The 50,723-nt window shown below is 41.7% G+C and overlaps 2 protein-coding genes across 16 annotated transcripts in view; both read right to left on the reverse strand.

Moving 5' to 3' along the window:
• Positions 1–213: 213 nt before the first annotated feature.
• mtnr1aa (melatonin receptor 1A a) lies at positions 214–29,744 on the reverse strand. The gene is made up of 2 exons (XM_067499191.1): positions 29,194–29,744; positions 214–3,095 (listed from the first exon to the last, which is right to left on the reverse strand). Exons 1-2 carry the CDS (start codon positions 29,375–29,377, stop codon positions 2,227–2,229), a joined length of 1,053 nt encoding a protein of 350 aa, XP_067355292.1. The 5' UTR covers positions 29,378–29,744; the 3' UTR covers positions 214–2,226.
• A 7,246-nt stretch (positions 29,745–36,990) lies between these two features.
• fat1a (FAT atypical cadherin 1a) overlaps positions 36,991–50,723 on the reverse strand; it is a 66,708-nt gene continuing 52,975 nt past the window's right edge. For 4 of the 15 annotated variants that reach the window (XM_067496695.1, XM_067496693.1, XM_067496692.1 and 1 more), the window contains 17 exons: positions 50,498–50,723; positions 49,639–49,853; positions 48,467–48,604; positions 48,127–48,270; positions 46,948–47,145; positions 45,620–46,225; positions 45,047–45,269; positions 44,828–44,959; positions 44,512–44,669; positions 43,275–43,743; positions 42,502–42,655; positions 42,084–42,194; positions 41,295–41,935; positions 40,994–41,131; positions 39,694–39,753; positions 39,262–39,297; positions 36,991–38,362 (listed from right to left, as the gene is read on the reverse strand). The exon at positions 50,498–50,723 is cut by the window's right edge and continues 161 nt beyond it. In XM_067496695.1, the coding sequence (XP_067352796.1) occupies positions 37,683–38,362; positions 39,262–39,297; positions 39,694–39,753; positions 40,994–41,131; positions 41,295–41,935; positions 42,084–42,194; positions 42,502–42,655; positions 43,275–43,743; positions 44,512–44,669; positions 44,828–44,959; positions 45,047–45,269; positions 45,620–46,225; positions 46,948–47,145; positions 48,127–48,270; positions 48,467–48,604; positions 49,639–49,853; positions 50,498–50,723 (4,329 nt within the window). In that variant the 3' untranslated portion in view covers positions 36,991–37,682. The other 11 variants (XM_067496699.1, XM_067496698.1, XM_067496702.1 and 8 more) reach the window with 10 other exon arrangements.

Genomic DNA, 50,723 nt, shown 5'->3' on the forward strand with positions numbered 1-50,723 from the left:
TGTTTAAAATGTTGTTTTTCCTCACAACCACCTCATTCATCTGACTGCTGGTGTTCCCACTTTTTTGGGCAGTTGGTCAGTGTGATCATGTCCCAAGGCCTAAGCAGATGTTCAGCACTGAGACAACAAAGACTTGGGTTATTGACTCGATTCACAGCATGAATTCACAGACGTGTAAAAAACTTGCATTTGTAAATAACTTGAAGACAGATCCTCCATCAATATCAGATTTTATTTTGCATATGAACAATTCCTGATATCCATGCATAAATTACAATGAGCTCACAAGGTGGCAGAAAGAGAGAGAGAGATAGAGAGAGTGTGACTGTTTGCAATATATATTCCACCAAATGAGAGGGACGTTATTGCAGGATATAATAAGACAGCAGCAACATACATTGCTTGCACTCAATTTGTGTCACAAATGAAGATATTATAATCGGTTACTTGCTCTTGTAAACTTCTGGTTAAAACGCCGTTTTGTAGAAATTTTTCATTGGCCTCTTAGAATGTTTTCTTCATTTAACTAGAACCTGATATATCTTACTACTGTATATATCTACATGACATCTCATACAAAATAAATACTTATATAATGCATGATACATTTATATCACTGTAAACATGAAAACAAAACAGAATTCATACTGTACATTTACTGTACTACAGGTACTGCAGAGTCCAACAAAAGTGCCTGATTAAAGACAAAGATAATATCCACCCCTGTTTAACCTGTAATTGTTCAGAGGTCACATAGCACCGTGTGACAGCCTGTGGACACCTCAGAGGACAGAAGCTGTTTGAGATACAGTCATGGCCAAATATAGTGACACCCTTGCAATTCTTTGGGAAAATGCAGCCATTCTCTCAGAACACTGTTGCAGTTGCAAATGTGTTGGTATTCACATTTTTTATTATTTGTTTTGTTTGCATTGGAACAACACAAAAAAAAAAAAAACTGAAAAGAAAAGTCAAATCTAATACCAGAATCCAAAAAAATGCACTGGACAAAATGATTGGCACCCGTAACTTTAGATTTGGTAGCACCCCCTTTGGAAAAAATACCTGATATCAGTCGCCTCCTGTAAGCATCAATGAGTTTCTTACACCGCTCGACTGGAATTTTGCAAACCGCTCCAGGTCATTCAGATCTGAAGGCTGCTTTCTCCCAACTGCTGCTTTGAGGATCTCTCCACAGGTGTTCTATGGGATTCAGATCTGGACTCATTGCTGGCCATTTCAGAACTCTCCAGCCTTTTGTAACCATTTCTGAGGGCTTGTTGAAGTGTGTTTCGGGTCATTGTCCTGCTGGAAGACCCACGACCTCTGGTGGAGACGCAGCTTTCTGACACTGGCCACTAGATTGGCCAAAATTCTTTGTTGATCATCAGATTTCATGACATCGTTCACACAGTCAAGGCATCCAGTGCCAGAAGCAGCAAAGCAACGCCACAACATCTTTGAACCTCCACCATGTTTGACTGTAAGGTCGGTGTTTCTTTGTTTTGAAGGCCTCATTTCTTTTTCTGTAAACAGAGCCATGATGTCCTTCACCAAAAAGCCATGGGCTGTAAAGCTCTTGATGATATTGCGCACAGTGGACACAGGAACAGGATCTTTGGAGATGGACTTGTAGCCTTGAGAAAGTCCATGTTTTTTTCTTCAATCCACAGACACCTCTTTACACTTCTTTCTTTTCTTCTTGCTCAGTGTGACACACAACACAAAGGCTGAGCCACCTTTTCTCCATTTTAACTGGTTGCAAGTGTGATTACCTCACACACCTGTTACTTGCCACAGGTGTGTCTAAATACAAATTACAGGAGCATCACATGCTTGAAAAGCAATTATTTCTTACAATTTTGACAAGGTGCCAATCATTTTGTTCAGTCCATTTTTGAATTCTGTGAGAATTTGATCAAGTTTGACTTTTCTTCTCAGTTTCTTGTGTTGTTCCAGTGCAAACAAAAACAAAAAGCAGATGAATACCGAAACATTTGCAACTGCAACAATTTAAAAATACCTATGTATATCTATATATAGGTATACATATCTAAATCTCTCTCTCTATCTCTCTCTAGAGAGACAGATAGATAGATAGATTTATATCTTAAGATATAGATATAGATATAGATATAGATATAAGGTATCTTTCCTAACTCTGCTTTTTTTAAAATCTCACAGCACATCCATTCAGGTCCACTCAGGATTTCTCTGAGTCCTGCATCAGACAGAGTCGACCTTGACCTGATTGTTGTTGGTCATGAGAGGTGACGGTTTACTTTTGAGGCGCTCGCCTGCATCATTTGAACTGTCTTGGAAGAAGATGCGTGCTGTGCACACTGAAACTACAATTCGCCTGTACTCACGCCGGAAGTTCTGGTTCAGCACACCATACACAATGGCATTAAGGCAGCTGTTGAAGTAGGCCATGAAGTAGCTGGCCACAAATAACCACTCAGGGATGAGGGGAACCACGACCTCTGGTTTGATTGCTACAGCCAGGCCGATGAAGTTGAGTGGCGCCCAGCAAACAGCAAAGAGCACAAACACCACAAACATGGTGACAAAGTTTCTAACGTCGTGTGGTGTCAGCTTTGGCCGATTGTCCGGTTTGACCCGTCTTCTCACCTGTATGACCAGTATCCAAATGCGTAGGTAGCAGTAGGTGACAATCATGATGGGTAAAATAAAGTGAAAGAAGACCACTGCAATAGTGTATGCTGAGCTGGCTGACTGCTCAAAGGTGCAGGAGTAAACCCGCGGGTCATACTGCAGTGAGCCCACAAACAAGTTGGGCACGATGGCCACTACAGTCAGTGCCCAGATTAACATCACATAGCAGACTGAGTTTTTGTCGCTGTACAATTTATCATACTTGAGGCTGTGGCAGATATAACAATAACGATTAATGGCGATGCCGGTGATGTTGAAGATGGAGCCGATGACGCTGACGCCCATGAGGAAGCCGCTGATCTGACAGTGGACGTAACCCAGGTTCCAACCATTGTGGAAGATGGAGGTGAGGACCAGAGGGTAGGGGTAGATGGCCACCACAAGGTCTGCCACTGCCAGGCTCACCACAAAGATGTTCCCTGGGGACAAAACAGACACGAGTCACTGACAACTGAGGCAGAGCAAAATTAATGTCCTTCAAATTAATGAGCTAAAGAAAGTGCTGGGAGACGGAATTATCTACTGAAAAGCAACTGTTTTAGCATATTTCCGACCTTTCTGAAAGATTTTGGTTTGAGGGCGGGGGAACGTATAGTACAAAAAGCATTTACTGTTTGGCAAATATATAAGGTGTTCTGGTACGTAGATCTTTTTGCACATCATCTTTGCAATCAAGGTTCAAGGCTTTTCATTTTCATAGTGCACTCACAAAATCCAAAATAGCTAAGGGATGTTTTGCTTGGCAGGACTTTAGGCGTACACGACTTGCAAATATGCTTAAACATGTAAATATGCAGCACAATCCATCAGAGACATGCAATTGTTTTTGTAAATTGAGAATTTCACATTGTACTGCACGTGTACTGTATGTGCCTACGTGCATGTTTCTCCTGCGGATTTTGTGCGTGTGCACTTCACATAGGAGCTTTTGATGCTGGTGAGTAATGAATGGGAGGTGTGTGCTGCATGAAAAGTAGTAAACAACACATTATGGGACTTACTGACAGGCCTGGATGGAGCTTGTCAGAGATGACAAGATGCATTTACTCCATGTCAGATGAGAACTAAGCACAGTGTATATCTCTACAATCACTGCAGCACAAGAGAAAATGTCATTTTTGCACTGATGTTTAGCCTGTCAGTATCAGACCCACTGCACTATAGTGTCCAATTGTCAAAGTGTGCTTAAAAAAATTTAATGGTTAGGTTCTAATTAGCTTTAAAAGTGTTGGATTTCAGCCATGGCTGCATTAGCAGTTATGGATATTTTGCCACTTGAAGATGGTAAACCAGGCTGTCAAATATATACACACATAAAAAAGTCTCTGCAACTAATGCATTGCCTTTTCAGCAGACACCGAGACAGAGCAACATCCATTAAACCTAATAATTTAAATCCAACAGTCACTTTCTCGACAACATTGAAGAAGGCAAATATCCGCCTCTTCAGCAGGTTAATGCAATTTAAAGTACTTTAAAAAATGATTGAAAACTGATAGAAACGCAAACAGTACTAAACAAGGGCATTAAAACAACATAATGCACACAGTAAGGAAGAAACTACAATCAATGAAAACCGTTGGCACTAGAGTCAGACCCCAGTCATCTTTTCAGATGATTCAGCAAGTTAAAATGGCAGCAGTTCCATTGGGAAGAGGGATCACTCTGATTGGCTGTTCAGCTTAGCAAATCCGTGCATGAGAAAAGACCGAGAGCTGACCTGCAGTGCAGTTCACAATTTACAATGTCAATGCCTTAACGCACACACAAATATGCAGATAAAAAAAAGTATGTATGTTGTGTGGCAGGCTGCTCTTCTCGCTTGCTGCCAAACGTGAACATTTAACAGTGTGTGAACAACCGTGATTAACGGGGCTCCCTTGGCCTCTGTTGGCTATGGTTCACTGTAATAACCACGTTACAGGATTTTAAACTGACGTCACTCATTTTTACCCGCCTTGACCTGGATGAGGTCATGTCGTAAATGGTCCCCAGGGATTATGGACAGCAGTAGCAACGGAGTAGCAAAGAATGTTGTTACTACAATTTAAAATTTAAATGCTGGCATCACATCCAAATTAATTTTAACCGCCCACCAAATTTTTAAATCGGGCAGTAACGACACCTTGTAGTCTGTATCAGTCTGAAACAGCTAAATTAGGACTTTGTCCCATTTTTCTGGACGCAGTTAATCTGACTCAGTCAAGCTGAAAGTGAAGCGTCTGTGAGCAGCTATGCCGAGGTCTTTCCACAGATTTCTAAAAGGGATTTAAGACCTGGCTTTTACTGGGTCATACAAGGACTGTCACTTTCATGTCCCGAAGCCAATGTGGTGATATGGAAGAACTGTAATTTGATATGGGGCTTAGCATAAGTGCAGTCAGGAAGTCTATGTTATTCGTAAATCTCTTGCTTCTACTTGTTCATCGACTTTATTAACAAATCATTTAAGCTCTGGCCCTCTGCTCCTCTTCATTCATAAATTTTGTCTCTGCTTTTAAGTTTTAAAAAAGATATTCATCAGGCAACTCCTTTTTGGTTTGTATCCTCATATTAAATAAGAACAGAAATTCCCATGCACTTTGTCCACTCAGACATCAGCGTGTGTTTAAATTCCCAAAGACACCAACACAAACACTGGCCAAGCCACAGAACTGACAAACCTTATGATGATTCTCTTTAATTGTGCATTAGCTCCAATTTAAGTCTAAGACAAGCACCGACAAGACATCCGCCTCCTGTCAGTCTTTACAGACAACTGTCTACCAACTACACCATGCCGCTGCAATGATTATTCTGACTTGTTTGCAGATTAGTAGTGGATCTTATGCCGTATATATATTATAAAAGGTTAGCAGCAGATGGAGCCTGAAAACACCAGCATTGACTGTCTGTGGCCTTATGTCCTGGCTGCACTAATGAACCGGGCGTTTAATTACCCGTGGTCAACGGTCGGTTTTAATTGCATGATATGTCAGGGGAAGTTACTGAGGTCACCATGAATGTGCAGCAAAGGCATGTAAGAACATACTGCAGAATGCTTATTTTATTGTATGTTAATGTCTGAAAACCCACCCCATGAATACATTTTAATGAAGTGAGAATATATAAATTTTGATTATGACACTACATGTACAGTCAAATGCATCTCTCTTATCTGTCACACTCTGAATTTTAAAAGCAGCTCTACTTCCAATCGAAGACTAATGAAAGGTGCATTAAATGATGTGGGTATTTTTCTGACCTTGAATTGTACTTTGTTGCTTTCATGTAAAGTGCAAGATAGAATATTCATTAAGGAAAAAGCTCCTCCAAACACACGAGGCAGAACAAGGGTGGGCTTTTTATTGCACATGCTGTAATAAGAGACAAAAAATAAAAAATAAATGCATTTCCACAAGTGCTTATTGGCAACCTGAAATACTACCCCAAAATTGCTCAAATCTCTTCAACCATCAAAAGGCAAAGGCAAGCAGAGGTGTTCTGTCTGTGATCTCTCATTTCAAACTGCCTCAGCACACAGTACACATAGGAATGCGTGGTGTCAAAACAAGTTCCTGGGGTTCAGCGCATACCAAGTGGATCAATGGGATGTGACATAGATATTGACAAAAATGAAGGACAAAGAGTCATGCACCACAGCAGGAGTAGCATTGACAGCAATGGTACGTATTAATGGTATGAGACCAGAATTGTGACTGAATTGTGACCACACCCATCTGACTTTTACAACAAACCTTTTAGAACAAATATAGCTGACACACTTACTGTACTTATTCACTGATGGTTCCACCATGACCTAGTACTTTGTGTTGGTCGGAGCCTTGTCCTATTAAAGTTCTCAACATATTACAAACCCCAGAAAAGTTTCTAAAATGCAACGAGAGATTTGGTCACTTTGTCTGAACCTTTATCTGGCAATAGTAAAAAAAAAAAAAAAGAGGTTTTGAGTGGTTTTACTGACCAGTTTAAGTGTGTTTCGAAAGTTTAAGCAAAATTAGAGTTTGATGTCTGCAAGTTGGTTTGCACAGAAAAAATAAGACTAGACTAAAATAGACAAGTAATTTTGAGGAATGATTCCAAAATGAAGCAGGTTAACTGGTAACAGGTGGGGATGTCATGACTGGGTCTTTTCCAAGCATAAACACAGTTCAAATAGAATATTCCTCAATGTATAATTGCAAAAACTTTGGTTCTTTACCAATCTACGGTACATGACCAATGTACCGTAGATTGGGAAATGTATTGTTAAAATTCAAGGTGTAAAGGTAAAGTGGCAAAACTAATATCAAATGAATGAAAAGCCAAACTGGTCATGACTTAGTTTTCCTTCTGTTTTAATAAAGTATTATATCACCAGCTAGTGCACATAAACAATGTTGGGAAAAGCAAGTTCATAATCGCAAGTTCTGCTTGTAATAGTGTTTATAAAAACTGGCTGGTGATATAAAACTATAAATATAGCAGAATAGCAGGGAAATTATCTGTCGATATAATGCCTGAACTTTCAAGCTTATTCTGGGGTGAAACAAATACATTTTCAGTTTGTTTTGGGGGGAAATGGATGTCGAAATGTCTGTGCCAAAGACAAGAATAGAGCAGCCAGGCGGTTTTCAATGACATGTAATTAGAAGGAAAGGTGATAGAACACAGTGTGTTCTATCACACTGTGTCTGTGCATTCTAGTGACTTTACTGGACTTTATATTTCTGCATTTTTTTACCCTCTAAAAACATTCTTCTCTTGAATTTTCTTTATTTGCACACATGCAATTCAATGATCAGCAACTGCCAAGAAATTTGAAAGTCTTGACCAAATATGAGTCTTTGATGAATGGGAGTATATAATAAGTTATAAGTTTTTGTTTGTTTGTGTTTCTGTGTTGGGCACATGTAAGAATGAAAACAGCCATCTAAAGAAGCAGAGTGATTATGTCCCCAGGTCACTATTGGATTTGTGGATATTGTGTTTATGAATGAAGACATTGACAGGAGTGGACGATGAGATTCTCAACAGATATAATCTCATTTCTTCTCACAGAGGCTCTTTCAACAGTCTGGATGAGTGCAGAAAGACAAATACTGTAAACAATAAAGCAGAGAGAACTGTTACTGTACAGATCATTTGCTTTCAGCTGCTGAGAGAAGAGTGAAAAAACAAACCACTTCATACATGGATTTAGGCCGAAGTGGTTCATTCTAACCCTGCTCTGGCAAAGGAAAGAAGGGATTTAACAAACTGACCTCAAGTGCCCTCTCTGTGAGGGAAGTGCCAACTTGAAACTGCAGAGCGGGGCGCAGCATTCTGCACTGCCAGCCTGATTTTAGTCTCAATAAGCAGCAGGGCTGAAGCCTTGAGACGATTTAAATGTCATAAGCTAAAATGTTGATTCCCACAGTTAACAAAAACACACACAAACATTAAAACGTCCAGCTCAATGCTTCTTTTTGTGGACTTTGTGTGTGTTTTAATCCGAGGGTATTTCCTGACTCATGATACACGAGAATGTTTAACGCTATTCTCTCCTGCAATTTTCTCATTCAGCAGAGGACGCTTTGCCATTGGCCAGGAGATTCTTTGCAAGATACTGTCAAATTAACACAAAATGCCCTTTGTGCAGCACAATTTCAAAAAACAGTGCTGCACTCTATGTCTCCGGTTCGACAGGAATTTTGCTAACAGCAACATTTCAGATCTTAAGTAAGGATAGAGTCTTTGCTTTTAGCTAAGGAAAGATTAATGAGCTCCTGTTTGACTTAGCACTGTCATAATGTCCTCTGGGCTTTGGTACAGGGATGCCAGCCTCGTCGAAGTCCCATAAATATAATTCTCAATCGGAAAATTGCTGGGATTCTTCTTACAGCCACCGCGGCAATTTTGAAGATCATGTGTTGTGAAAATACCTGTCTGCCACCCTCACTTTCTCTGGTCAGGGAGCAGAGATGACAAAACACCACGGGTGGTGTCACACTGGATGTCACCCAGGCCCCCACAGCTGCTGGCCTGACACAGCCTGACAGGACCAGTCACGTCTTCCAGATAAAGCCCCTTAGACAAGTTGTCCACTGTCATGTTGTCAATCTGATTAACACAGTCCTCACATGTCGTGCGCTGGTGACAAAACAGCATGTAGAAATTAACCTGTTTGTCACAGCAGGCTTGGGAATTATGGATATTCCTGGATCCTCACAACCATACTATCTGAGTTAAGCACCAGGATCATCATCTTTAGTCATAGATGGGCAAATATTGATTTTTCAAATCAAACTGATGAACGGATGAATCTCAGGTCACTGAGTGGGGGGATACTGTACTTTAGATCCCCCGAGGAGCTGTGGGCTGGGTGAACCATGCGGCCACAGCTCTTGTAGCTGCTGGTGCTGCTGAGATTTACAGTACGCCAGCTGCTCCCCAATGAGCCACACTCTGTGGATCAGCTACAGCATCTGTTACAGAGTAGAGAAAAGCCCAAAACCCCTTTTTTTTTTTCAGTTCTGTGGCATAGACTTTGCTTTGCCACCAAAGATTATGAAAGAAAGCAGGACAACAATAGCATCATGCTGATTTGAAGCTAAGTGCTGTTTGAATAAAGGTATTTCTGCAGAGTTTGAGTCCATTAGTCTTTAATGTGGCAGGTGCAGGTTGTTATCCACAGTACCTTTATCTGGGCATCCCCTGACTAATGGCAATGCTTTTTTACATTAATAACAAGATTGTAGAGTATACAAAAATTGGATTGTTGTTCTTCCTATGTAACAACATGATTAACATCACTTTGGAGAGATCATGGTGAATCAATTAGGTAATTAAGTAGTTTTTCAAGTATGAGGATAAATTGTGCAGCTTCTTGACTTGTTGACAAGTGGTTACTTATGACTTAAAAAAATAAAAAGCACATCTCTAGTCAAAGTTGGCTGACCAAACATACAACCAAGAACCAATACTGCTTATTAGTTAAGAAAAGATATTAAAAGTCCAGGGAAAAGTCCATCCTCTCTATTTTGCCCTGCAACTTGGATTTTTGCTGGGTTCAGTGCTATTGTTCATGGCTGTTCCTACTGATGAACTAAGCCACTGCTGGCAGATTTTCTCTTCTTCGCAGATGCAAAAGCGATAATAATAATAATAATAATAGTCATCATCAACATCTAGTGAGCTGCTCCTGAGGGAAACTTTGTGACACCAAAAGATCTGAGTGACAACCTGAAGAAGCATTTAGTTGCTATCAATAAAGGCTGACTTTTTTTTTTTTAAATGCAGCACTATTACAGAAGCCTATTGATAGCCTGTCACTCATGTGACACAGCAGATGAGCAACCTTTTTGTACATTGTAGTTCAGGTTTGGGAGATTGTGCTTAAATTACTTTGAGCTTTAGAAAACATAACAGCGGCAGCACGGTGGTGGAGTGGTTGGTGCTGATAAGCCTGATAACCCTGATAAGCAGTTCAGACAATGGAGGGATGGAAAGCATAACAGCGCTACTACTACTGTTAGTATTATTTTGACTGGTGACATGAAAACACTACATTCTTGTACCATATAAAGACCTTGTGTTTTTCACAAAACCCCAAAGAGCAGCAATTCTCAAAATCAAATCCTAACAATCAAACTAAGAATTTTTCTTTTATAAAATTGAGGCTTCATCCAAATAAACACACACATTTACGCTTTGCCCACAACAATAGCAATCATCCAAAAGGTCTAAGGCTGGCAGTTGTGTATGAATTACTGTGTTTACACACACACACACACACACACACACACACACACACACAGTTAAAATAACTAAATGGAGGCACATTTGGACATAATTTGGACAAATTACCTTCTGTCAACAGATATGTCAGTGTGTTCTTAACACACCTGTCCCAGCCACGAAGGAAAAGACCCTTTAACCCCCTTTTCATTCTGTCTTACTATTCCAGACACAGTTCCAGGCCAAGGGGTAGAGTAGCTGTCTGAAAGGCAGAGCAGAGTGGCAGGGGGCTGATGGGTTGACCCAGATAAGGGAAGACAGACTTAAAGTTCAACCAGGACACATGGGATTGGTTTGAGTACAGTGTTGCAGTGACCACTGCCTTTCTGTCTCTGTGTCCCTCTCAAAAACAAACCCACACACAAACCCCAGACAACTAATTGTGCAACACCTGCTTCCATGACAGTTCAAGCCACACTTCATACATTCATTATCGCAGCTTAGATTATTTTTCCTGCTTGTACTGGTTATTGTTTTAACGATATATGCTTCAACAGACTTAATATTCAACTCAACCGGGAAATGGAAACAAACATCTCTGGATTCATTTCCAGATATTGCTTCATTTCCCAAAGACAAAGTAAATATTGGTGAGAAAGACAACAAAAGTCATGTCAGTTACGCAAGAGCAGACGCATCCAGCTCAGAAGACAGAGGGCTACTGTAGAGCTGAACGGAGGTACTGTCTGCAGACGATCACATGGAGCGAGGCTCCAGCAGGTTAGTGGATGACAAAAAGCTTCAAGGCTCTAGATCATCACATGGAGCCATGTTTAATAACTACTGAGCAGAGCCAGTTCTGCTTGTAACAAGACAACTGGGTACAACTCCGTCACTCACTGGCAGCCCAATGTAAAGTCACGAGAAACCTTAATGCCACACAACACAGACGTAAACTGAATAGACAACACATTTTGCCAATAAGTGCTTGATGAGCAATTTTCACTTAGATAAGAGTGCACTATTTTGGCATAAGGCTTGTTTAGAGGCAGAACTATGTTTAAAACCCACATCACATTAGGGAAAAAAATGTTTATATGCATCCACTCAGGATCATTCAACATTTGATCAAAGATTGGATTGATATCATTTATGTCATTTATATCGCAGAATAGTTAGTATTTAACGAGGAGTTAGTGCCACTCATATAAAGTGAACACAATCATGTTTCAAGTTGAAGTTATCGTACAATAAGAACTAAAGATAAGCTTCAGTTCAGAACGTTATGACTGAGAATATTATTTACACACGTTATATATTTATTTCTATTTGTTTTAACTCATTTTAATTTATATTAGTAGTACAGTAGGCGTTTGATTCAAAAATATAATAAAAATAAAAGCTTTAGGCCAAATCAATAAAAAAACACTAGTTGTAAAAATAACTTATGTGCTTTGGCCTTTTGCCATCTCTGGCTTTAAATATTAGTGAAAGTGAAACTGGTTTTAAACAACAGGATCATTCTTCTGTTGGTTACGCTTTTAAGGCAACTATAAATGAAACATATAAAATCAAAAGAAGCTGTAAAACATGTTAGGGAGTCTCCCCGCGGTGCTTCCTGAACGCGCAAAGATGGTGGTCACAGCCGAATAACCTACTCAAACAGAGGCAGGAAGTGAACCTGTGCTGATATAAAAGGCCAAATATTAGTACAACTTTTGAACATCCATCAGCCTCCCTGACCTTCACACCCTTATTGTTCACTGTGCTTTCTGACATTCACATTACTTCCTGAACTGACAGTGAACTTGGGCACTTAGTGGAAAACACCGACTGTTAACAGAGCTGAAGTGAACCTAAAATTTACGAGCATTTGTACATGAAATCAATGACACACAATATATTTTAACATATATAGCGATTTCCTATCATAAATCTAATGAAATACAGTTCTAGAATAGTCTAGTAGCAGTAGTAGTACCAAATATTTATGCTTAGTTTGAGTTATTTTCAGTAAACAACCAATGTACTTTATAGTGGTTGAGGCAGTTTCACACACGTGTGTGTGTTTGTGTGTGTGTTCTCTTTGCACCCTGTTTCTCATGACAGCTGCTTTGCAACTTTGGGCAGAAAGAAACCAACAAAGCGGTGTTTTCACCAGTACCTCACCTCTATCTGTCTCCACAACTTACTAAGCATCTTGGAGCTGCACTAATCAACAGTTACTGTACGAAGCTTGTTACTGATCGCCCCAATGCTTTCAGCACCACCTTACCTTAGAGTGATAATATGTGATGTGTGTCAGAGCTGGAGTTCACAGGAGTTACTCTCAGTATTTATAGAATGAGCATCTATCCAGCTTCATTTCTTCACCCAGATTTTCTTGGCTTGGAAACCTGCATTTTGTTTCACTAGGAGAACAGACAATGGAGCCAGTTTTCTTACCAGCCTCAGGTTCTACATTAACAGCCGCACTGTTTATTATGCGCTGTGTTAATGTTCACAGTGCAATTTAATTACTACATCCATAGTATATTTTTTTACGTATGCACTGGAGACAGGGTTGTGTTACAGTAATGTCACGAGTTACTGTCCTAAAGTCAACAATCTCTGTATATTTTGATATATTGTTGCTTTTCCCATGGAAAATTGAGGTCAGACTGGAACTTTAGCATCTGTTGAGTTTTATTGTATATGATTAGTTTGTGCAGCAGTTATTTCCATCATCCTATCTGACCCCAATTGACCTGAAAGAGCTCAATATAATCTCCTTATACCATAGTTTGCATTCTTTCTCTACTATGTGAATGTCTTCTTCTCTGTTCCCAGACTTACATATCCCAATTTTGAGCGATTCATACAGATGAGCTGTGTTTTGTTAGTGTAGTTGACAGCTTCTTTTATCATTTTTTACGAGTGTCACCCTCAGCCTAAGCTTTGGACGCACCCTCTAATTTCCTTTTTTACTACGCCTATAAGTTCTGCTTCAAAGTCACAAACAGAGCAGCCAGAATGTCATATTCTCACTAATCCCTATTAACCCCCCCCCCCCTATCTTTTTGTGCATCACTGGTATTTTCCACATCCATGTGTCACATCACATCCTTTGCCGCCATTCCCCTCATAATTATGAAGACGATATCAAAACTCTTGTGTGTGCTGTCACACGTGCACATGCACACAGAAGCTGTATCTGTGTGAGGAAAGAGGCATCACTGACTGGCAGTAAAATGCACAGAATAATAATCATCATGTGTAAACATGTCATACAAACCTTCTTCATCTCTTCCTTTCTACGCCTCAGTGTTCTGCAACAATGACATCAACAAGCTGGTGTGGTAGAAAGAATGACCCAAACAAAACCTACGCTGTCAGGAGACGTAATCACAATATTTGATCTGTTTTTTGGAAGGTACGGAAGAGACCTTGACTTATCTGAGTTTGGCTTGTTGCTTGTAGGGGTTGAACCATATTAGCAGCTTACAAACATAACTAGAGCGTCCACTATAAATAGTTTCAGTTTTTAAAAAAAATTGTTGCGTGGCAAAACAAAATATTTGTCCAAGCAGTTTGACCACCAAGGCATTATTAAAAAATTATCATCAGCTGATTATAATCAGCCGCTTATTTTACTCAAGATTTTGAGCTGGTGACAAAGGACAGACAGGATGTTTCTCTACAGAACCAATGTCCTCATCCGAATTCTCTGTTGTTCTTATTTCCAGTTACACAGAGTCTTTAATGTGTTAGTTGTTGCGACAAAGGGGGTCTATATAAAGTTTGTGCCTGTGTGATGGAAACTATTTGTGCCAATTTGCTGTATATGAAGAAATGTTTTCCTGTTACATATACTTACACTGTGACCTTTGAAGGCTTTAAAGCTGTTGAGTTTAGTGTTAGCAATACATGTGTGAACACACCATAACACTTCATTTAGTCATTTAGCAGACGCTTCTATCCAACGCAACTTACAAGTGAGGTACAAGGCAGCAAAAAATCTAAGTCAAGAAGAAAACATCAAAGCAAAGTCCTATCAGAAAAAGTGTTTACGTTTCATGAGATGCAAGTGCAAGTAAGAGCAGAAACGAAGTTTTAAAAAAAATGATTTAAGCGCATAAGATGGTGCGGAAGAGTTCTGTTTTCAGCAGCTTTGAGAATATTGGGAGTGAGGCTGGTGAGCGTGCACAGTTCGTTCCACCATCGTGGGATTACTGAGCTGAAGAGTTTTGGATGGTGTCTTCTCTGTGGTGCTGGAAAAACCAGACGCCGTGCGTTGACAGAGCGCAACAGACGGGAGGGACTGTAGACCTGAATGAGGGAGTTGAGGTAAGCAGGAGAAACATAACATTCAAGTTCCTCTTTCCACTGCTCACACAAAAATTGTGGTTGAGCCTATGTCTATAAAAGAGGCGCTAATGTGACGATGTCTTCATAGTCTCTTACAAATGATAAATACACTGTGAGTTCATGACTACCATAAGTTAAATATCTGATTAAGGTAATAAGATTATACAGTAAAGAGGAACAATTCCTAAGTTTGTAAGAGGGTCAAAAGAGTCAGACTCAGTACGTGTACATGTATGAGTGCCAGAGTGCACCGTTTTCATACGAATTTTATTCCTTATTGTTTACTTCCAGTTGTGATAAGCCCTTTACAGTTATCTGCAAAGTTGTCTTAATCCGTTAATCTGTGGTCGATTCCTCTTGCCTTAGCACGTACCTGGGGAAATCACGCTGTTTCCCTCATTTGAGTAAAGCTCTGGTGATTATTTCTCCCCATTTGCAGGAATGTTTACAGTGTTTAACACCATGAAAATGATTGTAGTGTTTGTCTAACATCTCCAGAGTTTCAAGAGAACATCTTTGCTGTGCTTCCCTTAATGGTGCAGGGGGTTAGGAAAACCTGATGAAGGAAAACCCCAGGTGGAAAACGCTAATTTCTCTGCCATGTCTACGTGTCACCGGGTTTCAGATAAGCTTCCTACAGCAGCGCATGTGCAAGACAAAAGGCTGCAGATGGGAACAAGCAGCTGAGTGAAAGGCTGAAAGAAGGAGAACTCATTAAGAGAGAGATGCTGCCTCGCCTTTTAACCCAAAGTCTGGAAATGAAACTAACAGGGAGTGTCAGAAGTGGAAATACGTCGCTTTCCACATGTGATCTTTTTTTAGGCATTTTATGCTGTGGATCAGCTGTGTCTCTCGCTTCCACTGACTCTCCGTCACTCTGTAGAGATGCAAACATGCAGCAAAAAAGAAAGACAAATTTGAAAGAAAACAGAAGGTCAGAAAGCACTTAAACAATTCAAATCTGTGAGTCATAACAAATCTGAGGTGGAGGAGAAATCAAGCTACTCATCTGCTGCAGTTTACACAAATTTCCAGTAACCAGGTTTCGTAAGTGCATGTACACCATTTCCCTGATTACCCGAGAATGGTGCTTTCTCAGAGTAACCTGGTTACATAAGTGCGTGTAAACACACTTATTAATTGTTCATTTCCTGGAGACTTTCTGTCACCACAACTTGTCTTAACCTGAAACCAAACAATGACTCTAAAATTTCAAAATGTACACAGCAGTGACCAGGGTTTGGTCCATGTGAGGAATGCGTTCCCACAATGTGAGGAATAATGAGCACACACACACACACACACACACACACACACACACACACACACACACACACACACACACACACACACACACACACACACACACACACACACACACACACACACACACACACACACACACACCAAACCCGACCTGAAATTACAGAACAGAGCAGTAATTTGGACTCTTGACAGGATGATTTAGCTCATGTGGAACTAATGGACACAGATGATGAATGAACGATCAATTACTGTATTTAAGACTATGCACAATAACTGACATCATCTGCTGCCGCCTTTCTGTGGCCTAATTGGATTACAAAAGAAGGGGAGGACAGATTCTCATGTTGTGCTTTCACTACAATGTGAAGCACAGCTCTCTAAACATTTTCTTACCCTCAGTAGGAAAGCTGTTCACATCCTCTGGCAACATTATTACTCGAACCCTGCGGGTTTACCAACCGCTATGTGATTCTCCAAACCAGTTCACGCAGCTTTCCCATCCCAGGAGAACACTGTGGGCTAAAGTCTCTTCTGATGTTACCATGTAATGTAAGCGACGTCTCCACTTTGCTTACATCAAATCTAGTCCGAATATACATTGCGTGAACAAGTCAAGATGCAGCGTTAGTTGAGAGTAAATGCTGCACAGTGATTCTGTACAATAACGTGTATATAGTATATAGTATGAAGGAGCTTCAACATATTACAAATGTGTAATAAACATGCTTTTTCCAGTGCAAATTTGTATCACTCATCTAATATTCATGTGGTTTCCCTGCTTTTTCAGATCCCATTTGCTCCAACGTATGTGTTATTTAACGATAATACCAAATGCTATGTAACATTTTCTTCTCGTTCGGAAAGAAAATATTTTCATCTACACTGTGGTCCTTGTCACTGCTATTGGCCTGAGGAGGTTGTTGATGGTCATATGACCCCCTGATACACTTGAATCACCAGTACGTTCTGTACTTTCATTCAGCCCCCTCCCCACAGTGGCACTGCACATTGGTTGCCTCGAACATAACATTTCACAATTAACTATTAAAAGCACTGCGCTGCTGTCAAGAAATGTCAAAGGACTGCTGTGGTATAGCAACAAATGAAATGACTAGGGAAGGAAACACCGCATTCTACTGTTGCTTTGCAGTTTGTTAAAAGACACCCACGGTAAAGGCTTGACCCTCTCAGCATTAAAGCAGCTTTAAGTGAGACTTTCCATACAAACAATGAATCAAACGTCTACATTATAATGTGAAATTGTTGCAGGTGCTTCTAAACTTACTATGATCACCACAGCATCTTTTAGATTGTTTGTTAGGGTGTCTGTATTTGAGCTGTACGGCTTCTCACAGCAGAGATTTAAAGAGTGGGTAGCACTGCCACCTCACAGGTTCTTGGTTCAAATCCCAAAGCCTTTCTGTGTGGAGTTTGCATGTTCTCTGTGTGAAACTCCAAAAACATGCATGCTTGGTTACTTAAAGACTAGAATCCCTGTAGGTGTGAATGTGAGAGTGAATGGTTGTCTGTCTGTGTACGTCGCTCTGTGTTGGCCTTGGTATAGACTGGTGCTCTTGCCTGGTGACAGCTGGGATGGGCTCCAGCCCCCTGCCACCTGAACTTGATAAGCGGCTACAGATAATAGATGGATTAGCATTATTATTAATATTACTGGGACCAGCTCTTAATAGACACTTTCTTGAATGCCATTCTTAGTTACATCGTTATTAAAGCTAGTTTTTAAGTAGAAATATGCTCCCAAACTATGTGTGGAGAAGTTGAAGCTTTGTTGAAGCGTCCCGTGACCCCGTCTCATAGAACAGCACAGCACATTGACTGACCAGTCAAAGATTTTGAACAGTTGCTGCTGATTTGTAAATTCTGCAGCATTCTTACATGTTTTTGTTTTCATTTCATATAAAGCAGCTATCTGAAGGACCACGCAGAGCAGAGCAAAGCGGTTTCAGTGCAGGAGAGGAAGGGCTTTGCTGAGCTGAGTGGATTGATTTAGGGTTTCATGCTAGCACTGAGTTGCCTGTTATAGCTTTAACATGCTCTCACTGTTCACTGCTGTTAACAAGAACAAGAAGAGTGCTCCGAGCAGATAGAGGGGTCATGCTGGGATGGAACAATGTGTAGTCTGCTAAGTAGGATGGACAACAACAAATCCTATAGTCACACGTACACATAAACGGAGGAAACAGAGCAAAAAGTTCTGTACTGTTATGACAATTATGACCAAGGAACTGTTGCTAAACTTGCCTTTGTGTGTGAACAGCAGCCACAGCAAAATAACACTGTCTAACTGCACTTCTAGTTAAAATTAGGATTTATAAGATATTAAGTTGACTGTTGCAGCAGAGTCAGGAAGGAGTGGTTTAATAAATGTCCCAAAGTAGCGAATGTATCTACTCGCATCTACCATTTTATCACACTGTAATATTTTTCATAAACTTTATCAGATTATTTCTTCATAATAGTACACGCCACACGAGTTCATTCTCATATTCACCGAGAAACTGAGATTTAGACTAGGTCACTAAGCACTGAACAGCGTGAACATCTAACTTCCTACTACATAATTTCCTATTGCTTTTGGACGACACCCAAAGAACGCTGGAATGAACCCAAGCAATGTGTGAATGTGTCTGAAAGTGTGACAAAATGCTCTCATTTAGACAATAATGACAGGGAGCGTGTTTATGGGTCATTAAAGGAAATCATACTGTGATGAGGAAACCTCACCCACTAAGCTCCTGCTCATTAGAGGGACACTAGGACTCAACTAATTATTTTACAATTATGACAGGCCACTAGGAATGTGTCAAAATCTGCCTCTCGAGAACACATTTGCACTACTAACTGGGAAGAAATGCTATCGAAAAGCACATAAAAAAAAAAAAAATCCCTGTGCTCTTATAATTCTACAGGTAGATCAAAGTGCCGCAATTAATGACACTCTCTGCAATTCAAGCTCTTAACAACACAAGTCTCCATAATGGAGTCAGTTAGATAAAGTAGACACTGCATTAAGTGATTTTACATTGTACAAAATAGGCACAAAGAGAAACAACGTTGGACTTTGGCTGCATAACAGGGACCAAATAATGGGAATTCGTTGGTGATTAGACTGAATTAAACGGATGAGTGAGTGTTTTCTTAAAGCAGTTGGTGATAGGACTGGCTGTTGGATAACAGTATATCATTACACAACAATAAGTACTGAATATGTGGATGGTTGAGCACACGCACGCACACACATCTAATTTAGTTGGATATCTATCTCACTTCACTGTTCTTACTGTTCTCCACTGAATCCTTCTGGAAATATTTTCCACTTTGGCTCCTAAATGCACCACAGGTTTGTCATCAATACTGTCAGGTGTTCAGCAGGTAACAAACACATGGATACACTGGAGGCTGTTTCAGTGAAACGTTTAGCGGTTTCAGTTTTGCAGGCCGAAAAAAAAACTTTACATGCACTTACACAATTAAAAGGGACAAAGCAACTTACTGCAAGCAAATTGTGAAAATGTACAGGTATCTGAGGAAATGTAGGGTAAAGCTTCTCTAACGCAGAATAAAGAACAATGCCTCTTTATTAATATCTCAAGAACTACAGATTTTAAATGGTCCGATGTGAACAAAACATTGAATTTTTATTTTTGTCAGTGGTTTCTCTCTCTATAAATGCAAGGCAAAAAAAAGATAAAATAATATATTTATTAAAAATTTAAATCGTTCCCCAGTAACTACAGCCATATGTGCAACATCAATAACAGAAAAACATCAACACACACACACTGAACTGTAGATGTTGCTAACAGGTTGCTCACACTATTGCTTCTGTAGACAAGGTGTTATTTTATTAATAAAAACACAAAGGCAAGTGAGAGGAAGAGGAGGTGTGATGTCTTCTGCACCCCTGAGGTAACATGACTACTTTCCTTTGGAAATATTTTTTGAAATGTCCATTGGTTGCATGATCCATTACTTCCGCTTGTTGAGTAGCAAAGTTCCCACATGCCTTATGCATCTTACAGATCATTGACATTCTCCAAATTCTGACACCTCTACTTGAAAAATGTGTTGATATCATCAAACAAAAGTACATTGTATTATAGTCCTGGCATGTTTTGAACCGTGTTACTAATTTCACATAGACTGCAAGCACGGCACTAACCTCAGGATTATTTTTAGAATGCAATGGCCTCCCTTCTTCGCTTTGTAGTTATTAAAAGCCTTATTTTTTATAATGGTGCATTCATCAAGTGTGGATGTGGAGCAGTGCTGTGTGTGACTGATAAACCACTTCACTAAACCCAGAGACAGGGGTCTGTTAATGCTGAATGGTGCAGTGTTCACAAAGCTACATCAAATGACATTCATGTGGCTGCCATAACAATCTTCATTACACGCTATTCAACTGAATCACCCAGTTGGCTTATAGGGAGTGACGAGGTTTTCTGATTGAGTCGACTGCTTGTTTGCCCATTGGGTGAACTGTGCCCAGTTTCAAGACTCATTACTGATAAAATAACAGAAGATATAGAGATAAGGGAGAGGAAGGCAGAAAATAAGCAGAGCAGTTTGTTCCTTTCTCTGTGTTGCTATTCTATTTGAGGAGGATGGACTGAGCCGGCACATTATTCTGTTGTTCATCAGTGCCCTGCTTTAACAGTCACACAATCTGACACATTCACAGCTGGAAGCTGCTTGAGAAACACAGTCTTCCACTACTGGCCACGGAGTAGCTATGGTGAACCAAGCGCTTCGTTTGCGAGCACCTTGCATTCAGAGGAGAGCATTTCTCATATTCCTGCTCTGATTCTCCCAACTGGGATTGAACGTGGCTAACTTCTCATCGCCAGACAGCGCCGCTAACCTCTCGAGATCCTGCTGCTGCCTCGCGTGTACAGTGTGTGTGCGCGTAATCAAATAGTTCCCACTCCACAGTCAGCATTCTACACGATGCATGTGCATAGTTCCCCATGGATGAGCATTAGGTTTTACTTGATCTCACTGCCCCAAGCTTCCCATGTGCGTCATCCCAAGCTCCTGTCAAGCAGAAAGACGCTTCACTGTATAATATTGTAAATGATTAAAAATAGAACAGGGAAGCATGGAAGAGAGGAAGGGGGGCAACAGGAGTAGGGGTTGGAATCTAAAATGGCGGCAAATATGTCCTCTTGCATGTTTGAGTATATATAGACTCATTATGGTGGCATTTTGTAGTTAAAACACGCTCTTCGAGTGTGTGAGACAAACATCGACAGAGTGAGAGCAAGAAAAAAGGAATGCGGACAGGAAGTTGTGTCAGAGATCCAGATTCCAGATGACCACGTCTGTCTGGCTTATTGTTTAATACTCAACGAAATAACAGGCCTCATTCATTTTTCCTCACTTAGCCATTTTGTACTCTGGTAGTCCCCCCACAGGACTTGTGTGCTAACTGCCTTACTGCCTGACCGGCTTGATGTAAAGCACTATTGGCAGAATTCCTCTACAGGTATGCTGTCTCACAACATAACGTCTTTGGAGAACGATAGGGGTGTTGGATCAGAGTGATGCAAACAGACAGGGTGTCGTGGAATATGAAGCTCGGCAGGTCAAATTTAAGTGAAAAGAAAGAAAAAGTGTATGTGTGTGAGGGCGAGTAAGCTTGGGAGAAGACAGGAGGAGGAGTACAATAAAGGTGGGAGACAGAGATGAGGTGCAACAGGGGGAAAGGAAAATGCAGAATGTAAACCAGCAAAAAGAAAGAAAAAGAGAAAATGTGGAAAAACAGCTATTCATGCAATTCATATGTACACAATCGATTCCTGCAGGCAGGCGTTGTCTGTGCAGATAATCCTTAAAATATTAGGAAATTACAAAATCATCTGGAAGCTGAGGCCTCTGGTAAACAGTGGAGCAAGTCAATGTTTCGAAAAACTTAAACCGAGTCGCCCATGAAAGAACCAACAAACTAACATGACTGAAATGGGGGTTCAGGGTCTATCACAGAATAAAGTCATTATTCTTCATCTCCACCATCATGCAAGGCTCTGAACCTTCCTCTCTCTCTCTCTCTCGCTCTCCCTTGAGAGCAAAACTAGAGCGACAAGGCTGGCAACACCAACAATGATAAGATCATGCACGCACTCCCAGCAGAGCAGCCACGGCCTTGCATACATCTGCTGCCTAATTAGATCTGCGTCTGATCCATTTGAGTTTGAATCTTTGGGAGCTCTCTGAAAGAAAATCTATACAAAGTAGATCCACAAGCTGCTGTAATTAATGAAAATGAATAAAGTGCTTTGCACGTTTCAGGACCCTGAAAGTAGCAAGTTTATAATGACTGTAGATTTTCAGGTGCACAGCAGCCTCAGTGTTTGCCAGCAGGGGCTCCTTTTTTTTCATGTCTTGGCTGACAGGGGGGGCATTAACTAATCTATAGCTGAGGTTTAAGTGCCTCATGAGTAAAAGAAAGAGATCCTCACTCTCTCTCCCACTCAATGTTCATTTATTCAGCATGGGAAAACTATAAATGAATTGCAAAGTCATGACCTGCTGGCTGTTGTAGGTCCCCAATTAGTCCTTGTTTTTCACCCACTGAGCTCATAACTTTCCGTCTCTTTCACTTCTCATACTATTAAGCTGCTCCACCACGCTGTGCCGCTCCGGTGCTTATCCCAAGAATCACCACAGAAGCTGACAAACCCAGTGAGCAGCTACACCTTCGTGGGCAGTTCAAAAACCAAAATGTTCATTTCAGATGTTGCATTACCTTTTTTATTCGCTTTCAAATTATTATGATCTGTGCGATAAATCCTCAAGATGGTATCAAGTTCTAAAGTATTATTTTAGTCCTGATGATCTTCATGAACTATGCGACTGGTCTGTTCCAGTTTCTTTTATGAGGCGTGGAATCTGATCGTATCTAAACATACATTAGACACATTCGGAGTCTTTAACCTGTGGCTTTATCAACTCCTGAGGGACCCTTTAATAACTCTTTAGGATTTGAGGCCTGCTTGAACCCTGGAAGAAAAGCTGCTGCCTCACAAAAAAAATAAAAGATCACGTCTATATTTGCTTTACATGAACTATAGAAAAACTCTTATTCAATTATTACAATGATATTGTGTTTATTCATAAAAGTTAAATTAACTTACACTGGGAGGCGTCAAGTTTAAATTACAGTAATTGTCACATAATCATATTTCTATCTGCAGTTTACATTTAAAAACAAACTAAACCCAAATGTCGACATTATTTAATAGTCTGGATTTTGTTCTGTAATTCAGTATAGCAGTTTTCATAATAGTTTTCGTAATAGTGTTAACCATTGCAACAACAACAACAACAACAAAAACAAATGCACCTCCCTTAGTTGTCAAAACTGTGTAACAAGTGTAACAATGTGTGAATTACTGAGTTCTACCACAACACGGGTGACCAACAAGATGATGCTGCACCTGAAGGCATCATGCCATTTCTTCTCCATAGATGTGGATTGAACCTCCCTGTTTACTGCCCTCTCTTCTTACACAGCTTATAACAGGTTACTCTGAATGCAAACTGTGTCAAACTCTGCACACAGATGTTCGTGGACAGTAATGACTAAACACCTGAGTCAAGGAGCAGGAGGCAATGCAAATTTGGGAATGGAGAGAGCGTTCACGTTGCCCAACAGAACATATTCTACCTACCTATTCTGATAGGGAAAATAAACTGCAATGCCAACAGTACTTTCTCTCCTACGACACAATGTCCTAAAGCCACAGTTAGTGTGCATTCACACCTCCTGTCCCTTAGTGACTGACAGTGAAACTGCAAGATTCACAAAGAGGCAGCCTCATCATCAGGGACAGAAACACATGATACAGCTATTCAATACACATAGCACTGGCTCAAGATACACAGGAGAGCATGACAATGCATGACAGATTTTCAAAAGACAAGTGTCTCTGCAAACACACACATCAGCAAGAAAGTGACACTGTTGGATGTTGGGGATGCCGCATCTTTAAGAACCTGTTGTTACATGTGTTCACCCATTTTCAACACACAAAGCAAACAGAGCACATGTCCAAGAAAAAAACAGTATTTCTCTGTAGGACACATCAGTCAATTCCTTCCTTTAGCTCTGTTCCAGCATAACAAATTAAGTCAAGATATTTGTTGATCTCTGGATTTAACAAAGTTGTGTAATCATGATACAGATACGTGCAGCCCCTAATAAAGCTTGGTCTAAAGGATTACAGTTTCTCACAAAACAAGTCTTTCAAGTGATATTTCCTCATGATGAAAATAAAACAGGATGCTGCGGAATCAACATGTATTGTATAACATCTTCAGTGGAGGATTTGTTTTCCTTTCACTGTCATCTCTTTATTAAGCTCCACAACGCTGAGCCAATTTCCTAACAAAGCCAATGGAAGTTGAGAAACATTCGTTTTAATCATGCTGATGTGCAAATACCAGTTAATTCCGAATTAATGCCTCAAAATATTCATGACACTGCGAGCAATAGTACTATAGCAGACACTCGAGGTGTAATGAATGATTAGAAATAATATCCTGCCGGCACACAGCCAAGTCACGCAACACGGAAAAGGGATGAACTCCGTTACCCTCAAGAGCAGAAAGCCTACAGTAGCTCAATGTGTGTCTGTCACTTCAAACTGTGAGTGCGTTTCTGTGAACGACACAAATAAGGCTTTTCAAATGATTTTTTTTTACAAGCATCTCACCCTCTCGTGTACTCATTTGCTAAGTCAAGCGGATAACCCATGAGTGGAAAAAGCATGATGCAGCCACACTGGACAACACGGGCCGCTGTGATTGTCTCACTAACGTCTTCAACATTGTCTCTTGTGAGTCGGGGTCAAACGTGGAGGACAAGCTCACAGGCTCCTACAACAACCCATGATTAAATATGAAAAGGCTGTTTAGCCACACAACCCACTAAAAAGGAGCTCTGCTGACAAGGTTTTGTTGTTGGGGTGTGAATGTCTGTGTATTTGTATCGAACCAGTTTCGATACTGTCTTTGTTTAACAACAGGCTCGGTCCCGTCACATGATTGACCCGAGCACAGTAAACCCAGGCTGTGGTTCTAATCACTCCCTATTCACTCATCCACTCCTCCCTGTATTTTGTCCACCAAGTAGTCCATCAATACAAAAGCAGTAAATTTCAGACACTTACAGTTCCAACCATCATCACACTGCATCATGAGGAGCAGCTGTTTAAACGACTTGACAGTAATTTTCTCATCTCTAAAACAGCCGATGTATCATACAGTGTACACTACTTCCCTGGTCCGATAATTATCCGACGTTACAAGCCCCTCTTACCAATTATGCTTCTGTTTGGAAAAACTTTGGTTTCAGAGTAAAATACAGAAAAAACATATGAAGGGATATCATGTAAGCTGGTGTGTCTAGAAGGTTTGGCGGCTTGGTTTTGGGCAACATGTTGCGAGTAACTCATTTTAAATGGTGCCACGCTAACATAAATATCGCTGCTGCAAGGGACAGCACCAAGCGTCCTCGAGCTTTCTGACAACATGCCAGTGTTTTTAGTAGCAGCGGATCTACGACCGTGTTCAGTTGCAAAGAACACGGATTTTAAACACATGTTGAAGGAGTTTAATTAATTCTGGTGAAATTGCGGTCAGAAAGACACACCAGCACTTTGCAACAACATTAAAAAGCTGCTCATTTTATGTCCAGCATTTTATCCCTTACTGTAGTGAAAATGAACTGACCTCAGACCCAAAGGACGCACCAAACTGTGATTTCTGTGCAGTGTTACACCCCTGTTTTGTTGGCATGTTGAATTTAAAATGCATCCATCTCCAACAGCTACAGTTAAGATGATTTATTGGGGCCGAGCTGAGCTCAAAGCACTGACTCCGTATCCCGCCATGCACCTCAAACTGCTCTACATGTGTTTGTGCTGACTGACAACTGACCGTGCAGAGACAGCGCTGTTGCTGCTGCTGATTCTGCTGCTGCTGCTGCTGCTGCTGCTGAGTGAAATATGTGACCGCAACGCCTGCCAGGTTCTCCACTGGGAATATTTCATTACTCATTATTTAATTTATGCCCTTGTTGCTGTGATTGCTGGGCAATCTCTCACATCGTTCATGCCATGACAAAGCTCATGCCAAGAAAATTTATGCCCACTTGTTTTTCCATAGAGGAGATTCGATCTGTTCAAAAACAGGAAATTGAAATCTTTATGGACGGAAAAAAAAGGTTTCACTTAAAAATCCACTGGTGCGGGGTCCAACTCAAATCTGTGGCTGTATTTCAAGCAAACAATCACTTGGACAGCGGTATTTAAAGAAACCAGTGATGGATCCAAGTGACTTTAATCATTTTAGACAGATCTCTAAAAGTCCCGTTTAAACTCCTCGAGAAAGTGGTCGCCGGTCAACTTTTGGATTTTATGACCAATCATTTTATATATGAACACTTTCAAACTGGTTTTAGATGTGTGGGACACCTATTTATTTTAGTTTTTCTAGACCTCAGCGTAGCATTTGATACATGCTAAACCGCCTTGAGGTCCTTCAAGTCCCACCTCAATGACAGGAGTTTTTACATTGGCTTTAGCGAATACAGGTCCTCAGTTATAGAGGTGCTTTGTGGGCTTCCACGGTCATTCTTTACACATTGTTCTTTTTTAGCTATTTCTTGGATATTTTCTAAGGCGGCTTAACATGAGCTTACATTTTTATGCAGACGACACACAAATTCACACCTGCCCTAAAGACAGTTTACAGGAGAGGTAATCCGTAAAGAAACTGAAATCCACTCAGTTAGTGCAGTGGGTGTTAACCCCAGAATAATAGAGAAACTCGGTCCTAATGCACATTTTATTACCCGCCATTGCAGAAATCTGGGTGTCCTATTTAATAGCAACCTCGAAAGTGTGCGTCATATAAAGTCAACTGAGAAAGCCTGTTTCTGCAAACCCTTTTTTAAAGATCAAAGTAATCTTCTCAACCACAAATTGTTTGACTGCTGTAATTCACTTTGCATCATGTCTGTAGTAAGAGAACCCTTGTTAAACTGATCAAAATGCAGCTGCCAGGATTTTAACAAGTAATAAAATACAGGAGCGTATTACACCCATGCTGGCCTTTTTGTACTGGCTGCAAGTTTTAGATTTTAAATTTTAAATTTAGATTTTAAATTTTGACTAATTTCTTTTAAAGCAAAGACAGGGCTGGACCTAGACTACATCTCAGACCTCTTAGTCCATGATGTGCCAGCTCATACTTTGAGGTCAATAAATGCAGCTTTTCGGTTGATTCTACTGTCCAGATTGAAAGACAAAGCTGACGGAGCCTTTGCAGCTATGGAACACGCACAAGACGTCTTGAGTCTATTACGTCTTGTTAAAAGTTTCTTAAAACGCACTTACATAGACGGTCTTTTTTATGTGGAGACGGTCTTTCCTAGGATTTAACCTGCCCTTATTCTTGTAGAGACCTTTGTAAAACCTGTTTGGGGAACTTGCTTTATAAATAAAGTTACTATTTTAAGCTTATTATCATCATCTTTGAAATGACATTCCCACAGAGGAGGAGCAGTAAAAACAAGCGGTTGCAGCCTGCCCGTCTTCCAAACATTCCAACAGTGACAAAGTGTCAATGGAAACGTTTTTACACCCATCAATGCGTCTGCCAATTTGCACGCAATTTGCCAGTGGTGTTTCGAGCAGAAAATTGTAACAGTCTTAACTTAGGCACGCACAGCTTCAGAGCTTGAATGGGAAGCAGCTTCAAATGCATGAATTCAAGAAACACGTCACCAGCCTCCGAAAGGCCTCATTAGTATTCACAGATAATAAGGCTGAGATTTTTTTTTTTTTTTTTGCTTTGCTTCCTTGTCATCCTCACACATTTGAGTTTTCTTGAAGATGCTTGGTGGGAGTTCAGTGTGGCAAAAAGGACACTGAATTGCCCACTGAGCTGAATAAACAGCGTACAGTTTCAGCCGCTAATGCTCAATCATAAACACGGAATTAGAGATAATATAAGCCTAAGTGCATTCCTGCTGTCGTTACCTTATTATCTAATTAGCCATAATTAGTGGGACAACTTCAAAGATGCAGTTCCCTACAGTCTCGTCTCATACTTTGCTTCTCAATTCTAAATGCAATAGCATGAAATCCTCACAAACACACGCTTGTCAACAGTTGCGACCTCTGCTAAAATCCAAATCAGCGACTGTTACAGATGCTTACAGATGTTTATGAAATGCTGACTGTCCCAAAGCAATGCTCAGTACCAGGCAATCGTGTCGTTTTACATCCAGAATCATACGTAACTTTTTCCATCCACATGATGGAAATCTATTCTGACCCCTAACATTTGTGCTGTGGGTGAAATGGTAATGTCACTAGTGTATTTAGCCAATCACCCTACTGTGCTCTCCAAACCATGACAGCCCTGGTGCGTCTAGCTGCCAGCCGGCGCTGTGTCCTCTCACTGTTAAATTCTGAGAGTTTTACCACCTTCACTGAGCAGCACAAACACTGCTGTGCAAACTGGGGATGGGGGGATGGGGGGGAAGGGGGGGGGGGGGGGGGTTACAATTTACCCCATAGCCCATGTAATGAATAAATTCAAGTAGTGTGTGTAACAGACACAGTGTGAACAAAGACGTTGTGATCCCTTAAGGATGCTGGTGTCTTCATCAGCATTTCATTAAACATCCTGGTTGGAGCAACACGTCTAAGCACCGCTGGGATGACGGGCTTTCCCCGGGGCTTCTGACGGAGTCAATAATTGCTGTATTGTTTCTCTTCGCCTCGCGCTCCTATGAAGCATCACAGCAGCCCGCGCACTTGGAATTATATTCGCTTCAAATGTAGGCTAAAGCAAGTGGAGGCTGACAACTGTCCATTACGGTGAGGCTCATTGATGAAGAATAAAATCCCATACAAATATATATATATATTAAAAAAAAACACTTTCATGAAACTTTACACATGTGGCAGCAAAAACTACATTTTATAGCAGGGATGGACTTAAACTGAATCAAAACACAGTAATCTCGATGGGATGTGTTGCCATCCTCACTCGGATTTATAACGACGTGCAAACATTACATTTAATAAAAAGTGTGCTTTTAACAAGTTTTGGGGGCTCGGTTTGTGTCGCTTTTAGCACAGCTTAGTTTTTAATCGCGTCGCCACTCACCTGCGTTCCTGAGCTTCTTGTTCCGATACACGGAGAAGATGACCAGGAGGTTCCCCAGGATGTCAACGACGATAGTGAAGATGAGGAAGCAGCCCAAAGTTGTGGTGACCCACGGCGGCCGGTTCAGGACGGAGTCACTGGGTTCTGGTGAGGAGCTGTTCAGGTGAGACCCATTTATAACCATTGTACACAGTCGCTGAACTTTCTCCGCGGAGCCTAATTCAACGTGCCGCGACTTCTCGTGCGCCCCACAGTTTCGTTCTCGCAGATCGTGCAGCCTCGCGCGGACCTCATCTCCATCCTCTCTCCTTGTTGTCGCCCAGCCGCCGCGCCCCCGCCGTGCCACTCTCCCCCGTCTCACCGGTCGCCTCGGTGTCACTTCGGCGCCCGCGTGCCATTTGCTTTGTCGGCAAGCATGTGTGACATGAAGCTGCAACTTCGAGCCTTCCCCGGCATGTGATCCCCGGGTCCAGAGGAGCGGCTTTTATTCCGAGGGAGCAACAGTGTCGCTTGGCGGCGGTGAGGAGAAGAAGCAGCGTCCTACTTCCCTGCGCGTTCATTCATGGCTGTGCGCTCGAGCCCTTCGCCTTGTTTCAGCCCATTCATTATATTTCGGAGGAACCATTCATGATTTATCTGTTTCAGGGGGGGAAACCCCCACACCAACTGGAGATTTAACACAATGGGGAAGCAGTTTGGGTTTTTTTGTAGCAAACATTGAAGGTGGAGCGTGCTGATGATTACAGATGATTTCAAATTAACCAGATTGAAATTGCACAGATTCACGCGTGGTGCTTTAATCGCCTGCATTGTAGCAGCTTGCGCACAAACGGGCCCATTCAGAACGCGTCTTACTCTTAATTGAAGTTAATTTAAGTTATGATCTGTGACACAGTGTAAGGTGACGACACTGGCTTCAGTCAAAACACTGTCACATGTGTTGTATCATCTCTGAAGGTGGAAGCGCAAATAATGGCCATTATGTTCACGTTAGTTAATGATGTGCACAATAAATAGGTCGCCCTCCTCGCGCAGGGCTCCTGCAGCCTGTTCACAAAGTCTCTCCGAAAATGGTAGAATTCAATTGCAACTTTCAGGGATACTGGGGGGAAAATCATATAGTCAAATACTGCAGACATTTCCCAGCCCCACCATCCCGCATCACATGCCTTGTCATTATTATTTGCCTGCATCTGCAACCTGAAAGATAATATGTTTACATCGATGAGCTCAACATCCATCGCTGTTTTTGACATTTTATAATTGAAACAATCAATTATTTCAGGAAATCAAATTATTGCTTCCAGCTTTTTTTTTTTTACTAAGCTTGAGGCTTTGTGAAGTGAAGCGATGTCGAAACTTATGTTTCCAAAAAGTGATGAGTGTAATTTTTTACAAGAATAAATAACAAAACTCAACAAGCAAACAGTGTACCACTAGATAAATCTTTAAACAATTATATATTCTTCACATCGTGTCACCATCATGTCAATTTGTACGATTATGTTTAGATTTCTTTGCATATTTGGGTTTTTGTGTAGCTTAAAGTGACCATCTTTCATGTGCAATCTAACAAATAAGAAATAAGTCCGTGATTGCTGAATGAACGTTGTTGTCACGTTGCGAACAGCCTGCTTGCAGTGGGTCTTTTTGTGTTGTCAGTATCATCAGCTCTCACTGCAAAAGACAAAACTTGGCCTTGTTGCATTGTTTGCTGAGACGCCCACAGCTGAAAACGTAGACTTGCTGAAAGAGAGCACATCCTTTCTGAATAGCACCGACTCTTTGCCCTAATAAATCCAAACCTACGAAAATATAAAGGGCCTGAAGCAGACTATTAGTATTAGGGAATTTGTTTCAGATCTCAGCATTGGCAGCTCATGTTTCAGAATTCCTCTATGGTGCAGCTTTGAAATGAAAAGAAATGTTAATGGTTCTCATGTGTGCACGTTTTGATGATTTTTTTTTCTTTTTTAATACTCATGTTTCTCATCTTGCCTTTTCTATCGCTCATGTTACTACGTTAATGCCCCCAAAATGACCTGCCATAATCATAGAACCATAGAACATAGAATCAAGAACCTGCAACTCTAGGAAACCTACTTGAACCAATACTCACTGAAGCACATCTTAGGAGGGCAACTTACAAATGTTGATTCAGCCTCGTCTACATAGTGTTGGCTGTGCACCACTACCTAGTAACTGACATCTGCATTTTAAAAACTTCCCAAAGTGCTCAGAAAGTAGAGGATAGTTAACTTTAATCCATGTTACTTTACTTCAAAAGCGTCCCGGCCACTGACGGCTCCACAGCTGAACAGAGCTCATTTGAAAGCAGTAGAACTTGTTGCGAAGAAAACATTTACAAGGAGATGATAACTGATCCCAGATGCAAGAGGACCACAGAGGCACTGCATGACTACAGAATAAGAGACCTAAAAGGACCAGTAGGAGACACGACACGCAGGCTACAGAGAGAGTCCCAACAAAGATGAGTACAAAGACATTTAAATGATGCGAAGAGAAACTTAAAACAGCCACAAAGTGACTCAAAATGACACAAACAACCATAAAAGGAAGCACAACTATATTTTTATGTTTAAATGACCGTCTTCTATATAACCTCTATATATGGTGATGTGATGTCATCAGGTCACATGACACCTGAGTGTCCACCATGGATGTGTGGTGGATGTGTCACCAGTTGTCTTTTCCACAGATTATACGGACCATAGAGTGTAAAAGTGAAAAATGCTGCCGTTCAGCTGTTCACGCCACTTTGCAGACAACAGGAGCTGGCACAGGTGTCCTTCCACAAAGAGGACGTTCTCCTGAATGGATGTTCGGGATATTAGGGAGACCTGAGTGAGGGAAGAATAGGCCAGTCCAGGAAGGAAACCTACAGATGATCTGGGTGACATCAATAGATGGCGTAGGAGCCCAATGTCCACTTAACATACTACTGGCAGTTCCCATTCAGAGGCAGAGAGCGGGTGCACGGTGCCGGTTGATTCCATTTGATTTAAGAATTGCTACACAATGGAGCTGACCTATTATCACATGTGCAGTGCTGTCCAGTCAGTGACACAGACACTATGTAGGACGGTTTTTACTTCTGTTGCCTGGGGCCCATTTTATCCTAGTCCATCCGTAGAAGCGTCATCACCCTGTAGGAAAAAGAAAGTGGAAACTAATTAAGCACACAGGCGGCTCCTGCTTACACAGTGCTGGCTCGTGCATTAGCATATTGAAAAAGAGGTGCTTTGATTAGCATCACCCAGCCTGTCTTCCACAAGTCCTGATATGGGACAAAAAATGAGGCCGAAAAGTCGCAGCAACGTGTCACCTGAAACCGCTGCATCCCGGAATTCACAAGTAGCACAGACTCCCAAATTAACTTAAACATCATCACGTTCACATCACGGGTAGGTGGGTCAGACATCCAGCAGCTTTGAGACACAAGGGGAGACCACCCGCAGAACATACAGCCCACATTAGTGTGGAAATTATTAAGTACAATGAAAAAAAGCACATGTGGAGTGTAGCACATGTCTCAGCCACAATGTGCAGGGAGTTATCACAAAACAAATAAAATGAAAATGTCTTAATCATGGTCGCTCAATACGGAGGCTGTGTATTATGTCTTCATCCTGATTAAACAGTCAAACACTTTCTGACCTAAATCAAGCACAGATAAATATTTCCTCAGACACAGAGAGTCTCGGCACCTACACTCTATTCCGTGTTGGAGCCCGTGATTCACCGTTTTCCCTGCTGTGCCTTTACAATCATCCAGAGCAATGAGACGTTTCTCTGACGGGTAATTTAAGTGGGTTATAAATCAGTATTTCAGCAACAATGCAAGTCAGTAATGAACAGCCATCAGAGAGAGAGAGACCTGCAGGGGAAACTTTGTTTGTACTTTGTTTTAACTCAAGGGGTTGCAAGATGTTTTGCACCTACAAACACTTGCTACTGTGCCGTTTTAATTCTGTGATTGCAGTGACTGACAGAACAGTGGACAACAGAAAATGGGGGAATGTTCTCATCATTGGACAGTGAGAGATGGAGGAAAATGTACAGTTCAGAGAAACAGGGATGAAGAGGGGAAGGGGCAAAGGGGGAGAGGGGAGAATAGTCATGTGTGGGAGAGGGACACACATACACCTCAGATGGGAACAGGACAGAGTCAGGAGGACACACACACACACACACACACACACACACACACACACGTGTGCGCTCCTGCCTGCGTCTCTCATTTGAGAGAGCTGTCAGCAAAATGAAGGAGAGGAGACAGAAGTAATGTAATGAGTGCGGTCTCAACACAGCCCCTGCTTGTCTTTGCCGCTTCACTGGTCATCACTACATCCCACAGAGAAACCAGAGTGTTTGCTGTACCCTCCTCCTCCTCCTGCTCCTCCTCCACTCGGCTGGTTGCCGTGACAACAGCAGAGCTCCACCCGGGAAAGCGATGTGTATGCTGGTAGAAAGAGGATTATTGGGGTCAGCTTTCTCTGGGCGCACACACACACACACACACAATTTTAGCACATGATTATGTTCACAAACGCATAACAATACAGTATTATTTAACAAGAATGGGGTCGAGCAATTAGTTTTTGCTTTTATTGTTGTTAATTTAATCCAACAACAGCCTGGAAACGGAGCTGTACATTTTTTAGTTACTGAAAACTTTAGTTTTATTTTTTTTTCTGTCTTTTAAACTATTTGTACACTTCCAGGCTACATCACTTCAGTAAAGTTGGGGAACTTGCAAAAGACACATAATAAAAACTGTAAAAATCGAAGCAGTAGAGTCTTATTGCTCAAAAGTCAAAAACTGGTTCTCATTGAATGCAACATTCAGAGAATTGAATAAAAGAGTGTTGATTTGTTGAATGGGTTAACTGATGTGTACAGTGCAGCTGAACTTCATGTTCTGCACATTTGATTTGTTTTAGTGTTGATTTGTGTTTTCCATGTTTTATATTAGCACTTTTATATTAGCAACGTCTGTGAGGTGTGAACTGTGTAAAATATTAGGGAATTTTCATTTTCATTGCAGTGTACTTTTACTTAAATTTGTCCCTTCAATCGTCCTAAAAATATTATCACTGTTGTTATGACTTTTCTTGTATTAAGGTCTAAATTCATTAACAATGAGTGAAATATAAAACAGATTCACCTTTGACCTATTTTCCCGCCTACTGCTCCAACAGTGCCACAGTTTTAGTTCATGGCTACTCCCTGTCTGAGTCATTTTGGGTCGATGTTAATAACGGCTCTAAATCTCTGCGTATGGATCCTACGTTTCTGGGTCTGAATTGGGCTCTGGGCATATTTTCTGTTGAATGACTGGGCAGATTTCCCTCCCCCAGACATCCAGTACCATGTAGACATGTTTAAACAACACATTAGCCTCTTGTTAATCACCTCCTTCCACTGTCTGTTTGATCTGAGTCGATATTCGAGGTAGGTGGGTGTTCGATATTTGCATATTGGACGTGGACCCACGGCTCGCATTTGTCGTGCACACATCCTGTGCAAACAGCAAATCATAGCTTGAGGTGGGACTGACAGGAAACTAATCTTGTTTTCAAAAACTTTGGATTACATTGGCCGGTTTAGACTTTTTCTAGATAGCACATTTCTAGCATGTATAAGAGAGAAATTGAACTTTTTTATTTCACCACAGGGCCTATGTAGCTTTGAGCAAAAAACAAAAAACATATTACAGCTGCTGTGTGTTGGGACTCGTGCAGGGATTGAATTTTAATCACGTAATCACTTTGCAAATGTTATCAAGTGATCCATGAATTGGCTGATTTGTGTTACTTCATCCAGCCAGAAGCGTCTGCTGCTGAGAGAAACCATCTGATGAGACTGCACGTCTCTGAGAGTTGTCCCCCTGTCTTTGGCTCCGTTAACCATCCCACCCTCCCTCATCTTTCATGCGTTGCCATATGCAGCCATCTGGTGGTTGTTGTGTTGTACTACAGACTCACAGCCCCCAGGTGAACGCTAATAACTGCAGCCTTTGAGGCAGAACACCTCAGTTTCCACAGAGCTGCATTTGTGGTTCCACAGTATGAATAATGCATTAATGAGTATGAAAGTCTTAATTTATTTAATGGAAAAAACACCTGGTGCCATTTTTGCCGTTAATTGGATCCATCAAGCATGAGATTAAGGATCACACGAGTGGCTGCAAAGTGGTTCCATAAGCAACCACTGCTACAGTTTGGTGTGTGCATTTGGAGCTATTTCATTTCACCTGTGAAACCTATGGTTGTTTCTGAAAAGTCTTTTTTATTTAATAAATACATGTCATACATGTTACATGTTACGGTAAGGCAGTTGTCCATGGACCACAGGGTCAGTGGTTCGATCCCTGGTTCGGGCTCCGTGTCGAAGTCTCCTTGGGCAAGAAACCGAACCCCAAGTTGCTCGCGGTGGGTGAGGTGAGAACCTTGCATGGGAGCCACCGCCATCGGTGTTCAAGTGTGTTTGTGAATGGGAATCAACATTGTAAAGCACTTTGGACATAAGCGCTATATAAATGGCCATTTGCCATTTATTATTATAACATACAACATCGTAAAAGCTAGTAATTGATAAAGTCTGCAGGATCTATCATTTTAGTGCAGTAAAAATAAGTCCCATTCTTGTGTCTGCACTTAATCTCAAAACTGTATCCACTGTATCTATCGTAGACAAGCTGTTTAAACCCACAGTAGATACCACTGCCGTGCAGTCAATCGCATTTTTGGCTTGTTATTGTAGTTGACTGTAGTCAGCCTGTCACCGCAGACTGGGAGTGACTCTGTTGTTCTCACTGAAGGGCAAAAGGTCGTCATGTCTCCCACCGCAGAAGTGTGGCTTCTCCGTTGAGCGTGAGCAGTAAAACAGCACAGACTCAATGTAGCGGTTTGCTCAGCCCAGGGGCATCAGGGTCGTGTTAGTTTGTCAGCCTCGTCGGAGACAACCAGGGTTTGTTGATACAAGCAGCCACAGGGAGTCTGAGGAGGGAGATCACACCCCGCTGTCAGACCTCACAGAGGCCTCAGACAAGATGTGAGGAGATCATGATTAACTCCTTTATTCCACACTGTCTGACCAGAAATAAGGCTTAAATACTTTTGTAAATGGGATTTTGGTTTTAGTTGATTCAATAGAGTTGTACAAATGTAGTCATTATGCGTTGCTTAGTGCAGATTGATGAGGAATAACTATACTTATAAATCCACAATTTGTCTGAATACTTTCTGAATCCACTGTATGATTCAATTGAATAAAATACACAGTAATTTATGCTTTAAATGATACTCAAAGGTTTGCGGGAATTTTCTTTACACTACTACTTGCTGTTGTTAAACTTTTGCTGCTTTAATCAATGAAAATGTAATAAAATTATGAAAAAAAAAAAAACATGAAAACTTGCTGATTTGATTGTTTGAGCAGTGAAACTGAAAACCCCACATTAAATGTTTAAGCCTGTAAAGCAACTCAGCAGCTGCAGTGTTGTAGCAAAATGACAGCTTCCTACTCCAACGTGCTTTTATTCAAAGTGCACACATGCTTTGGAAATAAATTCACCCAGAGACCGAATTTTTTAGGAATAATTTATTAACAGTATGAAAGCGTGAGCTTGTGGCAGTATTCAATAAAAACCTTAACAAGACCATAGCATTGCTCACACACACGGAGACACTCGGAAAAAGTCCTGTGTCCGAGGGATTACTGGGCAACTATAAATATATTGGGTCCCGTTTTCTTGGTGGAAAAATAAAATGGTTCCAGAGTCAAAATTTACACACAAATAAAAAAAAACAACAAAAGAATATGCAGTGGTTCATTGAAGACCCTTTTCGAAATGAGCAGGAGACATTAAACATTACGAGTACACTGTGTTTGGAAAAGCCACGCTCTTCTGCTTTTTGTTTTTTAATGGTTCTTTTTTGTGAATGTAAGCACAGTAAGGCTGATAACACCATTTAACTCTTTACTTTTAAAATTAAAGCATAGAATTATCTACAAACCTAGTAAACTTTGAAATCAAAACTGTACATTTAAATTTACATTGAAAATGAAGAATTGCATAAAAAACATTTTTCTTGGTTGTATTTATAGAAACAAAGATACTGTGGTGAAATTCATTTTTTACGATGCGTATACTGTTGTATTGAAATGTTGATCCTTCAGACAATCGTCTTGCTGTTTGTGATGACAGGTACTTAAAGCAATGGCACCGCCAACTCAAGGGGCAGGAGTTGGACTGAGAGGACACAAAGGTGCTAGAGTCTTGTCTATAGCTCCTTCAGCTCTTCTCAGCCGATTTGTCGTCACAATCAGTCTCAACAACCCCTGTTTTGACTCACTTCACTGTGTGCGGGTGTTGTTTTGAGTGTCCACATACTGTGCGTGTTTAGTGTGGGTGTAACATCAGTTGTAGCTGTGGGTTCAGGCACTTTTGTTTGGATCCAGTGTCAGACTTCAGTGTGCTGTTGGGAGTCCAGCGTCGGGATGGCCAGCTGCTCAAAGTGGCCTTCGTCGCCACTCTCATAGTCGCTGATCATGACCTCGGACTCCTCGCAGCACGCTGACATGTCCGAGCAGGAGGCTGTGGATGTGTACAGAGACATGGACATGTTGTCCAGAGCTGAGGAGTCAAAGTCCCGACTACAACCTAAAGGGTAGTCCCCTCTGTAACCACTGGTGCGCATGGTGGAAGCTGGGGTGGTGTTGGCTGAGGTGGAGGAAGCACCTTGACCCTCAGTGTCACCCCCGTCACTTGGGTAGGCGTGCTGCGGCAGGTACTGGTTAAGGCTGTAGAGCTGGGGAAGGGCCGGGCGCTGGCGGACCCCTCCTGAGCCCCCTGCAGCAGCTGCAGTCGGGTCCAGGTCTCTGCTCAGGCCTCGCAGCGTGTCGCAGCGGTCACCATACTCTGGCAAAGGTGGTGGTGGTAGGTCATCGTTGACAGGGAAGTCCTCCGGCGGGGGAGGGAAGTCACTCTCAATGTCGAAGCCGCCGGGATAGTAGTCAGTGTCGATGGAACTCGGGTCACTGTACAGAGGGGCTGGAGACTCCACAACCTCATACTGTGGAAACTCCTGGATTCCAGGAAGTTGAACACTTGGCATCCAATCAGATGTGTCCCAGTGATATCCTGTTTGACAACGACAAACACATGTATCAGAGTCCAGTATCAAAGCTCAAAGCATCACGGCCAGTTATTAGTGCCAACGTGTTAATGTTAAGAAACCCACACCGTGCAACAGTAACACAGTACATCACACCAACACCAACTGTACAGCAATAAACACTTAACTTCACACCAATTTGTGAGAGAAACATTTTTAAACACACTGCAGACAACGACAATCAAACGAGACTCTCCTTGTTCTTAAAGTCGAGTATCTAGCAAAATGCTCTAATTTTACTCATACATCACACTACTGGGAAAAAAATAGATGACCTAACTTTACTTTTACCACGTCATTGAACAACTCGTGTTTTTACATTTTCAGGCCAACTAAACCAATTTACCATGTAGTGAATTTCAGGATCCAAATGCTTAAAAATAATCATGGTAGAACCTATGACAATATCTTAGGTTCCCAACCTCACTGATTTTCATCAACTTTCCTTTGCTTCCCCACATTAAATTCTCTCTCTGCTTCTAGCTAAAAACTCATGCTCATATTACAGAGGTTGTGGTATTTGTCAACCTGCTTATCTAGAATTCCATTAACATTTACTCCTCAAACTTGGCCCAAGTTGAAGAGCAAGTTGAAAGTAATTACAGAGACAAAACACAAACAGAAATGAGTAAGTAAAAAACTTGTGAGCAATTATTCTAATGCTGTCACTGCATCAAAGCCATGCATGTATTCAGAGTAATAAATAATATTAGAGAGGCCACTGATGCAGTAAGAGCTCAGTGCCACAGCAGCTTTGCCTTACAGAGGAGGTTTAACGGTCTCCTCATTAAGCTTTGGGGTTAGTGGTTAAGAGTTAGGAGGAGGGATTGGGGTAACATCAGGCAAACAAAGTTTAAAAAGTCACCTCTTGGGTTCTTGAGATCATGAGCCAAAAAAGACTCTTTACATGAAGCAGGAAGGAAGAGAAACAGAACAAGTCACGTTAAAATCTGACGGCAACGAACAGTCGGCTCAAAACACAAATAAATAACACAATTAACCATGAAAGACACAATAACGAAAAAGATAGTAACACGTTAATTAATTTGCCATTTTCTTAAACAGACTTCCTGAGGTGTGTAATCAGAAGCTGGCAAGGATCAATACTGAGCGTTGAAGGCAACACCTCTGTGCCTATTTAATGTAGTATTTGCATATCTTTTTAATTAGCAGCTCAATCTAAAAAAGCACATGTCGGGTTTGGGTGAGGTTTGTCAGTGTAAGATAATGGCAGCTCTACAACCCACACCAACACCAAGGACAGAAGCACTAGCAGATGGAAGCAATAAAAGAGTACCTTCTCCTTCCACCGTGTCAACAACAGACTTGACAAGGTGGATTACTGTCACAATGGAGGCTTGTGAGAGGTAGGGGAGGGAAGAGTGGGTGGAAGAGATCTAGCATTAGTACAAATAATTTTAAAATATAAAAAAGAAAAGAAAAACACACATGGAGTGTATGGTGGTAGGATGCCGACACACGCTGCAACACTTCCCACAAACACCACCTTCGCACAAAAGTTGGTTTTCCATGTTGACACTCTGGGTGTGTGTGTGGGGGGGGGGGGGGGGGGGGGGGCGTTTTATGGCTTGGGCACAAGACAATGGTGAAAGGCGACACAGTGGGGAGGGGGTAGTCTGGTTTTGTTTGTGCAAGCTAACACACAACAACAACATACTGAGATGCTATGGGGTGCCGCTGACAGTACAGATGGAAGAATCCGTGAAATTCCCCAGAGATACAAATGCATTTCCAACCCTGAACACAAGAGGACAGTCGGGCTTGTGACTTGCAAAACCGAAGAAGAACCGGTTTTCATCTCCAATTCAGTTTGGGATTCACTCTCATTTCTGAAGGTTTTGATGACTTATGGGCAGCACAATTTGACACATGGTAATAAATATCATATGAAAATGAAATGGGAAAACATAAAATGTTTGTTATACCCTTGTGATATGTTCCTTGATGCTTGCTTTAAACAGCGGTTTGTAGCTATGATTTGAAGAAAAAGAAGAGACAAACAAAAGAAAAAGACATGCTTTTGAATTTAAAAACAAAATGTCTGACATCCGTCAAAATGGTTTTTGAACAGAACATAAATGTTGCCTCAGTAAGTCAATCAACTCCTTTGTCTTAATCAGAGCACTGGTAAACTGAGAGCTGAATAAATGGAGAACAGGGTTAGAAAGCTGTGTTGTTGATAAAATCCCAGGAGAATAACACAAACAAGTTGTCGTGATTGCTTCCGTCTGTACCATTAGTGATTGAGAACTTACAGGCTGGACCCCCCTACTTAAAACCTTGTTCTGGACCTGTGGACTGATTTGATCCATATGGGAGCTGAAGCCCAGCAGCAAAAAGAAAGAGAAAAGAACATGTGACCCCAGAGCCACCATTTGGACGATCCATTCTGAGCATGCACAGAAAAAGTGTTAGCACTTCAATTAACAAGCCTACACGACAAAGGTAACCGCTGCACAGTCTGCGGGCAGATCAGACAAATGAGCAAACACATCAAGTGCAAAATGGCAAAGTGTCTAGAGTTTTCTTCCAGCGACAACAAGGGACAGATTTAAAAATTACGAATGGCAACATACCGTTATCATCACAGGACTCTGACTGGAAGGAGCTGAGGGACTGGACCTCAGACATGCTGCCTCTGGTGTTGTAGGGGTGACAGGCACTGTCCTCCACAGGCTTCTTGGTCAGGCATGTGTCCAAGTCCACCACTTTAGCTGAAAGAGAAAGCACGGTCTGATTTTAGGACATGCCTATTTGGATGGCACACACCGATCAGCCACAACATTAATACCTGATCAGTGCTTCTTCATTTTCACACTCTAAATTGCATTCGGTGGAATCTGTAACTAATCTCCTGCTACCTGAAAGCACACTTACTGTCGTAATCATAGTCCCAGTTTGGCTTCTGGATGGAGTCGCTGTCTGAGACTGAGTTGGAGGGTGGGGGAGGGGGGAGATTGGGTGCTACGCTGCACACAGCCACAGTCTTGCGGTGTCCATGGACAGAATCTGGGTTAAAGGTGCTGAACTCTGGATGCTCAGGGATGGCTGAGCCCTCAAATGAGTTCCTGTCCAGGTTGTTTCGAGAGTCACTTGGAATGCTGGGAGTATATGAGATTGGTCGCACGGGGACCTGAGGTGGGATGTCAGAATAGATGTTCTTGTTGAGTTTGGCATCGAAGTAGGGTCTCTGGAGGAAGGAGTGATGTACGCTTGAACCTCCAGGGTGCTTGCCGTCATTGGTCTTAGACTTGCTGCGACACGCCTTCTTGCGGATAATGATGAAGAGGAGGACCAGGATAAAGATGCTGAAGACAAAGACCACGATACCAATCACCTCCTCCAAGCCGATGTTCCACGAGGTGGAGACAAATTCGTTGCGGACCTCCGCTCGAAGTTCACACACCTGCCCACTAAAGCCCAGAGAGCAGTTACACTTGTATGAGCCGTATGTGTTCTGGCACTGGCCCCCATTGGTGCAGGGGTTCTTGATGCACTCGTCAACATCACTCAGGCACCTGGATAATAAATGGGAATTCAGTGAGGTGTGTTGGAGGGTGAAAAGCTGTATGTTACAAACCGCTGTTGGAAAAGACCACACTTGTCTAGATGTAGACGTTAAATAATTTAGTGCAGTTCACGAATTTGAACTTGAAACTGACATACCGGTCTCCCTGAAAACCTGCTTCGCATTCACATACTGGACCATCCAAACTGTCGATACACTTCCCACTGTTTTTACAGGGGTTGTCTCTGCAGTACGGCCCCAGCTGGCACCTGAATTCAAAATGTTTCAAAGGTTTTCATAAGACACTTCATTTCTGAAATGTGAAATGAGTAAAAACTACAGACACAACGTTTACATTATAGAATCTTTACAATCCAATATCACAGGCTACTATTAAAACAACATTTTACTCTTACAGTCACACAGATTGCTATAGAGCAGGCTGGTAATTTTGATATCTCACACACAAACGTATGCAAAAATAACCTGCTAATCATCTGCATCGTGTTTTTCTTCCAAATATTTCAAGTTCTGCTATAGCGCAGACCAAAGCAAAAAAAAGGTGTAAAACTTCACCTCTGTCCTGAGTACTGTCCTCGGCACTGGCAGTAGAAGTCATCTGCACGGGGGACACAGGTGCCACCGTACAGGCAGGGATTGGAGGCACAGGGGCTTATGCCTATCTCACAGTGGGTGCCCATGAAAGAGGCAGGACACTTACAGAAGTAGCCTGGGGAATGTAGACAAGCGAAGACATTAATGCTTATCAAGTGTCCATTTGTGAATAACTGTGAAATCTTAACTAAAAGCTAGTTTTGTCTGTTTGTTAAAAGAAAGAATAGACGCTGCATGGATGTTTTGAATGACACTAATGTTATTTAAACTTAACACATCCTGCAGGTGTTTTACAAAAAAAAAAAAAAAAAAAGCTTCCCGGAGATGGTGAGTGATGGTGCTCCCTGAAGTACTAAGAGGTTTTTAAATAGATGCCGAAGTGTTAAGTTAACAGCAAATAGCATAAACTGCACAACATAGTACCAAATGATGTTAAAATATTCTTATTAAGCAAGAAATTTTAGACATATCTCTCATGCCTCTCATCGGCGAATTTTGAAAAAACCTGGTGCACTCCTGGTTTTAAGTTACAGATGTGGACAATAATTTGCAGTTACAGGCAGCAATGCATGATCAGATAATGAATTTAGGACACTATTAAAACCCCTTTTTAGTAGGAAAATGCACAGTAATCATTCAGTACAGCATGCAAAAAAGGAAAAGTGCTAATTCAAATTATGCAGCTTCAGTGGAAAGTTACGCGAGAGCAATGAGCTGAACGAAACATTACGTGCCTCCATTAGGCAGCGAGGTGCAGCTCCCTCCGTTAGTGCAGGGGTTGCTAGAGCAGCTCTCAGCAGGTGCCAGCGCACAGCCCGGAGTCACGTCCACAATGTCTTCCAGCACAGCGTGAGCCCAGTGAGCGTTGGTGTTGAGAGGCAGGTCTTGGCCATTCAGGGCGATGGCCTCCAAGCAGCCGCGGAGCCCATTGGTGACAGGTAGGCTGCGTCCAATGCGAGCGGAGGTGTGCTGACGAACATGACCTCCAAAGTAAATACTGTTGTCAAGGTTGAGGGTCCGCAGGGTGCCTGGTGCTGTGCCTGAAGCAGTGTGTACTCGGTCCAACACCAGCTTAGCATAGTTGCCATCCACCTCCAGTGAGACAGAGTGCCACTCCCCATCATTAACCTGAGCGCTATGGACTGACACCAAGCCGGGGCCACTGCCACAGTCAAACTTATACTGTAGACGACCGTTCACAATCTGTTTTGGAGACAGAAGAAACTTGTTTTAGAGCACATCAGACTCATCTTATCAGTTCTGCTCTGTAGTTCCATTTTTAATTTACACAACTTTACAACCTCGGCAGAGAAACTGTAATCAAATCAAATTACTGTTATAAATCAATGTCTGACAATGCCATAAATCACTCTGATCAGAGAATGCAGTGTGCATTTCTTTAATTTGTTTTCAGCCTGATAAACAGTATAGAAAAATTCTCTTCCTTTACGAGAAAACAACAGCATTATACTACTTCTGTTCACACCCCCCCAAAATTACCATACAAACTGCAAATTAAAGCCCTACATGGCAGCCTGATTATCAATAACTGCCTTTCATCCAGCCAAGTCTCAGTCTAAAGTCTGGCTTGCCGACCACTGTACCAGACTGACTCTAAAAGGAATGTGTGGAAAACTGCTTTCTGTTTCCCTCCCAGTACTAAAATAGCTCTTGTGTGTGATTTCTTTCAACCCACTACCACATTCCCATAGTCCCTCATGTGAAAGGGGTTTTTAAAGTGCCTTTCTGAACCCTTCAGCATAGTTGGCTGATACACATGGCTGAGTGGTCTCAAGGGACGGCAGGTCAGTTTTGCGTCTGTTAAAGCCTCTGGGCTAAGAAATGCAGGACAATAGACTTAATTATGATCAGCAAAGTTGTGATTTCAGTTCTATAGAGGCTAAAGAAAATAAATACAACAGTACAGCTGTGTAATAGTGCTGGGCAAACAGGTTTAACACACAAACACACCTCGAGGATACTGTAGTCCGTTCCTTTAGCATACATGATAGTGGCATGGCTGGAGAAGGTCCTGAGCCTCAGAGACAGTTTCATCAACTCCTTGTTCTCATTCTCCATCAGATGATATTTCACATAACCGCTGCCGCTGAATGTCAGCGAGAGGCCATCTGACACGATGTAAGAGACATTCGTTATGAAGCCCAAGTAAGAAGCAGATTGCACATAATAAATAAAGTTTTAGGTCATCATCATAAGCAGAGAATGACAGTGATGCATGGAGGGGAAAGATCTCTATGGAAGCAGATTTTAAAGCAGTCAGTCTTACCAGAACATTTGCCCTTTTTGCCCTCTGGACACACACAACTGTACCGGGTATCTCTAAGATCTGCCACACACTCCATACCCTCAGGACAGGGATTGTTCTCACAGAGATTCTTTATCACAGGACATCTGCCACCTACGTACCAAAACATATCCGTTGAGAAAGAAAGTTCTAACATAAATAAATCTGTGTCTGCCAGAGTGCACATGATACTGTGTCTACCTTCACACTGGCAGGTTGCCGTTCTCTGGTGTCGAGGCGTAACAAAGCTGAGGCGGGCTGTGCTGTAAGTGGACATAGTGGTTTTATCCAGGGAGATGACCTCACTGCAGAAGCGTAATGGGCAGTCCAGCCCAGCACACAGTTTCTGCACCACCCGCATGAGCCGGACGCCCGTCATCTCCTCAATAACCGCTGCAGAGGAGTTGAGCTTGCGAAACACAACCTGAAGACAAACACAAATGGACAAAAATGAATAATTAAGTGCTTTTTAATGAAAAAAGATCCCAAACACTGAAGACAAACAAAGTTTTGCTTAGTAAAATAAGTGTTAGTCTCAGTCCTATTCATTAGTCTTTGGACTGTAGGTAAAATGCATTATTTTGAAGACATCAAGCTGCCCCCTGGGGAGGGGTGATGGGTGTGTTTCACTTTCCATGACATTTATAGACTGAATGATCATTAATGATCAAACAAAAAGCACCACATTTCTACCAGACTTAAAGAGTTTAAGTCAAAGTTAAATTTTGTCATCATAATCTCCAAATCTGAAATCTTAAAAGTTGTTCTCTTTACCTCCTGAGATTGGTAGGGACTGCCAGATCTTTCAAGAGTGAGCAGCACATCCAGATCTCCTTGTTCTGAGGGCTGCAGGCTCACTAACTGGACCTCACTCCTTCTCACTCCAGCAATGTTTCTTAGAGCCCGCTGGAAATTGCGCCAGTAGTCACCAATAAACTCCTCCGGAGCGATATTTGCAAAGCGCACAGCAATAGAGTTGTCCAGGGCCTGACGAGCTGCTTGACGAACATGCACAGTGACATCGGCAGCTGTGGTGAAGCGACCGTCGGTCACCGTCACATTGAGGGAGTAGTGACCCACGTCGAGAGGCCGTACAGCGATAACTTTGCCATCTGACGCAGAAACTGAAAACAAGGTACCGCTTTCATCTGTGGATGAGGAGGATGAGGAAGATGAGGGAGCGAGGCTGTAGGTGAGAGTGTCATAGATGTCCTGATCTGTAGCATGGATCTTGCCCAGGACACCTCCGGGGTATTCATCTCCAGCGGTGGACACAAAAATGTCCAGAGGAAGAATTGCAGGAGGGTAGATGCTCTCCTCAATTATGCGTACACTGATAAAGGTGGTGGAAAAGAGAGGAGGTTTGCCGCTGTCTGACACCTGAGAAATATGGAAAGGAAAAGAAGAGAAAAAAAAAAAGTGAGCACAGTAAAATTATATCTGAAAGAATTCTTTTCCCAACAGCAGAGGGCAATCAAGCTCTTCCATGGCTGCTACCCCTGAGTTGAAAGCACCTCCACACAGCAGGTGCATTAGATATTGGAGCTGACAAAACATCTACAAGATCATGCATTTGAACATTCACACATTTACATGGATGGTCAACGGTTCTGCAAAAAACAAAACAAAAAAAATAAAATAAAACTGTGACTCAAGTGTGACTGTGCATCTTGTGTGTAACAGGACATCACACTTACATCTCATATCCCATCTGCCCTTTTATTTTTTCCCTATGAGGTGACACATCAACACCCAGTAATGTGCATACTCGTGCCAAATCAAAGAAATTGCCTTTTATTTATGCTTCCACCGTGAGAAGCACCGTTGGTTCAGCCTCACTGCATGCTACACTGCTATTGTTGTTTACGAGGCTAAAAGCAGCATTTAGAATATATAATTCAAAGGAGTAAAGGTTGGAGATGCAGATGTGAACATTAACTAGTTTGTTTGAAAAAGAGTAAATGATAGCAAGTGAGTGAGCACGACCGAGAAAAGGTACAGAGAGGGAAAAGTGGGAAGACAAATAGATCACAATGCTGGGGCTTGATGGTTAAATCAATACAACCTCTCAACTCTGGTTTCTCCTGAGCACTGTGACTCACCTGTGCTTGGAGCAGGTAGTGTTCTTTACTTTTCCTATTTAGCACTCCCACGGCCACTAGAGCTCCCTGCTGATTGATGTGGAAAGCATCACCGTCGTTACCATCCACAATGGTAAAGGTGAACGGTGGGCCGTTGTGGGAAGCATCCCGATCGGTCACGGTGAGCTGAAGAACACTTGTGCCTTTTGGTCTATTCTCCTGTGGGATACAAGAGTGGAGACTTTGAATATTTGTTGCGAGAGGAGGTGGTTGTCATAATGCTATTCCGTTCTGTGATGTGTAACTACAAATGTTTTTCAGAAGTTAAGATACACACCCACAGAACACTGCTGATGTGTGAAAAAATGACTGTCTGTCTGAAACTGTCCATCAAATATCTGCAGGGACAGTCATTCAAGCTAAAAACCAACCAAAATAAAAGCTCAGTTTTACAGTTAAATTGTTTTTGTTTCCGTCTCTGAATTACTTTTGGATCTGTCCCTTCTGTTGACTCTTTCACGTTATGACTCAAACTCATTTAATTTTGTCAATCTTAATATGTGAGTCATGTATCTATTTCTTGTTTTGTTTAAAGTGTGACTTTTATGCTTCACTTTGATCAAGGCTCCAGAGTAAGTAAAATAAAGCCAGTCCAGATTTATTCTTTCATTTTGTTTCATCCTGAAGTGCTTAAGCTGTTTGCAGTATGTACTGTTTCTCCTCGCAGTGTCTGTTAAACTAGTTTTCTAAACACACAGGAAATGTAGAAATAATTTTCACCCCTCCTGTTGCAATCTTATTTTTAATTTCTTTTTTTTTTTATTTCCCAAAGTAGGATAGGGGTACATCTTTCATTTTTCTCACTCTTGCACATTCTCTATTGACTATAACCAACCATCCTTTATCAGCTCCTTGTACATTGTACATTCTCACTCGTCTTACTGTCCTTTCCTTCAATGCTTTATCTGCATTCGTATACTTAAGATGCAGCCTCAGTCGTTCAATTCCCACACTCCCCTTCTTTCTTCCCCACCTCTGTTCTTGCTCCATCCTCCTACTTGCTTCTTGACATTCTACTCGCACAGTCTCCCATTATGTCTCCCTGTTAATCCCTCTCTCTGTCCTCTACACCTCCCCCTCTTTTTATTCCTTTCCATTTCATTCCCATACACACTACACTGACCCCTTTCCCCCTCTCACCTGGATGATGAGACTGTAGTTGGCCTGGGAGAAAAGGGGTGGGTTGTCATTGACATCGGAGATGTCGATGTTGATCATGGTACTGCTGGAAAGAGGCGGAATCCCGTTGTCTGAGGCTGCCACCATCAGAGTGTACCCAGACGTCTGAGAGAAGGAGAGAAAGAATTACCATACGTACGCAAAGCTGCTTTTGTAAGCAATAATGCAGTGGAGATTGGTAAACAAGCTTCCCTATTAGGCCTGACATGGCTCTGATTGGATTCTGCATAGAGTGCAATTAGTTCCTCAGTGGATTAAGCTCTATGTGTACAGTCAGCATTGTATCTGCTGTTTCTCTTACTCTTTCTCTGTCCAGCTGGCGAGCAACTTTAAGCTCCCCTCTGACTGGATCGATGGTGAAAGGGCTGCCCTGGTTACCGTCCACAATGGAGAACCGCACGTGACTGTACGAAGGCCCATCAAGATCCTCAGCCATGACCTTTAAATCAATCAAACAATTAAAACAACAGTCAGTTGTTTTCTTTGATAAGGGCTTTAAACAAAAAAAAACGACTTAATGCAATTGCTTTTACACTTAATTATCTCCCCCCCCAAAAAAGATTTATAGATTAAATTACGATCATGTTTATGTTTTTATGTGGTATTAATTTGAGTGACGTGCTAATTTTTCCCATTGTTTCAGATGGAAAGGGTCTTTATACATAAACTGGTAGTAAACTAAATATCCTCTGGTTTTGGAAAAAATAGGACATTTAAAGACGCCAACTTAGACTCGCTGAGAGTTACTGAATATCAATGTATGTTTCTCCTGTTAACTCTCCTCTGACATACAGACACAGAAACACACACGCACAGACACACTCTTAAAACCTACCCAACATCACATATTTAAATGGATCCCCAGGGAAATCAGTAGACAGTGAAGATTTACAAGGCTGAGACAATGGCAGGTATTAAAATCAAATTTTCTGATGCATAATTTATATTCAGGGACATTAGACACACAGATAAATGGCCATAAGCAGAGGCATTTTATGAGGGTGTGAGGAGAGGGGTGCAGTGGAGGTCGACAGGAATGGATGGAGTGCAAATTTATTATGTAAAATGTAGAAATGCCTTATCTTGGAAAGGGGCTTAATGAGTCAAATGCCTTTTAATTAAAGCATTTGAGCATGTGTGTCAGATATTGCACAAGAACAGGAGTGCAGTGAGCATGAAGAGCGCTGGTCCTAATTTGGCTGAGCCACCAGATGGTGATTTGCCACAGGTGCAGATATGTGATAGTGTTACGCAGTGAGTAATGGGCAGAAAGAGGAAAGACCGTGAGGGAAAAAATGAACAACTCAGTGAAAAGGTGAAGAAACTAACAGATGTAGCTGGGGGGAAGCTAAGAGAGAGAGATGAAAAAATGTCTTTCACCTGTAAGCTGTTTTAAAGTAATTATGGGTAATTTTCCTACAACTAGAAACTATTGTATGCAAACACGTCCCCAGATATATAAAGCATTGTTACCGCCATCACAGTCTTTCCCAGCTCTGTGTCCTCGCTGACAACAGCTGTGTAGACCTCCTGGCTGAAGACAGGTCTGTTGTCATTGACATCAGTCAGGTTGATGTTCACAGTGGCCATGTCGCTGAGCGGTGGTGAGCCGCCATCTGTAGCCTCTATGGTGATGTAGTATTCATGGGAAACCTCGTAGTCCAAAGGCTCAATCACAAAGATGTCACCTGAGGACAAACAGGCAGCATTGGGTCAGACAGGTATCAAGTGCTTTAAACAGTATTTAAATATTAAATAACATGAGGATATTACAATACACAAACAAGTGAAACAAGAGGTAACATTTTGTTGTTTGCTGCTGATTTAGAACTCTGCTTTCAAAGATTTGCGGCTTAAATGCAAACCGAACCTCTAGTTAAACTGTGACTCATCACTGGTTTGCATGTAAAATTCAAACCTTAGGCTTCCCTCAGCTGCTCCAATGTGCAAAACTGCTTGCAGTTGATATGTTGCAGAAATGCAGCTAGCTATTCAAAGCCCAGCCTGAAAGTGAAATTCAGTGCTGGTTGAGCATAGTTTACAATGTGTTTATTGACAGATATTTGTATTTGCACATGTAAAGTTAAAGGGAATGGATCCTTTTAGCACAATGCTGGGATCAGTGTTAAGGTGTGGACTTAACAATATAATGGTACGGCCCATGTGGTTGTAGATATCTACCTCCACGTTAAAATTGTGCCTTGATGAGAGGAGATTTTACGGTTTTACTGTTAAAATCTCTTAAATGAATTGTACAAGACATAATGTTAAAATATATGTTTTACCGCCAAGCGGAGTCCAATAAAACTCCTCATTTCATGCTAACACATACCAGTACGTGGGTCCACGCGGAACAAGCCGCGCTCATTCCCGCTGATGATACTGTAAGAGATCTCTCCATTAGCCTCCATGTCTCGGCTGGCTGCCTGCACTCTGAGAACCTGTGCACCGACAGCTACATCCTCTGACAAGGTTGCGATGTATTCGCGGTGCTCGAACACTGGGGGATTGTCATTGATGTCCAGGACAGAGATCACCACCTGGCACAGCGAGGAGAG

The sequence above is a fragment of the Channa argus genome, chromosome 3 (assembly GCF_033026475.1).
Source record: "Channa argus isolate prfri chromosome 3, Channa argus male v1.0, whole genome shotgun sequence".
Lineage (NCBI taxonomy): Eukaryota > Metazoa > Chordata > Actinopteri > Anabantiformes > Channidae > Channa > Channa argus.

Excerpts from the sequence above, each read along its gene's own strand:
- mtnr1aa (XM_067499191.1), bottom strand. The coding sequence starts at position 29,377 with ATGGTTATAAATGGGTCTCACCTGAACAGCTCCTCACCAGAACCCAGT. Across the intron at positions 3,096-29,193 it reads CAAGAAGCTCAGGAACGCAG|GGAACATCTTTGTGGTGAGC; the intron begins GTGAGTGGCGAC and ends TTTTGTCCCCAG.